Consider the following 65,132-nt stretch of genomic DNA (forward strand, 5'->3'; position numbering starts at 1 on the left):
TCCCCAAATGCCTTCTGCCCTGTGAAGTCCGCCTTGAAACTGAAGAAGCAATTATTTTTCCTTCTACGTTCCCACAGAACTCTGCACCTCTACTAAAGGACTTATTAAATTCGATTACAGCTTAGTTTTTATGTAACTGTCTTCCCTGAAACACTCCAGAGGAAGCATCATGACTTATTCATGTCTGAATCACCAGCACTTAATCTAGAACCTGGCTCAATAGTTTTCATATACATTAAGAAAAGCAATACCTTAGAAAATCTCTAGCAGCCAAATTCAAAGTTTCTCTAAAGTGTACAACTGCTATGATTTAACTTCCTCTATTTCGGATTTCAAGCCACTAGAATTTGGAACAGGAACAAAATAGTGCAGAAATTATTGTGTACTATGTGATCAGAGTTCAGTGCAGAATTATGGAGGTATGTTAGTGTTTGTAGCTTTGGCATTATGGTCAGGGGAATCATCTTTCCTGCAGAGGAAAAGGGCAGTGTCATCCCTAGGACCACAAGCTTCTTGCACATGTGGGAGGTGGGTTCTTCCTATTTTGGATTTGAGCTCAGCAAAGGCTTTCCTGAATTAATCACTGAAGAAGCACATGGCACCGTATTTCCTTCATCTGGTCACTGCAGAAAGCGAAAATGTTTATACCAGATGATGTTCAATATGATGTCATCATTTCACGGTTTATCCAAATTCCCTCTTTCATCATGTTTTGCTTGGAGTTACACCTGGAGTTTTATGTATCTGCAAATACTCAGAATGAATTCTCAGTTATGGAAGAAAAAATAGACGGTGCTCTAAGCTTATGTGTAAATATGCTTTGTAGAAAAGATGAAACATTTCAATGAATAAAAGCTGAGGGCAAGAGGAAGGCTTGACTAGGTAAGTGGTGTATGTTCCCATGGGAACGTGCAGCTGCTGCCAACAAATGCATGGGAAAAGGCTGTAGAGTCTTTCTATGATTCAGGCTAAAATTAAATTTGTAAAGGAGTCGAAACACACATGAATCATCCCCTCTTGTTCACTGTGATCATTACTATCTCCAAGTCAAAATCTAGCCAAGAGTCACAATGAAGACTAGCCTGTTGTGACAACTGAAGTTGTTTGTACTAAATAATATCTCCACCAAGGAATTCCAACAGCTTCTAACATCTACCACATAACAATTTAGATTCCTTGGCCTATTAAGACACTCATAATCTGGCACCATGATCTCTATCCCATCTAATTTCTGACCACTTTCCTATATGGGCCACAGTGGTCTCACTATTCCCTAAACGTTCTTGTTCATTCTTAACTCCAAAACATTTCTCATACACTTTCTTTGTCTTCTAGCGCTGTTTCCATCTTCTTCATCTATTCAAACCAATCTATTCTTAAATTCCAGTCCTAGGATTATCTGATCTGTGAGGTCTGTCATGATTGCAAATCATACTGGTTTCTCCCTACTCTGGATTTCTGTACTGTCCCTCAAGAGCTAGAGGTGCAAGCTAAAGCTTCTATTGAAATCAGCCATCATTATGGACACTCTTTGGTTCACACACTGTGCTAGCAGCATAATGGACATTTCCTATTGTTCTGCTCCCTATTTTCTTTGCTGTTCCTTTGTTTTAAACCATTTAAAATAGTTTTTTTTTTCCTTCCCCCCGATGATCAACATAACTAAGGGCTTTTTGTTCCTCTTCAATCCTATATAAGGAAAACATTTTCCTCCCCTTCTTAGGATAGGAAAGAATTGGTGGATACTAAGTTTGGTGGAATCTGTTGGAATCTTCAACTTTAACCCCTTCCAAATTGAGGGGCTCGAATAAACCTTAGTTAAAGCACAAATTAATTACTGATTAGGGAAATCCCGTACAGATAAGGGAGTATCAGTTTTGGACCATTTGGCCACTTTTTTGGATATCCAGATTGTAGAATTACCAACAGCCATATTCATTGGTATGTACTGAGTCTCAGCCAGGATTCAGAAAGAGAGTAATTCTTTTGGGATCTGAATCTTGCAGGAAAATAAAAACAGACAAAGCTTGATTCAGGTCTCAAAGTCTGGCAATGCCAGTTTAACCATGAACAGATAATGAAATCTTCATAATAACATTTGATTGATAGCTAAAACCCCAAAATACCTTTATTTCTAGGGCAATACTATCTGTACATTTTTTTAAAAAAAGTTTCTGGATGCCAAGACATTTAGTTTGATTTTATTTATTTATTTATTTATTTATTTATTTATTTATTTCAACAGGTTTTTGGAAAACAGGTGGTGTTTGATTACATGGATAAGTTATTTAGTGATGGTTTCTGAGATTTTGGTGCACCCATCACCTCAGCAGTGTACACTGTAAAGTCACTCTTGTTCACTTATGAAGAATGAGAAGAAAAACTCTGAAACAAAAATTTTCCTGCCTTTAATTGAACAAATTACAGCCCACTCTTGAATGACTTTTCTGTAGCTGACTCACTGTGGTAGAGTACTTTCAAAAATACTCACTCCTTCCCCGTTTTACCTCCACAAGGGAAATATCCTTCCCCAAATCCTTGACTTTAGGTTTGGCCGCATTACTTGCCTTGGCAGATGTGACACAAATAGGGGGTTGAAATGTGCTTGAGTGGTTGGGCCTGGCCTCTTCCACCCCTATCATTGCCACGAGAAGAGTATGTCTTGACTAGTCACTGGTCCAAGGCAGGCGAAGAAGATGAAGAAGAGCCACCCAGCTGACCTGCAGCTCTGTGAGATTAAATGATTGCTATTTTAAGATATTGAGTTTTGGGATGGTTTGTGACACAGAATTTTTGTGGCAATAGCTGGTACACATCCCAATAGTTCCACAAACGGTCATATCTTCCCAAGTTCTGTTTCTGTCCCCAGAAAATATCATTCTTGACCCCCAAAAATGCAAATATGGTATTTTCCTATGGGCTTATAACGCAAATGGCATAGGGTATTTCAGAAAAATGTTCCTATTTAATTAGCTCAATTGTTTTTATTCCTGACATCACGCTTCCCTCTAAGTACTTCAAGTGCACAGAGGGCAATGTGAGTCTGTGTGCTCAGGTACTTATTTAATTTCAGGCTTAGGGGAGTCTGTGATCCCTAAGTCTGACCTGTCTCATGGACTACGAAGAACTTGCAGGCAGGAGGCTCTATTGGCCAGGGGCTCAGCAGAAGAGACAGCACACTCAGCTTTGTATGTAGAGGCTTTTTCATAAAGGAAATATTTAGAAGTGTGGTTGGGTTTAGAGGAACTAGGAAGGCATGTTGAGGTGCCCAGACACTAGGAACAGCAGGGAGTTCTGACGAATCCCAGGCCTGAGCAGCAGGGGGAGAAAATGCTGTTTTTGGAAACTGGCTAAGAGTTAGAGTCAAGATGGGCTGCCCAATGATAGCTGTAGTTTGAGTGATAAGGCCGTTGATAGAACCACCGTGAAGCAGATGGTGAGTGGGAATAAATGGTGAGGAGAGAAATATTGAAAATAAATATTCCAACATCTCTCTCCTTCCACTGGCCAGAGAGCAAGGGAACCTGGGTAACACAGTACCTAGAGGTCAGGCTCCCAGGACAAAGAACATAACAGAACACAGAATAAATCTTCAACGAATCAAAGAATAATCAGAATAGATGTTTGTGAACACTTGTCCCAGTTTTCTCAGGAAAGAAGGCATGGGGAAAGGGATGGCAAGAAATGTGTTATGTTTACAAGGAAATTGGTTACAGAGAGTTTACAAAGTCTTCAATTTTTGATTGTGTAGCAAAAAGATGGAGAATTAGATGACCTGTGGCTGGGCCAGTAGATATCTTTGCATTGCATATGTCGACCTCAAGCATTTCTCTAAAAGTATCATGAGACAAAACTGTAGCACTAGATGGCATCAGTGAAATTAACATTAAAGTACCTGGAAGATAATTATTTTGAGGAGGGCTATGAGATCAAGCTTCTGGCCTTAATCTCCGGGTTTGACATTGGGATTTTAGAAGAAATATTTAAATGGATAGGGAAGTAAAAGGTATATTGGTGCCAGCAGATTCCTGAGCTATAGAATTCTGACACTATTTCAATTTTTTTATAATCTTCTGATTCTTCACCTATGAAAATATTATATGAAACTATTTACCAAATTTATCAACCCATGACACATCCACAAACTCAAACTTGCCTGAATACTTAATTGTTGTGTTAATGTTTTTGAAGGACAGTGTGGAGGGCAGGGGATACTGGAGACTCCTTGGTCTACATGTCCATACATGCATATCCACATACCAGCATTAGCCATCTCTCTTTCTTCAGCAAAATTACTCTTGCTTTCCATTTCTGTTGCCCAAAATGGGCACAGGTGAGTGAGTAAAACCAAAACACCAATACATCGAGGATGTCTTTTATTATATACAGAAGTATCCTACTATGCTAGAAAACAATATTATACTAATACTAATTTTCTTTGAGAAACCAAGTAGCTGACTATTCATCTGAATTCAAATATAGGTGAGACACACTTTTTTGCCCTTCAGATACAATTTTCACATCGTACTTTCTCTTTAGATTTTATGGTTGGCCCGGTTTTCCTTTGAATGAGAGCCTTATAAGCATTTTGTACCTCTCAGCATCAAACTCAATGAATAATTAAGACTTGGGCTATTTGTATTGCCCAAATGGGAAATGGGGGAGGGTAAAGGAAGAGAATCCCCCCGTCTTCATCTGAAGGTTCCAGGAGGCTACAAAGAGGTAATGGTCGATGTTGATTCTAGAAAACTGGTTCTCATGAAGTTTTCAAGCAGATTTCTTTATCTATTAACTTCACTGAAAGGATTCCTTTTGATAAGTGAAGACGAAAAGGCACCATTGAATACCAATTACAAAAAAAAAATCTACAAGCACAATATTTTGCTTCAAATAAAATATAATTATGTGGTTGCTATGTTTTTATTGATAGTCAATATATGTAAATATTTAGCTAAATTATGAAAATTCAAGAAAGATCACAGCTATTGGAAGTAGTAGGCTAACTAAAAGCCTCTGCCGCATTGCTTGAACAGAAACAGACCAAAGGCAGATTATGTCTAAAGATGTATTGATTATTTATATCTCCTCAAAGAAATAATAAGTTCTTTAATAGGGCAATATGAGCAACATTCATGTACTTATGAGAAACTTGTAACTAAATACTTCATTGCTTAACTAAGCATTTATTGGATGCCTATCAGTGATTAGAATGAATGATTAGAAGTCTTGACCAAGGGGGTTCCAGTTAATTAATTACCTGAATTTGTCTTCCTATATATCACTTTCAAGGAAGAAAATAATATGACAAAAAGAAAATGGTTACAAAGTAATGAACATTTTATTTCCCAGTCTAATCTTTTTCATCCTATATTTATACCCAGAGCACTGTGTGGCATGTTGAGCATCAAGTATCTTGGCTTCTGTCAAGATGAATATTTTGTATTGATCAAGGCTTCACACTTTACAAAGCACTTTCAAATACTTATTTCCTTTGACTTCTAAGTCTTACTGCACCATTGTGTAGATGGAAAAATTGAGTCTGAAGTGGTGATTTCCCCAATGTTATACTACTTCATGCCCACTAGAATAGCTAAAATCTAAGACTGACAATATCAAGTATGGGTAAGGATGCAGAACAATTAAAACTCACATATATTGCTGATGGAAGTATAAAATGATATAACCACTTTGACAAAAAGTTTGGCAGTTTCTTATAAAGTTAAACACATCTTCTGATCCAGCAATTGCAGTTGTAGGTAATTATCCAAGATAAGTGAAAATACATGTTCACAAAAAGACTTGTACAAGAATTTTCATAGCAGTTCTATTCACTGTAGTCAAAAATTGAAAACAACCCAAATGTCCATCAACAGGAGGATGGGTAAACAAGTTGTAGTATGTTAGCACTTAGCAATAAAAATGAATGAATTACTGTACTGGTACATCCAATAACGTGAATAAAACATAATGCTGAGAAAAGAAGCTGCATACAGGAGAGGATATATTGCATGTTTCCACTTATATGAAGTTCTAGAACAGGTAAAGCTAACCTAAGCTGAAAAAAAATCAGTGGTGCCTTTGAGGCTTTGGGGGATTTCTCCCAAGGGAGGACTTTTTTCTTATGAGATGGAAATCTGGTGAGGGTATAGACACACAGCTCAAATTGTTTAATTAATACTTGTGCACCTCAATGTATGTATATTTTACCTTAAAAATTGTAAAAACAATAACAATCAGACGGAGGAATTGGGAGTGGAGGTTTAGATAAAAGAAGCGAGGTAGAACATTGATACTACAAGTTGAGTGATGAGTGACGTCCCTTATACTCTTCTGTTTACCTACACTTGAAATTTTCCACACAAAAAACAGTTTTAAAAAAGACAATAAGGAAAAATGATCAAAAAGCTTTCAGTGGACTGAAAATAGTTCAGTGTGGCTGGAGCAGAGAGTGTGTTTTCCACTCTTTCATTTCACAGGAATCTTCCCAGACAGTGGTAAACTGAAAACACCAAATGTCTTAGTCACATCCGATTCTACAGCATGGACGGGTACAATGACTAGCTAACACAAATGAATAATTGTGGTGGAAAAAAACAGATGTTTGTATCTCAAGTGTAAACATAACCTACCAAATATTATTACTTGAAGTACTTGGCAACAATTGGAAAAAGAATTTAAAGATGAGCCATGTAGCTACCATGGAATATGGACATGTTTAATGGTACGGGCTCAGACCAGTATAATCCCCTTCCATAACTTGGTAATGATCCTGACATTGCAATAAGTAAACTACACCACACCCAGTCAGCAACTAATTAAAAAACTATAAATGTCTTATAAATAAAAAATTATGTATCTGAAAATATGTGGGAAATATGCTCAATAAATCACCTGATTCATCACTTCTCATCACTTCTTATTTTAATACAGATTATTGCAATGCTGTGGGTATTTCAATAAGAAATCTACATTAAGTTTTCTTCATCTGAATGCAATGCATTTGTGTATGTGTGTGTGTGTGTGTGTGTGTGTGTGAAGTTGGGGTTCTGTGTAGACTTAGAATGAATTACAGATTTCTATTTTAGGTAGAGAACTTAAAAGTTCCCTTTAATTTGACAAATGAGGGAACTGAAACCAAGAGAAATGAAGTGACTTGTCCAAAGTAAAAAGGTGTAAGACCACAGATCAGATCTGATTTCTTCAAATTGAAATAGACTGTTTACAGTGTGCCTGAATCTGAAATGTTTTCCATGAGCTGCGTCCATATTGAATAAATCAAGAAAAGTTTATCTTGGCAATTCACAGAACACTATTCAAATACAGAATTGTTTAAAAGGCTTCTAGTACACTAGTGGAAATATTCTTTTGCCCCATGGAGATTATAATACTGAAGCAGATAGATATCTTCAAAAGGTTGTGGAAAACAGCCAATTTACCATTTGTCTATGCTCACTTACAGAGCATTAGAGTGGATATTGAGCTACCAAGACCCTTTCCTCTATTTTCTCTTCTTGCCTAGCTCTTTACTTGGGTGCCACCACATGCTCTTTACACCACTGTGTTTCAGGCTATGGGTTACAATTCACTTATGAGTTATACAATCAACTCAATGGCCACAATCAGCATTTTTAAAATTAAATTAATTAGATTAGAAAATATGAGTAGACAACACTCATAAGGTTAGGGCAAGTTATTTCATGAAATTCCTGTTTCAGTCTTACACATTTGTGTGTACACAGTGTGGAAATGTAAAACATTTTTTGCTATGAATCAGTCAAGAGTAGTTGAGAGCAGATGGCTTTCATAGGTCCTTAGAGGGACTTGGACATGCTTTAACTCTGATCACCCCTTCCTCAATTTGTGTGTTCATGGTGTTCATGATTTTATTCTCATTTTTAAGTCAACACAGATGAGATGTTATTATAATAATTTATTCTCATAATATACAATGTACAATGTCTGTATTTACCTGCTTATTTGCTAATTTCTTTGCATCTGTGAACTTTTTTCATGTGATAACTTTCATAAAACACAACATTCACCGTTTAATCATTTAACCACAACTCAGTGGCATTCAGTACAGTGATGTGCAACCATCACCACTATCTATTTCTAGAACATTTTTATCACCCACAAAGGAAACTTCCTATTCATTAAGCATCACTTTCCATTCCTGCCTCCCCTGCAGCATCTGGAAAGCAGTAACCTGCCATCTATCTCCATGGATTCTGGATATTCCGTATAAATGGAATCACACAATATATGGCATTTTGTGTCTGGCTTCTTTAAATTAGCATAATGTTTTTGAGATTCATTCAAGTTGTAGCATGTGTCAGTTCTTCATTCCTTTTTTGTGGCTGAATATTTCATTGTGTGAATATGCCATCTATCCATTGATAGACATTTAGGCTGTTGCCAGCTTTTGGCTACAGTGAGTAGTACTGTTATGAACATTTGTGTACAAATACTTATTTGGATATCTGTTTTCAATTCTTTAGGGGTATATACCTAGGACCAGGATTACTGGTTCGTAAGACAATACTATGTTTAATTTTTTGAAGAATCACCAAACTGTTACAATCTATTCGTGGATTATGAAATCAAACTCTTTTCCACAGTGGCTGTACCATTTTAAATACCCAGCAGTAGTGTACAAAGACTCCAATTTCTGCACATCCTAGCCAACATATTATTTTCCATTTTTGAAAGATGATAGCCATTCTAGTGGGTATGAAGTGGTATCTCATTATGGTTTCAATTTGCATTTCCCTAGTCACTAACAATGCTAAACATTTTTTTCATGTGCCTGTTGGCCATTTGTGTATCTTCTTTGCATAAATGTCCATATAAGTCCTTTGCCCATTTTTAAATCAGGTGTTTGCCTTTTTGTTGTTGAGCCGTGAAAATTCTTTATATATTCTGGATACTAGATCCATATCATTTCTATAACTTGCAAATAATTCTATGTTGTCTTTTTACTTCCTTGGTAGTGTCCTTTGATGAATAAAAGCTTTTAAATCCAATTTACTTCTTCTTCTTTTGCTTGTGCATTTGGTGTCATATCTAAGAAATCATTGCCAAATTCAAGATTGTGAAGTCTATCCTTATGTTTTTTCCTCAGGATGTTACAATTTTAGCTCTTAAATTTAGGTCCATTTTGATCCATTTGAGTTAATTTAGATCCATTTTGAGTTAATTTTTGTATATGGTGTAAGGTTAGAGTCCAACTGTATTCTTCTGCATGGGAATACTCTGAACTTTTTAGAATCATATTTCCTCTTTCTAAAATACATTCTTAAAAGTTTGTTTAGAAAATATTTCTTGGTAATAATTTCTATGTGTTTTTCTGGTAATGTCTTTATTACCACTGTATTCTGGCTTCCATTGTTGTTACTGAGAAACTTGACATCATTTTTCCTCCTTTGTAAATTTTCTACCCCTTTTCTCTGCCTGCTTTTAAATAGTCTTTGGTTTTTAATAAAATATATTTGAGTGTGACTTTCTTTTTATCTACTCTACCTTGGACTCTTGTTTCTTCTATCTGTGGATTCATGACCTTTCTTCAGTTCTGGAAAATTCTCAGGCTTTATATCTTCAAATATTGCCTTTCCTCTATTTTCTCTATTCTCTCTTTCTGGAACTGCACTTACATATGTTATATTTACTCATTCTATCCTCCATCTATCCTCCAATCTTTGTCTTCTTTAATATTTATCTTCTATCTCTCTGTATTATGAGTATTTCCTTCAGATTTAATTCTCTCTTCCTGCATATATTCTGCTGGTTAATTTATTGGGTTAGTGATTTCAATAATGATATTTCTATTTCTAAATATCCTAATTCATTCTTTTATCAAATGTGCCTGGTACTTTAAATTAGATTTATATTTTGATCATTTTTCAGTTTTATTCCATCTTTAATATCTTAAAACATTTGCTGATAATTGCTTTTTACTATAATAATTTCATTATCTTAAATTCTCAAGAACTTAAGTGTGTTTTTGTTTCCTCCTAACTTTTGTTTGTGATATATTTGTTAATATCTTATTATACATTATATTTGATTGAATTTAATGTTTCCAAATCAGAAGGCCTTAAATTGGGAATTTGCATTTGCTTTATGGATCTAGGAGGAAGTACTGATCTGGGACTACTCTAGAGTTTTTCAAAGATATTGGCTTAATGAGAGAGTCTCATTTCCTTTGCAGAAAGCCTAGTGCTTAATCTTTCAATTCCAGTGCTGGCACTGACATTTTCCCCGAGGTAATCCTAGCCTTTTCGTTTGTTTAAACTGTTCATCATTCCAGTTTTAGTTGTTTTTCATTTTCTATTTTTGGCACATGGGGATATTCCTTATTTCTTGTCAGTCAGTGTGATATCATAGAAAGATACTTGGCCTTTGTTTCTGGTTTCTGGCACACAGTTCCCAAAACTCTTAGAATTTCTTGAGTGATAAGGGTGATAGGAGTATTTTTTGTTCTCGTGACATGACTTTTGGTGGGCTTCTAGGTAGCTTCAAGAGGGTGGCTGTTCCGGAAAAACCAGCCTTGATTAGAAGCTTGGAACATTCCACCCACCTCCCTCTAATCTCTAGGGCAGGGAAAGGAGCTGGAGAATGAAGTGATTGCTGGTGGCCAATGAATTAATCAATTTTGCCTACAGATGAAACTTCCATAAGAAATCCTAAATGATGAGATTTGGAGAACTTCCAGGTTGGTGAACACATCAAGATGCTGGGGGAGTGACATGACCAGAGAAGGCATGGAAGCCCCATACCCCTGATCCCAAACATTGCCCTACAAATCTCTTTCACTTTACTGTTCCAGAGTCATAGCCTTGATAATAAACCAGTGAGTTTTGTGAGCTGTTCTCACAAATCATCAAACCTGAGGAGGGGGTCATGAGAACCTCTGATTTATAGCTTGTCAGTGAGAAAGATGGGAGGCCCGGGACTTATGGCTGGCATTCGAAGGCTGTGTTGAGGGGCAGTCCTGTAGAACTGAGCCGAAACCTGTGGGGTCTGCACTAACTCTGGGTTGTTAGTGTCAGAATTGAATTGAATCACTGGACACTCAACTGGTGTCCAGAGAGCAAGAAGTGATATTGGAAAAGACACCATGTATTTGGTGTCAGGAGGATAAATGTCTCAGTCAGCAATGTTTTAAAAATTATATTTGAAATTCATCCAGGCTTTAGTCATGTTATAGTGGGAGAGTCATTCTATCTAGTCTATCATACTCCTGGCAGTAAATGGAATAGAATGCTTTTCTCTATATCCGCTGAAGGTTTTGACTTTGGAAGAAAAAAGGAAGTGAGATGTAAATAATAAACCAGGGAGAGGTCTTGGGTAATAAGGTTTGGTTTCTTCTTTTTTTTTTTTTTTGAGACAGAGTCTCGCTCTGTCGCCCAGGCTGGAGCGCAGTGGCCGGATCTCAGCTCACTGCAAGCTCCACCTCCCAGGTTCACACCATTCTCCTGCCTCAGCCTCCCGAGTAGCTGGGACTACAGGCGCCCGCCACTTCGCCCGGCTAGTTTTTTGAATTTTTTTAGTAGAGACGGGGTTTCACCGTGTTAACCAGGATGGTCTCGATCTCCTGACCTCGTGATCCACCCGTCTCGGCCTCCCAAAGTGCTGGGATTACAGGCTTGAGCCACCGCGCCCGGCCCAGGTTTGGTTTCTTGAACCATGATTATACCATGCTTCTTTTTCTGTGGGCTAGAAAGATAGCAAAATATATGGAGAAAAGTTAGCTGTAAAAGGGGCTAGAAGGGCTTGACACCTAAAGAGTAAAAGAGAGAAACTGTTTCCTTGTAGTTAACTACTTAAAATAAGTTTTATTTTCATAAAATAATAAACTTCTTGAGAATAAGAACAGTATCTCTTTCATATTGCTTATTCAACAAAGAATAAACACCTATGTACTTTTTGGGATCCAAAGCTACTATGCTAAAATGATTGTCAAAGGTCATGTAGACTTATCCTGAGGTCACACAGCCAGTGTAACAGATCATAGGAGTAGACTAAAGTCTCCTGACTCCAGACCATGCTTGTGTATTACACCACACTACACCTCTGAATTGGCCAATAAAAATTGTTCAAGTATATGGCATTGCAAAGCCACAAAGAAGGAGAAAAAAATACTCTATTTGGATTCAATTATTTTCTTCTTTACTGATTACTTCATACATAACCTAGTTTGTTGAAAGAAGCACATATTCTCTACGAATATACATCCTCAATTGTACGTTTAAAAAATAACTCATATTGCAAGGACACAGTCATTGTGTATGTATACAGCTCAACTTCCTCAGTTGCTAAGGATGAATACTGCTCAGGAGTAAACGTGAAACACAGATCTAGCTAGAGGCCAAGAAAGAGCTGATTTGTACATCAAAGTCATGGTGTCTGAGAGCTATAAATGGTAAATATGTGATGAAAGAGGTTAAGAGGAGAAAGAGAGGTGTACATGCATGAGGTGAATCAGGCTGGGGTCTGAAATTCTAAAAGGTGGATATGTTTTGCTGATTTGGGGGTAGTTTTAAAGCAGTCAAGACACCTTGCACACTATCTCTAGATTTATCCACCTCCCTTCAGAGTGGGCCTGAGTAGAACTGGATTGGAGTTTCTTTAGTGGTTTGTTTAGTGAAGGTTGTCACATGGTTGAAGGTTTGCTTGTAGCACTGTGGACTCCCATTTGGTCATCAGGTGTCACACCTGTTTTTTACAGGATAACCTGTACAGCACGTCCTCACTTCCTCCAGTAACAGAGGTGAGCTATGGAGGCAGGGTTTATTGGATAGATGCAGCTAGGCTGGGTACAGCAGGGAGCAGTGAAGGGCAGGTGCGTGTGTGTGTGTGTGTGTGTGTGTGAAGAGCTAGAGATGAAAGTGACACGACGATAACTCTGGATACCCAAGAATAGGCACAGGGCTCTGTTCCACAGCTCCCAGCTGTGAATTGTAGTACAGATTTGCTAGCAAGAGACTACAACCACCTTGCTACTTCAATAGCTTTCTCTAATTGTGGGTTTGCAGTTAAGATCTTATAGCTCTCTTTGACTATAGATGGATGCAGCAAGGAATGATAAAAGATGAGGTAGATACATAGAGAAAAGTAGTGGATGTGGGGAGACCAGTCAGGAGGTTACTGCAGTCAATAAGAAAGGATGGCAACCTGAATAGCAAAAGGGTATAAGTACAACGAAAACAGATATTTTTAAATTGTGAGAAAATACAACATAAAATTTTTGTGCCATAAACTTGAAAATCTAGATGAAATGGCTGATTATACAGAAAACACAAATTACCAAAATTGATTTAAGAAGAGATAAGAAACAGGAATAGACCAGCTAGCAGCAGAGGTCAGGGAAAGGGTGAGGTAGTGAAAAGCATATGAAAAAATCTACCCTGTAAAACATCTCCAAGCTTGAATGACTATGCAAAAAACCCTATCAAACATTCAGAGTGTAGATCATTTCAATAATATCCAAATTATGTCAAAGCATCAAAACCACAAAATTTTGCAATTCATCTCACAAGGTTAGAATAACCTAACAGTCATTGAAAATTTTAACAGTCATTGAAAAAATTACAGCCCAGTCTCTCAAATAGAAATAGATAAAAAATCCTAAAGAAAATATATAACAATTGAATCTAGCAGTATATTTAGAAAATACACTGTGCCCAAGTAGGTTTTTATTTCAGAAATGAAAGGATTGCTAAATATTAAATATTCTATAGTTATACTATACAGTGTAAATACTATTTATTTACATACTATAAAAGAATCAATTAATGAATTTAATTAATAGAATAGAAGATAAAGCAAGCAAAAGATAAAGAGTCAGTAATTAGTTAAGTTGGAGGCTAGAAGTAGCCAGTTTGGGGTCTGGTCAAAATACAGGGAAGATTATTATTCCAAGTGAAGAAGAGGGACAATGAGACAATTAAAGTACCACGAGACGTTAAGATCTCAAAGGAGAGCTCAGTTGTCCAATAGATATTTGGGGTGGATGCTGAGTGTGGACTTTTGGCCACAGACATCTCTCAGGAGGCAATCTGTCCATCACTCACTTGGTGATCATGGGCCATTTACTTCAAATCTCTGTGACCCTAGATTCTCACCTAAAAATATGAGGCTAATGTGATGTAGTATATCTTTCAGGGTTGTTGTGAGGATTAAACGAGATAACGAGAACTAAGTAGTTAGCACAGAACCTGGCACATAATAAAGAATGGTAGCTGCTATCTTCATTATTAATGTATTTTTTAAAACTGAGACTGTATTGACAACCCCTTCATCTGTGCTTTCTTCTCTGACCACCAGAGAGCAGACCAACATTACCCTTCCAGAATGAGTACCTCAGGTTCTGCAGCCCGAGAGTTCAGAATGTTTGGGGTAAGCTGCTCTTCTACAAATTTTGTCAGAAGAGCAAACTAACCTTCGTGAAAGGCATAGCAAAATATCTTCTTTCTTCTTTATATTTTAGTTGAGAGAGGAGCAGGATGTAAGTTAAATAGTCACTGAATATGAAATTACATGTAAATATTGAGATACACCATATCTGGCATTAGGAATCAAGACGATAACTTGATATCTTAGTTTTCTTTTTGCTTTACATTGTAGGACACTTTTTGAAGTGCTGTTATATACATATAATAGATATAAATATTCAATTTTATCTTCACAGTAACAGTGTGAACTACACAGGCCAAAGCACATTGTTCCGATTTAACTGGTGTGAAAACTGAGGCTTATTAGAGTTTAGTGGTTCATCTAAAGACACACATATATTTGGTGTCACAATCTGAACTTCACCGGATCTGAAGACAACAGCACATACAGGAGTGCTCTTTTGGTTATCTTTCCCTCCTTCTCTCTCTTCCTGTGTCCTTCCTGCCCTTCTTTTCTTGCTTTCCTCTTTTTATATTCTTTCCCTTCCCCTAGCTCCCCCCTTACTTTTTCTTCACTTCCTTCTTAATTATACAAGATTCCACACATATATGTGATCTAAATAAAATGAATGTGATTAACCCACCATTCAGCTAAGAAATATTACCAGTATCTCTGAAACCCAACTGCATGCCGTACCCAACCTGTAACCTGGATTTTGTGATAATTTTCCTTTTCTTTCCAGTTTTATCACCTTATCACTTATGCATCCCTACAAATACATACATTGTTTATTTGCATATTGTTGGACTTTATGTAAATGAAATCATTCTCTTTTTTTGCTCAAAATTATGTATCTGAAATTTATCCATGTTGATGTGCATAGCTGTGGTTCATTCATTTTCACAGCTTACAGTACTCCATTTTATTCATCTGTTCTCTTACTACTGGGGCTTTTGGGTGATTTTTAGTTTTGTGCTATCATAAACAAAGCTGTATATGACTCTTGCTGTACATACGCAAAAGTTTCTCCAAGGTATTCATCTAGGAATGAAATTACTGGTTCATGAAGTGTACTTACCTACAACTTTACTAGTTAATGCCGAATTGTTTTCCAAATTAGTTTTACCAATTCCTATAAGCTCATTACTTTGCATTCTCACCAACATGAAATTGTCAGAAATTTTAGCCAATTTCACACCTAATGCTCAGATTTTGGTTTTCAAACACCATTCTGCAATAAAAGGAACCAGGTTCCTTGGAGAAATAGCTGATTCCAGGGCTAGAGCAAGTAATAAACAAGATGAGCTTGGAATATCTTATAGTGCCAGAGAGTAAGAAAATGCTCCACGAAACAAAAACCAACAAAATCACAGCAGCCAATCACAAAGGAGCTCCTAACTGCCAAACCTGGAACAATCACAGCAGCAAAATAAATACAGTGTGCCTTAGAACAACATGGGTTTGAGCTGTGAGGGTCCACGTATACATGGATTTCCTTTCACCTCTGCCACCCCGAGACAGCAAGACTAACGCCTCCTCTTCCTCGTCCTCCTCAGCCTACTCACTGTGAAGTCGATGATGATGAAGACATTTACGATGATCCATTTCCACTTAATCAATAGTAAATATATTTTATCTTCCTTATAATTTTCTTAATAACATTTTCTTTTCTCTATTTTAAGAATACAGTATATCATACATATACAAAATATGTGTTAATTGACATGTCTTCTGGAAGGCTTCTGGCCAACAGTAGGCTGGACATAGTTAAAATTTTTGGGAGCCAAAAGTTATAAGTGGATTTTTTTTTTACCGCATGGGGGTCAGTGGCCCTAATTCCCACGTTATTCAAGAGTCAACTGTATAGTATTGGATTATAAGCCATAAAATACAATAAGTTTCCATGAATTCATACTGATATAAATAATTAAATAAATAAATAGGGGAAATGGGACAGCTCTTCCTTGTGATAGAATTTGAATTAATAAATGTAAAATGAAAGAAAAACACAAAAAGTCATCGCTAAATACCACCATAATAACTCTTGCAGACATCCTCCATCAAGAGATGCTAAGATTAGTGGGTGAAAGTTTGAGGAGAAATAAAGTTTGAATCATTTCAAAATATCTTCCCTAAAACATTGATGACAAAGAGAAAGACAGTAATTTTACCAGGGAGAAACTTGACAGAAAGCAACTTAATCAAGTGATCGAAGTCACCACTCAAGATATCAACAACATGAGCCCTGCGATATGATGCAGTGAGGACATAGCATCATTTCATGGTAGTCTCACACAACATGCATAACTAGAGTTCAATCACAAGAACACATTAGACAAATTCAAAATTGAGGGACATTTGACAAAATAATGTCTATTCTTCATGAATATCAAGGCCATGAAATATAAGAAAAGATAAGGCCAGGCATTGACTTCTGTCTAGCTATGAAAGTCCGAGGTGGCAACTTCTTCCAATAGAAATCTGTTTCATTTACATTAAAAATGTGTTTAGTGGCCACTGCACTCCAGCCTGGGCGGCAGAGCGAGACTCGGTCTCAAAAAAAAAAAAAAAAAATGTGTTTCGTGTAGCCACCTTCATCAATGATCTTAGCTAGACCTCCTCGCTAAGTTGCTGAAGCTTCTACATGAGCACTTGCTATTTCACTTTGCATTTTAAAGACACCTTCTTTCCTTAAACCTCATGAATCAACCTCTGTTAGCTTCCAACTTTTTTCTCTTTAGTTTGAAGCTTCAAACTTTTCTTCTGCAGCTTCCTCACTTTTCTCAGCCTTTATAAAATTGGAGAGAGTTACAGCCTTGCTCTGGATTAGGCTTTGGCTTAAGGGAATGTTGTGGCCGGTTTGATCTTCTATCCAGACCACCAAAACCTCCATATCAGCAATAACGCTGTTTCACTTTCTTATCATTTTTGTGTTCACTAGAGTTTACTTTCCTTCAAGAGCTTTTGCTTTGCATTCACAACTTGGCTGTTTGGTGCAAAAGCTCTAGCTTTCAGCCTCTCTTGACTTTCAACATACCTTCCTCACTAAGCTTAATCATTTCTAGCTTTCGATTTCAAGTGAGAGACTTGTGATTTCCTTTAACTGGAACACTTACAGGTCACTGTAGGATTATTAATTGGCCTAATTCCAATGTTGCTGTGTCTCAGAGAATAAGAAGGTCTGAGGAAATGGGGAGAGATGGGGGAATGGCTGGTCAGTCAAGCAGTCAGAACACACACATTTATCAATTAACTTTGATGTAGTATATGGATATAGTTCATTGCACACCAAAGCAATACAATAGTAACATCAAAGCTAACTCATCACAGATCGCCATAACATATATAATACTGAAAAAGTTTGAAATATCCTGAGAAGTATCGAAATGCGGAAGAGATACAAAGTGAGCAAATGCTGTTGGAAAAAAATGGCACCAATGGACTTGCTTGACAAAGGGCTGCTACAAACCTTCAATTTGTGAAAAATGTAGTATCTGCAGCATGAAGTAAAGTGAAGAGTAATGAAATGGGGTATCTGTAGAGATATTAAACTGAATTAAATATTTCCATTTGGTTCAATGACAGTAACTTATAAGAGTGGTTGATCAGAGATTGCTGGGAGATAATTGCTGGGCACCAAGTCACTTTTTAGTAATGGTTTCAAAATTTACAGTGATTGGAATAGTGAGTTTATATTTGGTGGTGCATGAAAAAACAAGGAGATACATCATAAAAACCTTAGAAATAATAAAATCATTATCTTTTATAGCTTATAAAATGGTGGGCTGAGCTTCCGAGTCTACAAAATGGAGTGGGAAACCTTGCACATAGTGAGTTCACCAAGGCTAGTGTCACCTCCGTGGTTTTCTAGTCCTCATTGCCCACATTTTCTTTTAAACTTCTTTGGGTCCTAGGAAGGTGCCCCCTTGGACAACAATTAAGAAGAGTCCAGACCACATTTCTATCATTCAGGCCTGCTTTCACTTCCCTTTCAAGGCTACATTCATTTCTTTTATCTGTATCTGTAGCGATAGACGGTATTTTCTTTTTTTTTTTTTTTTAGACGGAGTCTTGCTCCATGGCCCAGGCTGGAGTGCAGTGGTGTGATCTCGGCTCACTGCAACCTCCACTTCCCAGGTTCAAGCTATTCTCCTGCCTCAGCCTTCTGAATAACTCAGATTACAGGTGAATGTCACTATGCCCGACTAATTTTTTTTTTTTTTTTTTTTCGGTAGAGACAAGGTTTCACCGTGTTGGCCAGGCTGGTCTTGAACTCCTCACCTCGTGATCAAGCCACCTCAGGCTCCCAAGGTGCTGGGGTTACAGGAATGAGCCACCACATCCGGCTGATAGATGGTATTTTCTAAGCAACAAGTGAGGGTATTTGAGTTGAAAAAAAAGTGTCTCTCTTCAAAGAAAGAATGGATAGAATATTTCAAAAATTCGCCAGTCTTGGGAAATCAGCAGAGTAGTTACTGTGCTCCAATACCACCTCTTTCTGTAAATGACACATAGAGGGTATAACACAGGATTTAGTCTAGGGGTGGGGCCAGGCAAGGAAGTCTATACTGCTAGTTGGGAGTAATCTTCACCTTGACTAATTCTCCATAGTCACAGAATTCCTTTCATACCACTCCCTCTAATTTCTATTATCAGAGTCTTTATACCTATGTCAACGTATTTCTTTAAAAATGTGGTCCCAGAAGGTCCACCTTAGAAGAATGAACTCAAAGAGGGTGCCTTCCCTGCTCCTCTGACCCCACCAGGTTTCCAGCACTTCAGCTCCAGTATCTTCAGTTGCTCCACTGTTTCTTCCAGGCCAGTTTCCAGTGGAAAGACTGTGTCTAATGTCTTTGAGTTCTTCTTCTGATGTTGGTTGAGATATGCCATTGCCCCAGGCAGCAATGGCAGCAGTTCAGGATCTCCAGCCTCTTTCAAAACAGGAAGCCCCATCCCTTAAGCAACCACCTTCTAGTGTAGTACATGCTAGACTGTGCTACCTGGAAATAGCATCCTCTACAGCAGCCTCTGGTCTCAGAGCACATCAGGCCTTTGGCTCTGTGTTTCTATTCTGTCTTTGGTTCACAGAAATGTTTATATTGTTTTCGAACCCTAGAATATATTTTAGGCATTTTCTTTTTATGTTATTTAATACTGCTGAACGTTTACTGTGGAAAACCTACTATGCAATTCTGACTGGGATTCTGTGCATATTTAAACATTGCTCAGAATTCACCTCTTCCATCAAGTATCTAAACTTATTACATCCCTGCACTTAAGCACTCCCTTTCCACCCCAAAATATTCTGAGCCCTTAATCATTCTACTTGCACTTGTATTTGTTGGACGTAATTAACTCTTGAGTTAGTCTTTCCCCTACTGGACCATGCTCCTTGAGGACAAGGAGGATGTTTAATTTATTTACATATCTCTTGTACTTGGCACTGTGACTTTTTTATAGTAGGCACTAAAAATATTAATTCATTTCCTTCAAAATTCCTAACGCAAGTTCTTAAACATTAGGAAGAATTCAATGAATAATTGGTTACTTATTGATTTGCTGGTTGAGACCAGATCCTGTACACTTCTGAAGATTTTACTTATTATTCTTCCTTATCCTTTTTCTCTCCTTTGTCTCCCATTTTTAGAGAGGGCAGAGACACAGCAAAGCATAAGGAAATAGATGAGTTTAGAAAAAGAGAAAAATATGTATATATGCTATATTTACCTTTTTTTAGAAGAAAAGAAATGAAAGCATTTTCCATAATATTTTGTTAGAGGTTGGTTTATTCTTGTTTTACCTAAAATAGCTGGGTTTGGAGCTAAGAACACAGGTCTTTTCCTGCTGTGCATAAAAACAATTATCTACAGAAGGGAAACTCTAGCAATATATCAAGGTCAGGCCTTTATATACTTGTTGGTATTCTGATGGTGAAGACATGTAGGTCATTTGGCATTGCAGTTCTTTCTTTGTTTTGGCTGTGATAGAGTGATCCAGGACCCTAACAATCTAAACATCATCTTACTTCGAATCATCAAGCTTTGAAGCCTTTGCCATTACTCACTTTATAAATCGTAACTTAGTAAACAGAACATCACATGAGAGTGATTTTTCTTCCCTATCTGATTTTTACAGCCTCTGGTTGCAAACAGCAATTTACCTATTCCTCTTATCTGATACCTCACAGAGTGACAACATCAGAAACTAGTTAGGACACTCACCTGGCAGAGACTGGAATTTAGTGGTTGGTACTGACTGATGATATAAGCAAGTAATGAATTATTTACTCTCTTTATTCCTTATTTCAAAAGTTACTAATAAATGAAGCCAGTCAAGCTATTTCTTAAATTGATTTTGTAAGGATTCTGTGAGTACTTAAATGGGAAACATAAAGAACTTTATCTCACTCATGTTGGAATCATAGATCTTTAGGAAAAAAATTGCCTCTCTCTAGACATAAAATAACAACTAGAAGTTGCTATGGAAACAACAGCTCTCAAAGCCAGTAGAGAACATTTTTAGAAAGGGTGCCCCTTAGAATCTCAGGTAGCCTCCAAAATGCTTACACCCAGAGAAAAAGTATTTTACATAGAAGGGCTTAGTTTAGAAGCTTGAGATGATTTCATCTTTAAATAGCTTGCCTTTTATTCTCTGTTGTGATTTTTGTACTGTTTTAGATTTCTTAAAAATTTTTTCCCTCTGTGTTTTTCAGACCCCTTAGGCTTCATGTCATCTCACCAGACTAGCATCTGTGGCCTGGCACTTGTTTTGACTAAGTAATCATATGCCTTTCTCTACCTAGTGCAGCCCCTGAAACCTTATCTGCTAGGACCAGCCTTTCACTGCCCTAGGAAGGCCTCCCAGTTGCATGTTACATTTGTTTTTCTCTGGAAGAAAACAAGAGAAAACAATCAAGAAGGTTGATTTTACCCTATATATAAGAAACTTCGATTCTCATTCTGTGCTTTAACTGCTTTTGTACTTAAGCAATTCTTTCGTCTACTTTGAGCCTCTATTTTCTCAACTATAAAATAAGGGAGTTGAGCTGTATGATTTCTGTTTCTTTCAGAGCTAACATTTTCAGTCCACACATAAAATGTAACATTATTCTTATAAGTTTATATATACATATCACATTTTATTGTAAACTCCTAGGGTCTAAAGGCATAAACATTTTTAAAAAGACATGTACTTATTTATTTGTGTGAATCTATACATAAGTACTATTTAGCAAAAAAAAAAAAAAAAAAAAGAGGAAATTTAATCTATTCCTTTTTTGATGCATTCATTTATTAACATATATTAATTAAGCACCTAATGCCAGACATTGTGGACAAGTGGTAAACCAAAGCAACAGGGCCCATATGTTTAGGGAGCTTGAAGACCAATGGAGAGACAGATCATATACAGTGTAAGTACATTTGTGTAAAGTTCTATAAAGAAGTGCATGGTGCCTTGAAAACATGTAATTCACCTAGGAGATATAATCCAGGTAGGATCAAGTTTTTCTAGGGAAACGACCACTCAATTGTCAAAGTTGAATAGGAATCATTAGACTAAGGGGCAGGGAGTTGGGAAGGGAGGAAGAAGAGAGGGAGGGGAAGGATATAGCATTCTAGGTAGGGGAAACACATGCGTGAAGGCCAAATGATCATAAGGAGAAGGAAGGGTTGCTATAAGGAGCAATGGGAAGCCACTGTTCTAAGCTAGGGAGTGGTAGGGGGTGACCTGTGACACAATCACTAAGGTATTCTACCATATCACCCACCCCTGGCTGCTTAGAAGACAGTAAAAGCAGACTCAGAAAGACTTGTTAGGAGCCTACTGAGAAAATACCGGCAAGAGGTGATGGTAGCTTGGGTTAAGGTGTTGGTAGTGTGTAGGGGTGTGGTGTGTGTGTGAATAGGATGAGGAGGATGGAAAAAATATTTAAAACATATACCTTGATTGATACAGATTTTGATTAGATTGTGTAAAGAGGCTTTAATGAGACATTCTAGAAATTTCACTTTCACATAAGTGTCACTGCCTTCTATGTGTTATATTATGAGGTTACACACCCATTTCAATGATGCTTCATGGGTGTCAACAATTCTGAGAAGCTTCTTCTAGAACTTATGTCAGAAGCAGTATATAAACCATACCAGAAAAATAGACTTATTGCTATATAGAAAATATTTCATAAATCCCCAAAGCTAAGGAAACAAATATGTGTGTAATGTTCTTAAGTTGATGCAGGGTTTATAAAGACTTCCTTTTATGAGTTTGACCTTCCAACATATACGGTGAGGTCACTTATTTAAGAAAATAAGCAAGTATGTAGGGGAAAAGCTATGTTATCTGAGTCTTCATCAAAGAATGAGGATATGGTCTTTTACCCAAGAGCTAGCTGACTGGGGAAGCCCATAGGCAGAAGAAACTCCTGGACAGTCAGGAGGGGTCTTTTAATTTTTATTTTTAGGGAGCAGATAAATACATCTTAGATGACTGACAACAAATTCTCCAAAGAAAAGAAGAATGAAGTTATTTCCATAAGATTTTAGTAGCAGTGCATGGTGAGAAGAGCTTAGAACAAAGGCTAGGAGTCAAACTCCAGTTGTATAACTAGCTGTGCAGTCTTAGACAAATTATCTCTCCCAGTCTTACTTTCTTCATCTGAAAATGGGGACATATATGCCAGGAGTTTTGTGAGGATTTACTGATGGAGCTCTGATAGTTTGGCTGTGTCCCCACCCAAATCTCATCTTGAATTATATCCCCCATAATTCCCACTGTTGTGGGAGGGACCTGGTGGGAGATCATTGAATTATGGCAGCAGTTTCCCCCATACTGTTCTCATGGTAGTGAATAAGTCTCACGAGATCTGATGGTTTCGTTAGGAGAAACCTCTTTCATTTGATTCTCATTCTCTCTTTGCCTGCCGCCATCCATGTAAGATGTGACTTGCTCCTCCTTGCTTTCCATCATGATTGTGAGGCTTCCCCAGCCACATGGAACTGAAAATCCAATTAAACCTCTTTCTTTTGTAAATTGTCTTTATCAGCAGCATGAAAATGGACTAATACAAACTCTGATTTCCATCCGCCATTCCCTCCATATCACCTCCCCACCCTGGCTCCTCAGCTAAACACCTTTTCTTCAGGTTAAAGAATAGAAAACCTTGTGGAGACAGAGGATAAGAGGAAACCCTTCAGTAGCTATCAGGTTACTATCTTCACCTTTCTTAGCTTTGTAATATCAGAGCATAGAGAAAAGAATTCCTGGCCACTTTATCAGTCTCCATGAAGAAAGGCTGGAGCCAGCAGGCATTGCCATTGGTTCAGTAGACATTCCCAGAGCCCCATCATTTAGAGAAAGCAGCAGCTCATTTAAATCACTGAATCTTTTTAAGAAACTGAAACAAGTTCAATGCCCAAGAGTAGAGAATCGGTTGGACTGTGAGACATACCACCTGGACGAACATTCATGTAATGGAATTATACACTGAAGAAAAATATTAAATGACATTGTTCGTATGTTCATAACAAATTAAGTAAAAAAGATTGCCACAAAACAGTATATATACTAAGATTCCAGTTTTTTTTAAGTTATTGGTTTATGGGAAGAAATAGGATACACAAAAATGTTAAAAATAAATTCTGGAGGGTAGGATTATAGGTATTTTAAGTTTTTTTCTTTTCTAAACCTTACACAATAAACATTTTAAAACATAAATTTATAATTAATAAATATAAGCTTTAAAAAAAAACTCTATAGGGCACAATTTGTGTTTACCACAATATAAACAACAAGCATTTAAAGAAACATGGGTTTTTACTTAGTGGAGTAGAGAATTTGTGAAAGAGGAAAGCACCTCTTGATTCCTCATGTTTCTATGTTTTTCCCCTACCCTTGTCCCAGATCTGAAAGTAGTGGGGAAAAAATCAACCTGGCTCTTTTCCTATGCCAAGGTGCTTACTCAATGTTTAATCTTACTGTAAGGGAATTTCACATAGTTCAGGCTTCCCAATACCAGAGGTTCCTGGCTCTGCCACTAGGTCTGTACCCTCTCTGGCATTCACTTCCTGCCCATTACCTCTCTGGGTAGCCACAAGATAGCTGGGGAAATCCCAGTCTCATGTCCTCTGCAAAAGTCCAGGTCTCCACTTGAGTGGAGAGTAGGAAAAAGAGGCAAGCACAATGCCAAGACTTTACTAAGTTATTTGAATTAGAATACTTGTAAGCAGTTAAAATGCTTTACATTTATCATTACCATAATTGCAAAGAATAACTATCATTTATGAGATGCTTTCCATGTGCCAGGCACACACCACATTATCCCATTTAATTTTCACATTGGTGATTTGGGTATTATCTCTATTTAACAGATAAAGACACTGAGGCTGAGGTCAAGCAATTTGCCTAGGCTATTCTGCATTTTGCTAGGCTAGCGGAACCATTGGCTTCCTCCTTCCAGCAGACTCTAGAGTTAACTATGATTGTGAGGCTTCCCCAGCCACATGAAACTATAAGTCCAATTAAGCCCCTAAGTTCCCAGCGCTGGAAGGTGGCAGACACAAGGTGCTTCAAAGCTATTCCAAAACTACCTCCATGATTCTTCACCCTACTCTGTGAGGAAGATGAGGATTCTAAGTTTTAACTTTAGAAAGAAAAGGGCAGACTTTAAGGTCCCTTCTGAGAGGCCTGGATGGCTGATCCATAAGAGCATTTCCAGTTTTTAGTTTCAGAAAAGGGAGTCTTGTACTTAGGAGGTCAATGATGGGGACCACACGTAAGTCTATTATACTAGATTATGCGTGGTAAATTTTAATCTGACCCTGAAGTAAGTAGGGTACAGTTGGAGACTAAATACTGGCAGGAAATAACCAACTCATGGTGTGTCCTGATCATGTGAAGAGAAGGAGACACTCCTGTACATGGGATATAGAACTAGCTAACTCTGGAGTTTGCTGGAAGGAGGGAGCCAATGGTTCTGCGAGGCTAGTACAAGGGAGAATAGCCTAGGTCCATGGATGACGTTTTGATGCATAGTGGACCAATTCAGCCATACATGGAAAAGGCTAGAGGCTCTGTGCACATAACTGTGAAATTATTTTGACCAGGTATGTATGCTATCAATAAAATAGTGGTTTATTCAGGTCACAAGGAAGACAATTTTCTACTAAAACTCAAAGTATCATATGGGTAAATATTGACTTTTTGATATACACTTCTAACAGAAAGGAAGACAAAGAGACAACATAGCTATAATAATTTATTGCTTTTCATTTCTTGTTTGGATAAAAGACTACATCAAAAGTTGTTTGATGACACTGAATTATTTTCACAGTATCTATATCACTTGCTATATCAGAATTGAAGTCCTCATGGTTGGTCTTCAATGGAAGTGAATCCTAAAATTAATCTTAATTAAAAAAAATACATTGCTTTTGGGGCAAAGAGAAGGCAGCAGGAAGAGGAAGCATTTTCCTAGAATCATATGAATTAGCAACCTTGTCCTAGCCCAAGTTTTGTCCCTAACCAAGTAATTCTGAGCACGTCACTTAAGCTTCAGTTTCTTTATCTGTACAACAAGGAGCTAGAGTTTAATTTCCAAAGCCCTGTCAAGTACTAAGTTTGCATAAGTTTAATATTCTTTGGAGTTCATCTTTGCCTTAAATGGATTTATGATCATTTTTGTGAACCACGACTTCATTATTTAAAAATTCATAAAGGAGACAGCTCATCGAATAGAGCAGGACACAGGGTTCAGGATATGATACTGTAACATAATTAAGTATGGAGAACAATCTTGCCATAGGGCAAAAGTAACTCCTGAAATTCTGTTAGCCTCAGTGCACATTTGTCTTACAAAGAACATGCTTGCTCCTGATGAAAATTTGCTTTTTAATTCCTTCTAGGCAGAATCACTGATACAATTGCTTCCATCTTATATCAAAATGAGTTATTCATAAGCCACATACTCTTGCGAATGATTCTAAACGGCAAGTGATGTTTGATATTGTTAAGGTTTTATGTGACAAGCTAGCATTCCATGGGTATCCATAACAAAAGTAAACTTAAATCCAGTGAGTAGGCTCCCTTAAGTCCAGACTAAGCATCCCTAAATGCCAAATGCTACAAGACTGCCACTTAGGAATGACTGTTTTTAGCCTCCAGAGTATGGATGGTGGGCACTCGAGTAGGAGCTTTATTACACTGTAGAAGAAAAGCTTTCTCCTTACTTTGTCCTCATCTGATATTGGGAAAAGAGCAAGAGGGCAAATGTATAAGATTTGGAAACTGCCTCTTCAGCTGTTCTGGCCTGAACTCTAGTTAATCTTGTGCAAGTTAAATTCTAACTATCACTAGATGGGACCTATCACCTGCTGGGACTTGTCAAGCCTTGGATTAGTGCCGTCCCAGAAGTAAAGTTCTGTTCTTTGATATCCCAGGAGGAACTGTCATGCTCTAAGATCGGTAAATGAGATACAGAACTGGCTACAATTAGATCTTAATGAGTTCAATACAGAGTGTCACAGAATTTCAAATGTTGAAAGATTATCTTTTCAAATATATGTATAATTATTCTGAGGACTTGCTTGCCTGTCACAAACCTAATGCATTTGTTATGAGGATGAAACAGGAAAAACTCACAGGAGGACACGAACCACTACGTAGGATAGCTTCTAAGTTAAGAAGGGAATCTCCCAGGTGGTCCGGCAAACATAACATTCCTTATCTTTCCCGCCCACCCGAAAGTTCTAACACATATACTTCAAAGCCTCGTTGGTAGTTCAAGCCTGCTTAGAAGGTTTTAAGGCCTCGTGCCAGACTTCCGGTGTTTTCATAGATTTCTCTTATTCAGTTATTGTCGCCTCCGAATTTGTCATTCTCTCATTCCACTCTTGCCTCCCTTCCTCTGTGCAATAAGCTTTTAGGGCATTCCATTCATGACTTTTCTTCCCCACCTAAAATACTGTCAGCAAACTGCCTAACGGAAATCCCTATAAAAGCGGTAAGAGAAAGTAAGGATACGTTACTGCCTATAAATCGAGCACTTCAAAGGCATTTGTTTTAATCACGACTTAAGACTTTCACCCACGAGTAATTTGTGCGAAAGGAGCTTCTTCTGGGAGGATAGCCCGGCTTCCTCTTCAGGTTTCAATCCCAAAATTTCCCATAAGAAAAGAAATATCACTTCCTCTCTTCCAAGAGTCCGCTGACACCTGTCTTCACCCGCAGGTGTTTCTCCTAACACTTTAAACGCTTTCTAGAACCTCAAACTGCTAAGACGCTCCCGGGGTCCGAGGTTTTCCGCCGGCGATGCTGCAGGGTTTGTTTTTCTACTTCCCTAGGCACAAGCCTGCCCGTTGGAGTCGAAGCCAACTCCTTACTGGTTCAGGTATGTGCTCGTCTCTGTAGCGAACCAATCAGAACCTCACTTCTTACTCCTGGGATTTGGTAAACGGAAGAGACCTCTCTGGTCCCGGGAGTAGGCAGGGACCGTGGATGAGTGACAGTTCGACTTTCCAATAGGCAGAGCCCTAAGACCTGCCCACGTCTGGCTCGGGGGTTAGAAAAGAGCGTCGATGCCGGCGGCAGTGATGAGTCCTAGGAGGCGCTGGCTCTTCGGCTGTTCGGAGGAGCGGCTGCTGCTGCTGCTGCTACTAGTAGCCCCTTTGCAGGTGAGTGGTTTTGTTTTAGAAAATGTTGCGAATGTTTCCATTTTTTAGTGATGTGATGTTTTATTTTTGGGTGCGGGGAAGGCCAGTTTTTTTACTTTCTCCGGTTTAGTCGTTGGTGGGAGTCTGGTGCCCACTCCAGCCTTCAAGCTGGGACCCTCACTTATCGCCCTGGTCCCTTTCCCTTGTCCCTTTCTCAGAATGAGCCTCACAGGCAGTCACAGTTCTGTTAACTGAGAGGAGCCCGCTTTGGTAGTGCTGTCCTTATGGCAAGAATATACAGAAGTTGGAGGGAAGAAAAACGCTATCCTGGACCTTTGAGGCACTGTGTGGCAGAGCCCTTTCAATAGGAAGATCCCCTGGAAGGAAGCAGGGCGATGCCGCTGTATTTGGGGCTTTGGCAGACCTGGCCCTATCATTTTGTTTGGCAGACAGAAAAACTCGAATGCGGTGAAAAGAGAAGGAGGTGAATATATGCAGTGTTTTCATGTAGGAATCTGGAGCCAATCACAAGTTCTTAGAACCACTAGAAATAAAAACGTAAGTGTATTTTCCTCTTTTCTAAGGGACAGGGGCTGGTATTACACTAGAGAAGGTCAATGAAATGCGTAATTGCAGTTAAGTTCACGGTTAAGCTTTAAAGAATAGTTGGTTATTAGCTAACTTATTATAACTCTCATTCCTCTACTGCCTCCTTTACAAATTACGGAAGATCTTTGGCTTGTGAGTGGTACTATAATGTTAGCTGACTAAATGCAGACTCTTTCCAAGGAGGGGAAAAAATCAAAAGCTAAGTTTCACCTGTAGGTACTAAAGTTTTTTATAGTGAAAGCAGAACTCATGTCAATTTCTCTTTTATTTTATTTTAGTTTTTTTGAAACGGAGTCTCGCTTTGTCGCCCAGGCTGGAGTGACTGCAGTGGCTCGATCTCGGCTCACTGCAACCTCCGCCTCCCGGGTTCAAGCGATTCTCCTGCCTCAGCCTCCCAAGTGGCTGGGATTAACAAGCATAGGCCACCACGCCCGGCTAATTTTTGTATTTTTAGTAGAGACCGGGTTTCACCATGTTGGCCAGGCTGGTCTCGAACTCCTGACCTCAGGTAATCTGCCCGCCTTGGCCTCCCAAAGTGCTGGGATTACAGGCATGAGCCACTGCGCCTGGCTTTGCCTGCCTGCCTGCCTTCCTGTCTTCCTTCCTTCTTCCCTCCCTCCCTCCCTCCCTTCCCTCCCTCCCTCCCTTTCCCCCTCCCTTCCTCCCTCCCCCCTCCCTCCCCCCTCCTCCCCCCTCCCCCTCTCCCTCCCCCTCTCCCTCCCCCTCTCCCTCCCCCTCTCCCTCCCCCTCTCCCTCCCCCTCTCCCTCCCCCTCTCCCTCCCCCTCTCCCTCCCCCTCTCCCTCCTGTCTTCTGTCTTTCTGTCTTTCTTTCCTTGCTGTCTTGCTTTCTTTCATTTTGAGACGAAGTTTTGCTCCTGTTGCCCAGGCTGGAGTGCGATGTCGTGATCTCGGCTCACCGCAACCTCCGCCTCCCGGATTCAATCCATTCTCCTGTCTCAGCCTCCCGAGTAGCAGGGATTACAGGCATGCGCCACCACGCCCGCTAATTTTATATTTTTGGTAGAGACAGGGTTTCACCATGTTGGCCAGACTGGTCTCAAATTCCTGACCTCAGGTGATCTGCCCGCCTCAGCCTCCCAAAGTGCTGGGATTACAGGCGTCAGCCACCGCGCCCAGCCTTCTTTTTTTTTTTTTTTTTTTTTTGCCTTCTTTTTTTTTAAACTGCCTCCCGTGAGTCCAGGGAATAGCGCTTTCTTAGCCATCTTTGTGTTCCAGTAGCACCTCATACACCGCAGATGCTCCCCAGTTGGTGGTGGACTTCAGAGAAGCATAATTCAAACTGTCATAGTGGAAGGAGCTCTGAGTTAGAAATCAAGAACATTGGCTTTAGTCCTGAAGCTGTTACTATTTGTGTGATCTTAAATCATTTCAACTGTGACTCTTAATTTTTGCATTTTTTTTTTTTTTGAGACAGGGTCTCGCTCTGTTGCCCAGGCTGGAGTGCAGTGGCGCGATCTCTGCTCCCTGCAACCTCCACCTCTGCCTCCTGGGTTCAAGCGATCCTACCACCTCGAGTTTTGTATCTTTAGAAAGCAGATGTTGCATTAAATTATATCTGAGGTATAAACTCTGTGTTAAAAGTCTGTTTTAAAGTAAAAATGATTAGTACATAAGCAGAGTCTCATTGCAGTAAATTCTGTGCCATCTAGTAGCAAGTAAAAGTTCCCAGCTTCAAGGATATATTCTTGTTTTTTAATTCTTAATTTGTGTGGGTACCTAGTAGGTGTATATATTTATGGGTTACATGAGATATTTTGACATAGGCATGCAGTGCTATTACATCAGAGTAAATAGGGTAGCTGTCACCAAAAGCATTTATCCTTTGTGTTTCTAACAATCCAATTATACTCTTTTTAGTTATTTGAAAATTTACAATTAAATTTTTTTTACTATAGTCACCCTGTTGTGCTAGCAAATACTAGGTCTTGTTTATCTTCCTATTTTTGTCCCCATTACAAGGATATACTCTTTTGTGTTCATATTTAAAACAAACCAGATTATTGTAGAAAATTTGGAGCATACAGAAGTATAATGTGGCAGAAAATTGTCACTTAGAAGCAACCACTGTTAGTGTTTGGGTAGAGCTTTTAGTCTTTCTTCCTCTTTTGCCTTCTGTGGTTGGTTGAGATTAAGAGGCACATTTTAAGTAATGATTGGTGCACCTAAATTCACCGGGCCTTCATCTTTGTGTGTCTAGTGCCTGAAGAACAGAGGTCACAAAAATGTTTGAACCGAATGGTTTCTTGAAACATCCTTGGAATAAAATCTGATATGAAAGATGTTTATATAGGTGGCAGAACAAAAGAGGACAAAAAGTATTACTTAATAACAAAACCCTTCTGCTGAAATTTGGCCACAAATATGAGGAAAACATACTGTGTAAAATATAAATTAAATGTTAACCACTTCATTAAAGCATTTGGATGGCAGAATATTAGTACTTGGTAAGCTTCTGAGACTGTATCTTACCATCACCTCCATCCTACAATATTTGATTGCATTCCTCCTTCCACCACCTAATTTAAGCATTTCCCCTCTAATTCCTTCCTTCATTTTACTTTATTTCCAGTTTTTGCTTCTGCTCATATCATCAGCAAGGTAGGATTGCTTTGACAGGCCTGAGATCTGTGCCATTATTTATGAGTTAGTCAAAGTCTGCTCCATTCTACCTCTCACTTTTTGGTAGAGTGCTTTACCATAATCTCATTTAGTCTTCCTAATAGCCCCCTGAGAGCTGTCGTTTCATGATCCTCATCTTTATAGATATGGAACCTGAGGTTCAAAGAATTTAAATAACTTACTTAAGATCACATTGTCAGTAAGTAGCAGAGCTGGGCTCATATCTAGGTTGTTTTTACTTTAGACTTTTAGGATTTGGTGGAAACAATTTGTGTTGATAAAAGCTACTACCCTGGGGAAGACAATGACCAGAGATAGGAAGAAGGGGTCTGTCATGAGTGGGTGTTGTCCACAATGCTGATGCCATGAAGGCTGGAACATGCAACATGCCCTGAGCAAATTCACGTCTCATTACACATGTATATCTCTTTCCTGTGAGTAGGGATCTGCCTGGTATGGCTGGTTATTCTTGTAACAAGCAATCAGTAGGAAATATTAGTAGATGTAAGATTGGTGAATGAGAGGGTTTTAGTGTTTGGAAAACGTGGGTTTAGTGTTTGGAAAAAGTGAGTGGTAATGTTTGCTCCTGGTAAAAAGGTATTCTTATAACTGCAAGTACAGATGAAAAAGTTTCTACAAAGCCTTAGGAAAAGTAATAGACCATGGAACACTTTTAGGTACAATTGTGTTTGAACATCTAATAGTGAACTTGATATGGCGGAAGGCATAGTTTGTTAAGACAGTAAAAGCCTTAAGGAACTGAGCCCCAGATTTCATTTCCTTTGAGAACTGTTCCTTTTTAATTTGTTAGAGACATGGTTCTTTTTCTCTGTCCTCAAATAATAGCCCATCTTACTATAAAGTTAGATTCCTATTGCAGTGGGGATTAAAAGTTGCTCAAAGCCACACAGTAAGAGTTTGGACCAAGGAAAACATCATCTGAGTGTCTAGGATAGCAATTGACTATTTAATATTTAAATGTGAGCTTTGAATCTAAGTGACTCTGGTTCTATTTGTCTTATTTTATATAACTTCAACATTACATTGCTGATCAAATTTCTTGCTCAAACATTGGCAATACAAGAAAAACTAGGTTTTTAAGTTGGACTTTACCCTGTAGTTTGTCCTACTTGTCCGTGAGTTGTACCACTAGGGTCTTAGGCGTTATTAATTTTCAAACACGTGAGGAAGGGAGGAAGCAAAGTCCCAGGAGTGTCAGTTTGGAAGACAGGATGAGCCTCAGTTATGGGGAGTAGTTATAACAGAGGAGCCTCAGTTATGGGAGAAATATAATGTGAAATTATATTTCACATAATTTCATATGTAGAATTATATAGTTTAATGAAGGAGTAGGAAGCAGCAGCAGATGATCATGCTACATTTGTTGAAAGTACTTAGGGATCTCGAAAATATTAGAGGGGTAACCTTAGTAAATGCAGTGCCTTGCAAGTACATCATTCCCCTATCTACAGTCCCTGTCTTCCCAAAAAGAATGCTAATCTTGAGTCATAATTTTATGTTTCAATTTTATGGTGGCATTTATAGAAAGAATATTCTTTGCTTTATAGCTAACTTAGATGGAATTCCTATACATTTATAGTGAAAAGTCTTTGAAAGTTATAAGTCACCTGCAAAGTGTGTTCTTTGCATCACTGATTTGTTTATTGTCAAAGCAATTACATCCCTAGCACCTACTCCTGAGCAAGTATACATTCACCTGAAGTGTGAGGCACTATGGGGCAATTTATGAAGATGTCTAATGGAGTAAAGTGTGTCAAAATGACACATGATATTTTTGAAGGAGATTAACAGGATGAATCCCGTAGTTTTCCCCTATGGTTCTATCTTGAACCCATTCCTAAATAATTTAGTTAAGCAAAAGTCAAGTACTCAGACTGATTTAAATGTCCTCAGTATGGCCTTCTATGAGGAGTAAAAACAATTATGAATGGGATTCCATTACTCATGGTACTTGCCGTTCTGGCCGAGAATAAAATCTAGTGATTTCATAATGTTGGGATTATTCTATGACGGGATGCTTAAAGGTTAAAAATGCTGCTGTCATTAGTAGATCTAAGTGTGGGATCCAGCTAGGCCAAGATCGACATATTGAGGCCTTCTGGCCTATACCTTTTTAAAGAAATTTTACATTTTTAATTTTAAGTTATGGGTGCGTAATAGTTGTATATATTTATAGGTATATGTGATATTTTGGTACAGGTATACAATATGTAATGATCAAATCAGGTTAATTGATTTACCTCATGCATTTGTCTGTTACCTCATGGATTTATCTTTTTTTTTGTTTTGGGAACATTCTAATTCCATTATTTTAGTTATTTTTAAAATGCAATAAATTATTATCACCCTATTGTGCTACTGAATACTAGATCTTATTTGTTCTAACTATAGTTTTGTATCTGTTAACCATCCTCACTTTAACCTCCCTGCTCCTGTTACCTTTCCCTGCCTCTGGCAACCATAATTCTGCTCTTACGATATGTTCAGTTTTCAAAATTGTTAGCTCCCATATGTGATTGAAAACATGTGAAATTAATCTTTCCATGCCTGACTTCTTTCACCTAACCGTATGCTCTCCAGTTCCATCCATGTTGTTGTGAATGACAGGGTTTCATTCTTTTTATGGCTGAATAATATTCCACTGTATACATGTGCCAATTTTTCTTTATCCGTTCATCTGTTGATGGGCACTCAGATTGCTTCCATATCTTGGCTATTGTGAATAGTGGTGCAATAAACATGGAGTGCAGATCTCTCTTCAGTATACTGATTTTCTTTCTTTTGGATGTACACCCAGTGGTGGGCTTGCTGGATCATATGTCTACTGCCTGTTTCTGAACAGCCCACAAACTATGCATGGGTTTTACATGTAAAATGGTTGAAATAAATTAATATTTCATGTGCATGAAAATTATATGAAATTCCGATTTCAGTGTCCATATGTAAAGTTTTATTGAAACAGATTTATCCACTTATATATTACATATGGTGGCTTTCAGCTGCAATGGCAGAATGATACGATTGTACCTAATTATGGCAGAGACCAGTGTAGCCTAGAAAGCCTAAAAAATTTGCTATTTGGTGGTTTACAGAAAAAGTTGCTAATATCTGAGCTAAGCTATAGTGTCTTTCACATTTATCTCCTTCATCTCACTTAAACAGCCATTGTCCTGGTCCAAGTCTTTATCCTGTGTTACCAGAATTATTGCAAAAACCTCTCGGCTAGTGTTCATACCCCTGGGTTTTCTGGTCTATCTCTGTATGTAAGTGCTGCCTGATCCTGCTAAAATGCATGCTAACTAAACTTTTAATGATGTCCCAATATGTATAGAAAAACAAGGCCTTTTTTGGGTCATTATTTGTTCTCATCTTTCTAGGCTAGTCGTCTCCTGCTTCTTTGTTATACCCTGTACTTAGAGTGGCCATATAATTTTCCAAATGGGACACTTAAGTGTGAAAGGGGCCCTAGTAGTAATTATGTTGGGGAAACAGGCCTAAGACAATACTGTTCTGTAATAATGATGCATGTGCATCTTTCTCCTAACTACCCTCTCTGTCCTGACCTTGCCAAAAGAATGCTAATCTTGACCCATAACTTCAATTTTATGGTGGTCTTTATGGAAAGAATATTTTTTGCCTATTAGGCAAATCAGGATGTGTGGTTACTCTAGCTATACTCCAACCAGTTTGAATGGGCTCACCATTTTCCACATGTACCTGCTCCTTTGCCTTCACTCACTGTTCCCCTAGATTGTAATTCCTTTACTGTTTTCTGTAAATCTAAACCTTGCCTTTCCAAATCCAACTTAAAAAGTACTGTGTCCATGAAGCCTTACTCAGAAATATTCTCTCCCTTCTCACCTCTCTTTTACTAATGAAGTGCTTTCTCATGGTGTGAATTACTTTGAGTTTTAGACACACATACACACACACACGTACTGAAGACATAATTCTTGTTGGATTACATATTCCTCATAGGCCTAGCATTGGGCTGTCCCTAAACGGGATCTGCAAAATGTTTGAAGAATGAATTAATTGGTCAGGCTAGGGAGACTGAGTATTTGGGGCTTTCAATTTATGAGTCATCCATTTTAATGTGATTAAAGCAGTGAGAAAAGGGTTTCCAAGAACTGAAGACTTAGCCTCAGGTTTCAACGTGATAGTGTAGCAAAATGGTTCAGGGCATAGATACAGACTTCTTGAGACTAAATTCCAGCTCTACCATTTACAGCCTCTGTTATGCTGGGCAAGTTAACCTCTCCTCCTGTTTCTTCATCTGTAAAATGGGAGTAAACATAGTAGCCACTCCATGGAATGGCAGTTGAGGATTCACAGTGCCAGGTAACACTAAAGTAACATTCATAGGTGAGCACTCTGTGAATGTTGGCTACTGTGACTAATATGATCATCTTCATAGTACTCTCACAGGTAGGTAAGAAAATGCAGAGACCCAAGACCGAGATGTAATCATGGAAGAGCTGGAGGAAATGCTACACCAAAATCTTAGTGGGTTTTTTTTCTTGATCGAAGTAGTTTGTTTTAGAGAAGTCATGGAGAAGATGATCTCCACTTAGTAAGAAGTAACTAACCTGCAGTCTTTTGAGACACCTTTTCAGTAGAGTGGGCAAGGCACAAGTTAAGTGTCAGGAAACAAAAAGGAATGGCTAGAAGGGAAGGTAAATGGACAAAAGGAAGGGGAGGGAGGATAAGATACAGAGTTGTGTAAAAGATGTTTCCTTAGTAAACTTTTTCTTCAAGCCAGATCACACTTTAAAAAGGAAGACACCCTGGGGGATAATTCAATAACCTATATGTTTTTTTTTTTAACATGATGTAAATTATTGATTAAAATCGGTACTTAATGTAAGTGCCAGTAACTTTGGCTATGGGATAAATGAGAAACCAGGTGCGTGTTGGTGAGCTTTTATGAAAAACAAAACAAAACAGAAAAATAAAGCTTGAGGTTGAAAAGGAATCGTTTTTAATTTGGGGTGGGGAATATATATTTTTAGTAAGATTTCTCTTTATAAGTTGGGGTGACTATTGCCTGGCTTACTTTGTGCCTTGAGGTTTTTCTCAAGAGTACTAATAAGCCGAGCCCTCCTTCATGCTCACCTTGTTTGTTTGCATTTTATGAAATGGCTGCCTGGGTTTGGAAGGACAAGTTGGGACTGGAGATGCCCCTGTGAAGTGAAGCCAAGTAAGCCAAGATCCTCAAACCACGACTCTAATATCTCCAGTGGTGGGTTGAAGGCAGAAGACCAGGGTTGCAATTCCAGTTTGCCATTTACTGGCCATATGTTTTTGGACAAGTGAATTAGAATCTCCATTTTTTTTCTGTGGAGATTATGGCCATCCATGAGTATACTAAACTTATAGTACAAAAGTACAAGGTACAAAACTATAATGGATAATTATTCTTGGCTCCTGTTTTGACATAGATACACTGGGATTCTTAAGCTAAAGCTTCCTAACATCTTGGCCCTGCCAACTGTTTTTACTGTGGCAGTTACTAAAACTGTCAAGCCTTACTCTCATGAGTACAATCCAGTCATTTCTCTCTGACTTAGATTCAGTCAGCACACCTACCGAGTGCCTCATATGTACCAAGCGATGTGCTAGGTTCTAGAGATACAGCAGTAAGACCTGCCTTGATGCCGCTTACAGTCTTACAGGGTACATAGCCATTGAACAGGTAATATATCGCAAGGGATCCATCGCAGGTGCACCAAATGTGGTTAAGCGGGATGCTCTAGGAGTAGGTCAGCAGGCCTGACCTACTTCCCAATGAGTGAAGAGCAAGGGAGCGAAGTCTGTCTAAAGCAGGGGTTCTCAAAACATGGTCCTTGGACCAGCCATGTCACCATCACCTGAGGACTTGCTAGAAATGCATATTCACAGTCCCACCCCAGACCTACTAAATCAAGCTCTGAAAGTGGGCTCAAGCAATCTGTTTAATGTGATTTTGATGCACATTAAAGTTTGAGAACCACTGGCCTAGAGGAACTAACATTTAAGCTGAGCTCTAAAGCTGCATGATCTAGTGTGGTAGCCACTAGTCACATGTGGCTATGGAGCACTTGAAATGTGGCTGGTTCACATTGAGATGTGTTTTCATTATAAAATACACACCAGATTCCAAAGACATACTATGAAAAAAAGAATGTAAACTGCCTTATTAATAATTTTTGTATGGATCATGTGTTAGAATTGTATTAGTTCTCATGCTGGTAATAAAGACATATCAGAGACTGGGTAATTTATAAAGGAAAGAGGTTTAATTGATTCACAGTTCAGCATGGCTGGAGAGGCCTCAGGAAGCTTACAATCATGGTGGAATGGGAAGCAAACATGTTCTTCTTCACATGGTGGCAGCAAAGAGAAATATAAGTGAAGTGGGGGCAAAGCTTATAAAACCATCAGATCTCGTGATAATTCACTTTCTATCATGAGAACAGCATGAAGGTAACTGTCCCCATAAGTCAATTACCTCCCACTGGGTCCCTCCCATGACACATGGGGATTATGGGAACTACAATTCAAGACAAAATTTGGTTGAGGACACAAAACTAAACCATATCATTCCACCCTGGCCCCTCCCAAATCTCATGTCCTCACATTTCAAAACATAATCATGCCCTTTCTTCAGTCCCCCACAGTCTTAGCTCATTCCAGCATTAACCCAAAAGTCCAAATCCAAAGTCTCATCTGAGACAAGGCAAGCCCTCTCTGCCAATGAGCCGAGAAAATTGAAAGCAAGTTAGTTACTTCCTAGATACAACGGGGGTACAGGCGTTGGGTAAATACACCTGTTCCAAATGGGAGAAATTGGCCAAAACAAAGGGGGTACAGCAGGCCCCATACAAGTCCGAAATCCAATAGAGCAGTCATTACACCTTAAAGTTCCAAAATGATCTCCTTTGACTCCATGTCTGAATGATAACTTTTGGACCTATAGGATTAAATACAAGATTACAATTTATTCCACCTATTTCTTTTTACTTTTTCATGTGGCTTGTAGAAAATTTAAAACTTCATTGTGCCTCGCATTATATCTTGATTGGACACAACTGATCTAAAGGATGACTAGCGCTTAACCTAAAGCAGGGTGGGACTGAAGTGGCAATGGAGAGAAGAGATGAAGGATGAGTGTTCTGCATGGGGTAGAGTGTGTCCAAAACTACTGAGGCAAGAAAGAACCTGACATGCTCAAGGAAATAAAACCAAAGCCTTGCAGGTCACATGAAGGATTCTGAACATTTTCCTAAGACCAATAGGAAGAATTGAGGGTTTAAAATAAGATCAATTTTCAAGGAGTTTGTTAGTTTGCAGTTAATAAATGAGGGCAAGAGAACTTCAACTGAATATAGCAAGACTTTTAACACTGAAGCTCCCCAACTCCCCAGGATGGCAGGGGAGGAAGCAGGACGCTGCCCATCACCTGCCCCTAACCCTAGGGTATGAGGCATGAGCACCCCCTACTAGAGAGAGAAGCAGTGTCACCTGGGAAGAGGTAGTTTTCAGTTCGGTTCTTTCTCAGCACAACTGATGCTCAAAGCTGAATGGGAGTTTGAGGACAGAGCTAGGAATTCTCCAGGGCACCAGCAAATGGTTTGGTGAGGGAGGGCTCTAAAGGTGGGTCAGGGAGAAGGAAGCCCAGAGCATTATGGGGATTAGAGGGTCTGTCCTTTGAAAGGCTGTGTTGGACAATAACAGGAAAGCTGGTTAAGTGGTCCAGATGCTTGGGTTCTGTCTGCTGGGGTATGGTGGCTGCATCATTTATCTGTGGCCTAGGGAGGTTTCCCTTTAAGTCAGAGGTCGTAAGCTAGCAGCTGTGATCTAGCCTGCAGAAGAAATGTTTTGTTTCACTCACATTTTACAAATGTACATTAGTTGCTAATATTTAAATCAGATATCAGATAAAAATACGTTTTCTTTTTTTTTTTTTTTTTAATTGGAAGATCTAGAAACCTCAATTGCTCAGTATCACAGGGCAGTGGGCTGGAGCTAAGTAATAGGTACTCCTTTTATTTTTTACATGAATTTTTAAGAGATTTTGAAAGGACTGTTTTAACTTTTTTAAAAAAGACATTTATTTACTTAAAGGTTCTCTGTGGTCTGACTCTGGGTCTTGCATTCACCCTAGTCTTTGGTGTCAGCAATCCCATCTTCTTTTTGTTTTCCAGAAAAGTTCTAAGAACATTGCTGTTGGTTCAATGAGAAGAGGTTATAGGAAAACTTTTACTGTTTACACAAGAGTTGCCTCCTTCAGAGAAGCATGCATGTTCCTTGCAGTTCACGGTGCCCATCACTCCCCATAGTCCAGCTGCACTCTGCTTCACACAGCTGCCTGGCCATTGTAGGAATTTGAGTTTGCAATCCATGCCTTAAACTTTAAATCACACTGGCTACAGCGTTGTGTATTTCTTGGTAAACACTGGGTAAATCAGCTCCAGTGGATGTTGATAGAAGTTTTTATGTTTGCAAGCTAATCCTCAGCAGTTTCTTTGTAAATATGCAGCAGTTAAGTGGGATAAGTCTGTTGGTAGTACTAGGGAGGAGAGAGGAAAGTGACCTTTTGTTTTCCTGAGATAGATATACTAGTTTAGTACTTTATCATATAGTCACCTGCGTAAATGTATTCCTATGCTTCAGAGTGAGGGAAGGATGTGTATTTGCATAGTTTTTGTGTCTGCAGTACTGTTCCTCTGTTCTGGGGGGTGTGTGTGTGTGTATTTTTTCAGTAAAAAGAAAACAGAACTTTCTTTTAATGCAGTAAGCAAATACAGGAGAATAAGAGCACAAAGCTTGACGGTGGGTGCCTGAGTGTCCATGTTGCTATTGCTACATTGTTTTGTCCCCTTGGTGTAGTTTATAATCAAAAGACGGTGGAAAGGTGCTTCTGTCTACAAAATTTGTCTAACCGTGCCCTTCTTTAACTGAAGAGAGAACGGCTTCATTAGCTTATGGAGGCTTCTCACTTGACAAGATAAACTGAGATTGAAGGTAGAGCAACAGTTGATACCTTCTTTTTTCTCCATCCCCCTCCTCTGCTACCACTAACAAAACAGAATGATAAATGGTTACAAAGGGTAGATACAGTTTTTGATAGAGCTCAGGCTTCTACTACTTGGTGGATTGGGGCTTTGTAAAGAAACAATGCAAAAATATCTTCCATTTGCAAATTAACATATACACACCCCTCCGTGTGTGTGTGTGTGTGTGTGTGTATGTATGTGTGTATTCATAGCTTGGTTTCTTGCAGGTGAGGGGCTCTGAAGCTTGAACTTTGTTAGACTCATGACTATTCTGCCCCTGGGCATAGGCAGTCATCTGGCAAAACACTCCCTAGATACCTTTTGTTCCCTTCTCTGTTCTGCCACCCCGATGTCACTTCTCTGCTAAGGACAGAGACATTGGGCTCCCTCCTGGGGAATTCTCAGCTCTGTGGGATGCTCTCACCTGGGTCCTGAGCCTAGGCTCTTCTGGTTCCCTGGCACTTCCCTGCTCCACGTGCACAGCAACCTGGTACTTAGCAAGAAAGGAGAATCATCATCCTAACTGCTGTAGCCTTTCAATTTCAGCCATGCACCACCTAACGGTGTTTCAGTCAAGCATGGATCGCGTGTATGATGGTGACCCTGTAAGATGGCAATGGAGCATCTATAGACATCTAATATGTGGCACTTGACATTGGCATTGCAGATCGAGTAGGGGAAATGATTGATATTCATTAATTGTGCTGGGATACTTGGTTTTCCATATGAAAAAACATACATAAGTAAAATTATGTATACCATCTAGGTTTGTGTAAGTACATTCTATGTTGTTTGCCCGACGAAATCACCTAATGATGCATTTGCCAGAATATATTGCCTTCATTAAGCAACACATGACGGTACTTGCATATCACCTCAATTTGATTTCTTCCCTTAAGTCCTCTGTTTGCCTTCCATTGAAATATAAAGCCTTATTTTAAAGACTGTTTTCCCTCCAGAATCTCTAGGAATTACTAAAGAAAGGTAGAAACTAGATCTAGATTCCTATCAATTTTGCCACTGATTGTTATTTTACTGTGGGTGACTCACAGTTTAAGTGGGACAGAAAATCTCCAGTTAATGGAAGTTGCCATGAGTGGCAGAAGACCAGGCCCTAGTTCTCGTATAATCTTTACAACCCAGTATGCAAAAACACTGGAGCGGAGATGGAGACGTCGGGCATGTAAACCAAGCATGTGTCAGTGCAGATGTGTCCACCACAAGGAGAGAGAGGCAGACCGAGCAGCCATGTCAGCAGATTCTCCGAGGACAGAGTGGGCCCAGCAGATCTTCAGGCCAGCGGCTTAAATGTAAGGAGTTCAGCATAGCTTGAGAGTTGCTGGTCTCCCTTTACTAGATTCTTCCCCTGCTAAGATGTAGCTGGTGTGTGTAGGATATCTGGAGGGCTGGGGAGGAGGAGGCGTGGCCTCTTTATCAGTGTGGTTCCTCTCACTCCTACAGACCAGATCTGTTTGTACAGGCAGCATCCCTCAGCTGCTTGCATTTGATAGCTTATTTTGCATCTGGATTTATTCCTGCTGAAAACTATCTTCAGGCAGGTGCAAGATTATTTAGGTGCATACCATATTTGGTGTTAGTGTCTCTTTAAATCATTTTTAATTTGTCTGACTATTGAACTGATGTATTTTGCATACCTTAGATTTTCTAGTGTGTGATGTAGCCTGTGGCATTGAAGAGCTAGTTGCCACCAGCCAGTGATACATGCCAGATATATGCAGTGGTGCACTGAAATAACATGTTTAATAACTTCTATATTATTCTAATAATATAAGAATGTGATACTGGTAAATACTTCTTTTTCCACCACAGGAAAACAAAAGTGAAAAGGATGCCTTCAGTGTAGAGTCAGCTGCTGGGAGCTGGGAGTTCCCAGCTACTAGTCATTCTTTCAGACGTCTGTAACTCATTATATTAAATCCTTTCTACTGTAAGCATAAATAGCCTTTGTATCTGGCAGAAACACAGCATGCCATTAGAATGAAGTGTTTTGTTATTTTATGTCATACAGTTAACATGCTATCCAAACATCAGAAAATTTAAGTCAACTAGATTCCCTGTAATGAATTATTAATATCTATAGAATATGCCTGTATGTGTCCCAGTGTATGAGTTATCACGTTTCTGACTGTTCAAAGGGATTTGAGTTTCTTTTAGAAATTGGGTGTTGTAAAGCTGTTTCTATTCCTAGGTGGTCAGTTGAATGAAGAATATAACTTAGACTTGTTCTTGTCTTTCTAGATGTATTGCTGTCCTTGAATATTAGCCCATTTGAAAACGCCTGGGAAGTTCAGCCATCAGTATGTCCAAGTACAAACTTATTATGTTAAGACATGGAGAGGGTGCTTGGAATAAGGAGAACCGTTTTTGTAGCTGGGTGGATCAGAAACTCAACAGTGAAGGCATGGAGGAAGCTCGGAACTGTGGGAAGCAACTCAAAGCATTAAACTTTGAGTTTGATCTTGTATTCACATCTGTCCTTAATCGGTCCATTCACACAGCCTGGCTGATCCTAGAAGAGCTAGGGCAGGAATGGGTGCCCGTGGAAAGCTCCTGGCGTCTAAATGAGCGTCACTATGGGGCCTTGATCGGTCTCAACAGGGAGCAAATGGCTTTGAATCATGGTGAAGAACAAGTGAGGCTCTGGAGAAGAAGCTACAATATAACCCCGCCTCCCATTGAGGAGTCTCATCCTTACTACCACGAAATCTACAACGACCGGAGGTATAAAGTATGTGATGTGCCCTTGGATCAACTGCCACGGTCTGAAAGCTTAAAGGATGTTCTGGAAAGACTCCTTCCCTATTGGAATGAAAGGATTGCTCCTGAAGTCTTACGTGGCAAAACCGTTCTGATATCTGCTCATGGAAATAGCAGTAGGGCACTCCTAAAACACCTGGAAGGTACCAGCTTTATATACCACTTATTAGAGGTTGCCAAGTGTGATATCTGGGCCTTAATCTAGAAATTAAGCTAATGATGCCCTAGTTACACAATAGACTCTCCTTCTTTATTCCCCTTTGTCACTTCAGATTTAAGAATCATCTTGTTCTAGAAATCAGATCTCTTGTGCGTTTTCCATTCCTGTTACCCGAAGCAGCAGTTTTCAGACTTTAGCAAGCATCAGAGTCACCTGGAGAGGTTGGTGTATCACAGACTCTGGGTCCCACCCTGCGAGTTTCGGAAGCAGTAGGTCTGGGGTGCACCCTGAGAATCTGCATTTCTTAGAAGCGTTAGGAGATGCTGATACTGCTGATTGGGGTTCCACACTTTGAGAAGCACTGGTCTAAAGGACTGTATGGCTTGTTGTAGTGAAATGAAAGGAAGCTAGGAAAGGAAGGAATTGTTGAAACGGCCTTGAAAGTAAATTTGAGTTCTTCAAGTTGAGTAAATTATCTAGACTTCAGTTTTGCTCACGTTCTTCCAACTTTAAACAATGATTGCTGTGTTTCCAGACGCAGGTTTCCTGAGCAGTTCTTTTGTTTCACTCCTCTTTTCAGAGCAGGTTTAGTCATTGACTGGAAGAAAGTTAGGGGGAAGGAAACTAAAAGCGTAGTTGGTTTATTTATTTATCTTGACTCTCAATTTTTGGAAATCAGCAGCGCCATAATTTTAACTACTTTATGTCATGTTCTAAATGTATACTAAAACATATTGTATTGTTACCTTGTTTTTAAGTAACATGAACCAAATGAACTCTTTTGAGAATTCAGGTTCACCGGTTTTGAGCATCAGTGATTGCACTGTGACACCTTCTGGATTTCTGACTGTTCTGCGGATTTCTCATTTCCCTCTCTGTCTCCACTCATCCCAGATGATTGTGCTTTTTGCATGATATGCCCTATCTGGTGTTTTCCTGCCTTTCATCACTGTCAGCAGTTAGCTTACTGGTAATAAATAGAAGACATTTCTCTACCATTCCTTTTCATTCCGCTTGAATTTTCTATAAGAGGCTGTGACAAGTAAAAAGGCTGACTTTGTATGTGAAATAAGTAGAAATAGATTATTAGTTAAAAATGAAGTAATCTTTAGCATGTGATTATTTTCCCCTGATTTTTATAACATGACCAAGAACTAAATCATTACTTGTATAGCTGACATCCATTAGGCATGCAGAGACCTAAAATCTACAGACTATTAGATACTAAAATTTTATTGGCTAGATGTGGCACTTGATATGTGTGTGTGTGTGCGCGCGCGTGTTTATGTGCACGCGCACACGCACATGCGTCATCTTATTTACTCAAGTATTTAAAAGTTTCTGTTCTTGTTCAGGATAATTAGATCTTTAACTTCATCATTAGTGATATATAACTTCATCATTAATGGACCATAGTATTTTATTGTTTGAAGAAGAGTTGAGGCTCCTACTAGACAACAAACTGAAATTCAGAATTTCAGAATTTCTGCCAGAGGTGTATTCTATTCAACTGTGCCAACTCCTTTTTTAGAATTGGGACTCAGATTTACTGTGGCCAGGCTCCCTTCCCTCAAGAAAATGCCACTATCTCCTTTAGGATCCTCTTTCTCCACCTTCTTAGCTTGGAAGTCCCCCTTTTAAAAAGTTTCCTACTGTTTAATACCACTGACTCTTCACCTATCTTCAAATTTGTTATAAATCTCTTTAAACTCATTCTACAGCCCACCCACAGCTGATTGTACACATCCCCTCCTGCTAGTGCATTGATGATTTAGCTGTTTGTTACTGTTCTTTTTGAGGGAAATACGAACATTTAGAAACGGTGGTAAAGAAGACTATAACCATGCTGGGGGCAAAGAGAAAATTACATGTAGAGGTTGTGTTTAGACATAGCAAAACTTACTTTTCCACATTTGAGGGAGGTTTTGAAACTATTAGCAATTTATGAAATTAATTTAATCAAATGGTGTACCTGCTTTGGAAAACAATCTGGCAGCTCCTCAGAAGGGCTGAACACAGAGTTACCATAGGATCCAGCAATCCCACACCTATGCATATAGCTATATTAGCTTCCCAGTGCTGTCGTAAGAAAGCATCCAAACTGGGTGGGTTAAAACAATAGAAATGTGTTTTCTGGGGGCTGGAAGTCCCAAATCAGGGTGTGAGCAGGGCTGTGCTCTCTCCGATGAATCTAGGAGACAATTCTTCCTTGCCTTGGCTAGCTTCGGTGTTTGTTGGCAATCTTTGATGTTCTGTGGCTTGCAGAAGCATCACTCCTTGGCATTCTCCTTGGGTGTGTGTTTCTTATCCACATTTCCCCTTTTATAAGGCCACCAATAATATTAGCCCACCCCCTCCCACCAGTGCCCTCCATTTTAATGGGATTATTCTCTGTTAAACACTATATTTCCAAATAGGGTCACATTCTGAGGTACTGGAGGTTGGGACTTCAGCGTATCTTTTTGAGGGGATCACAGTTCAAACCATCACAATGCCCAAGAGGAACGAAAGCACATGTCCACACAACAACTTGTACCTAAACCTGCAGAGCAGCATTATTCGTAGTAGACAAAAGATGGAACAACCCCAGTGTTCATCAACTTATAAATGGGATCTGTCTATACAATGGAATATTACTTGGAAATAAAAGGGGAGGTGATGCTGATACATGCTACCATATGGACGAATATTGAAATAACTCTGTTATGTGAAAGAAGCCAGCCACAAGGGATCACATATTATAGGATTTCATTTATATGAAATACCCAGAATAGGCAAATCTTTAGAAACAGAAGGTAGAGTGGTTGTTGCCTAGAGGGTAGGGAGGATGGAAGATTTTGCAAGTGATTTGCTGATGCGTACAGAGTTTCTTGTTGGGGTGATACAAAATACTCTAAAATTGATTGTAGTGAGGGTTGCACAACTCTGAATATGCTAAGAGCCATTGAGTTGCACACTTTGTGTGGGTGAATTGTATGTGAATTATATCTCATTAAAGCTGGAAAAATAATAATGGAATTGAAAGGTAAAAGGATTTGTCATTGGCCTAGAAAACCATAGGGGAGGGCAAACATATGGAAGTGAGTACAAAGCTGAAATGCACGGCTGTGGAGTATAGAACACCGGGAAAAATGAAAGTGCAGCTTTGACCGCTGGGGCAGAAGTGGACTTACAGGGCTCGCTGGGAAATAAGCAGGCATTGGTCTTCAGGCAGCTTCCAGTCCTTCATCTAAAGGTCTTATTTTATTTTATTTTATTTTTTTAAGTTGGAAGTATGAAACTGAATGACCTTTAGAGATTAATGACATTTTCTTTTCTTTTCTTTTTTAGACAAAGTCTCACTGTGTTGCCCAGGCTGGAATGTAGTGATTCGATCTTGGCTCACTGCAGCCTTCGCCTCCTGGGTTCAAGCGATTCTCATGCCTCAGCTTTCTGAGTAGCTAGGATTATAGGCGTGTACCACCACACCTGGCTAATTTTTGTAGCTTTTTAGTAGAGATGGGGTTTCGCCATGTTGGCCAGGCTGGTCTCGAACTCCTGGCCTCAAGCAATCTACCCACCTGAGCCTCCTAAAGTGCTGGGATTATGGTATGAGCCACCGTGCACCTGGCCATTAATGACATTTTAAAGTAGCCTTACGTTATAACTCCTATTCCTATTACCATAAACAGGCTTTGTAGAAAATGTTTTTATTTGGGGGATAATTGATATAAAACAGTGGGGTTGGTGCAGAAAGAGGTAAATTGTAGGCAATGACTTCAGTGGGAAGTATGTGAATACAGAAAAGGACGTGGGCTACCGGAGAGGGAGGTCTCTATGAGAGAGGTAGAAAATAAAAACGATGGGGTTGGTGACCAAGGAGGATGGCAGAGAGTTAGAGGGAAAAAATGGCAGAAAAGCCAGAACATGCAGTTAGGATAAGAACGTAGCCAAGAAAACTAATAGAGTGGATGTGAGGATCCAGATTTGTCTGCAGGAAAATAGAAGGATAGTTTGTAAGCTTGACTCTCACCCATCCTGGATATGACGACTTTGTTCCTTTCTGGCCTATAGTACCCCCTGGTGGTACTCCAGTTAATACTAATGGAGTTCTTAGATGTTGCTGTAGTTCCCTACTATGACTTAACTCCCACACCTAACATGGAAGAAACTATGTCATGTACATGAAATAGGCTGGATTGGATTTCAGGATCATTTTTGTATAAGTTATTTATTGTCTCTAAATGCCAATGTGCATTAATAAAGTTTCTCTTACAATGTCTACTGAAAAATAAGGTCCCAAGTATTCTATTTCACAACTGTAAGAATTAAGCATAAGTGACTTTCTCAAGATCAGAAGAAATAGTATGTCATCGTATTTTTTTCACATCATTTCTGTTAATTTACTGAGATTTTAGCCCTTTCAAAATTGATTATAGATGTATTAATTCGCCAAAATAGGTGTGTTAGTCTAATATTAGTCCTCTTGTATTGCATGTCTAACTTTCCAGAGCTCAAATTACAGGGGTTTGTGTGCTTGGTTACTTACCAACCTAAAATAAAACATTTCATAGGATTTAGATGCTAACTTTTCGAGACTCCAGAAATTAAGTGAATCTCCCCAACTGTTTAGGGGGAAATAAAGATTTTCTTTTATAGGAAGGACTACTTTGCCAGTTCATGTGTATGTGTTAATGGTGGTAAAAAACAAAAGTTACTATCTTAATTGCAAGTTTATGCTTACTATCAAGTTACATGATCATACATGCCCATTTTGTGATTAATATCTGTTGTCCGAATGTAATTATTAATAGCATCTCCTTTTACTTTCAAAAGTGCCCCAGCCTGGATGATAAATTATGTGGTTACCTCACTATAAAGATGTTGAGCTGGATGTGGTGTCACGCACCTGTAGTCTCAGCTACTAGGGAAGTGGAGCAGGAGGATTGCTTGCACCTAGGTTTAAGATCAGCCTGGACAACATAGTGAGACCCACTTTTAGAAAATAAAAACATGAAAATGAAGATGTTAGCTTTCACTACTGTTAAGAATTGAATCTAGAAATGGGCATAACCAGGGTTTATATTTCTGTAAGCACAAAAGTTGCTAAATTTCTTTTCATTTATTATGAAAGTAAAAACACTTGTGGCTGCAGATTCATCTGATTCCAAGCCATGCTTTCTAGAGATGTTTATATAAACTTCACCCATACAATATAGGCTCTTTCAAGAGACTGGAGTAAATTTTCCCTATTTTGTCTTTAAACTGCTTGACAAGTTAAAATGTTTTACCTACTGGGAAGGAGTGTGGTAACTGATAGCATCAATGACAGCATACTGTCCTATCAGAAAAATACTTTCTTATTGTTTGAAAACTGTAACTATGGGGTGGGAAGAATTATGACCCCAGTTAAATAACTAATTAGAATATTGGTCTATGCTGAAATCTCAAATTGCTTTAAGATTTTCTACTAAGAGTATGCTAATATTACTCATCTCCTCTTAGGTCTACTCTTAGAGGTATCATCCGTGTACCTCAACAGTAAAGAGTATTGGTTCTGAAGATGTTAGCTGTTTCTCAAATATTTGATATTATGACACTATAGGCAGTCATATCCTGACTGATGCTTTCTCCATTTGTGGAAAAGAAGACAGGTGCTGTTGGAGGAAACTGAAGTCTAAAGAGACTCCAGATTCCTTGGCCACGATCATGGTAATTAGTTGGCGTCAAGAACTCTACTCAAAACTCAGTTCACTGAGGCTCCACACACGGTTATCACCTGGGCTTTAAAATTTTTTTCTAAAAGGTAGCCCTTCCCTTGACCTGTTCTTCGTTTGGAATACTGTGTTTTAAGAAGCTGAGTCAAGAACATCCATGGCAGGTAAACTATAAAAAGGTAATTTAATGCAACTAATCAAGTCTTAAATTATTACTGCTGTTTTAATATTGTGGTCTGAATGGCGCACTCTAGCATAGCTATACAAGATGGCCTTTCTTGAGTGCATACTGCGGGCCAAGCACAGTTTTAGACATTTTACATACACATGTTGTTTTATGTAGGAACTAGAACATGGCTCTGAACTCACTGGAAAGCTATGGTTCAATACTGCGTTTTACTTTGCTGTTTAGTATATCCAGGTCATATTTTTTATTTCGTTTGATCAGTCATTGATCAGTAAGCTGTTTTGCTTAAAGAAACTGCTTTAATAAAAAGAAGCAAACTATTGATACACCCATTATCATGGATGAACCTCAGCTGCATTGTGCTAAGTGAAAGAAATTGGGCTAAAACAGCTGTGTATTGTATGATTCCATTTATGTGCCATTTTGGAAAATGTTTTATCGGGAAATAAAACAGATGGGTGGGGAAAGGGTAGGCTGCCAAGGGGCACAAGGAAATTTTAAGGGTTTGATAGAGCTGTTTTATATCTTGACTGGTTATTACATTATTGTATGCAGTTGTCAAAACGCATAGAACTTATATGCTAAAAAGGGTGACTTTTGCTGTATGTAAATTTTACCTCAAAAAGCCTTGCTTTATCCAGTGAACTCACCATTGCCAATTAGGAGAATTAAGTGAAGGTTGCTATATGCACCTATCTTTGCCTTTGAAAACTAACCTGGAGGGCATTTGTTATGCTTTCTCGAGGCTTCAGGAGCCATCTGGTTCTGACTTTATTTAGCACCTAAATCATGGTCATTATAGGGAACTGCCTTTTAAAGTCCTTCTTCATGAGAAGTTATGTTTAAGTTGCTGGACCATGAAGTTTTGTTTGAGAATCTTGCTATTGTTACAGGTTGAAAACTCCTCTAATAAAGTTTTTTAATTTTTTTATCCCAGAGCTATCTCTGCTTATTATCATCAATTTCGTTAGCCTTAATTGGGCCTTCCATCCCCTCCTTTTTCTTCTTGTAACAACCTAGTCTAGGAGCAGGTCAACAAGGACCTCCTGGAGTCAACACAGATGAGTGGTACACTGAGAGGCAAGTGATACTGATTCGGAGCTAGATAACACTCTTGTATGAGAATTGCAAACACGGAAACCACAAGTCAGTACCTAAGACAGGCTTCTTGGCTGATGGGGATGACCCTTCCCCTGTCAAATGACTTATTTATATAATATCTCTGCTCATAAATCGTATATGCTTTTGAGATTGCTTTACTTTTAATCTGATGGTAGTTAATGCTTTCAGAAGAAAGAAGTCAAAACAAGACATACAGAATATTATATAGTAAAAAAATGCCTACTTAAGGGACTGCTTTACTGGCTTTTAGAAATATAATTACCTATGATTGTGCTAATAAGTCCAGGTTAAAAAGCAGGGCCCACTTCTGACTGGTTCAGAGACACTTCTCACAAAGCGCCACCATGAAAACATCTAATGTCAACCTAAGCATCTGAAAGCATCCTGTACTGTAGTGTTCCAGACAGGCATGTGTTTCATTCTCTGTGGTTGGCATAGTCACTTCCTGTTTGTTTCCTGCTGGCGAGCATCAAAGGAAAAGCCAGGTACCAAAATGAAACACTGGATGTAGTCTGCATCTCGCCAGAGGAAATGGATTGTTTAGTCTGGGTTCAAGCACAGGACGAGGCAGTTTCAAGTTTGGAGTAAGAGTGACACACAAGACACTCATGCAAGACAGACTTGATCCCTGAAGACCTGTGTGCAGCTGCATATATAGCAAGGCACAGAAGTGGTGAGATAAAATTAGACACTCAGAGAGGAATGGTCAGCTGGGACTAGCTGTGGGGACAGGGACTGATGAGTTGGTCACCTTTGGCATTTTAGTGTGATATTTTCAGAAGCAGCCAATTCAGGCCTCTCTTCTGTGAGGCAAGTAGTTGCCTATTGCTGTGGCTAAGCTGTCTTTTATAATAATTGATTTGTAGAACCCTTTATTTTTTAAACATTATAGGCTATTTTAACTATAAAATTAAACGTAGAATGGATTCTTCTCTGTGCCTTATTCTAAATTAGTCTGTTATTTTATCGTGTTATAATATTCAAATCACCCTAGCCCATCTTTACATATATAGTATTCAGATCTTAAATAATTAAAATTAAAAATAGGTAGATCATCTATGAGATTCAGAATCTCTTGTTTCAGCTCGTATTGGCCATAAAGGAATACAGAACTCTTATCACAGATTGTTTGTCGGTAGGGTTTGAACTGTGATTACCTGACCAGGAGAGGGAAGTGAGGAATGAGTGGGTCGCACCTTATTTAATGAATGAGTTGACTGGAGTTGTTTCCCTTTTTTTTTCTGATTCCAAAGCGTATGCACTACAGAATTGGGGTTTCTGCTTTCCTTTTCGTCCTGTAGCAAATCTGTCTCTCTGTCCATCTCTTCTGTTTTCTAAAATTCAAAGATTTTGAACACTTTGGAGAAAATCAAAGAACATATAAAGCCATTTAATTTGAATTGTTTATTTTATTGGCACTAGATGTCAACAGCTTTTTCTTCGAGGCTAAGATTCTTTTAATTCTCCTTTTTTTTCTTGGTAAGGTCATGGGGAGCACAGTGTTTAATCAAGGCTTCAACAGTAAAAGACTAGATTTAATTTGAAAACCCAGAGAGTTAGAATTTATTCAGTTCAGGTATGCACCTAGGGTTCACTACATCAGGTCTTGTTCTTGGTACAAGGGATACTGCACCTATATGTGAATGAGACACAGGGTCCTTTTGTGGAGCTTTTAACCTCTTTCTGAAATGTGTCTATACTGCACCTCTGACAAAGTCCTTAGGGTGTTTCCATATATAGGCTTTATGTTTTAGGATTTTTAATTAACATTTTGTTCTTTTTTTTTTTTTTTGAGATGGAGTCTGTCTCTGTCCCCCAGGCTGGAGTGCAGTGGCGGGATCTCGGCTCACTGCGAGCTCCGCCTCCCAGGTTCACGCCATTTTCCTACCTCAGCCTCCCAAGTACCTGGGACTACAGGCACCCACCACCACGCCCAGCTAATTTTGTTTTTGTATTTTTGGTAGATACGGGGTTTCACTGTGTTAGCCAGGATGGTCTCGATCTCATGACCTCGTGATCGCCTGCCTCTGCCTCCCAAAGTGCTGGGATTACAAGCGTGAGCCACCACACCCAGCCTAACATTTTATTCCTTATAGCCTTTAGTTACATGTAAAAAGTAGATTCACATAACAAATACAGTTGTAATTACTTAGTGGATCATATTACTAAATAATTTCTGGACCCTAGCAGCCAAACCATAAAAGTGTTACTTATAGTTGAACAAACATTTACTAAATCTTGCAGTGGGTAAGGCTCTGTGTTCTAACAACATGGGCGATACAGAAATGGATCAAACATTGTTCCTGTTCTCAAGGAATTTATAATCCTGGTGGGGAAAGTGAGCATTTGCACAAGCACCTCTACCAGGAGGTGCTTTGGTAGATGTACAGTGTACGTAACAGTTTGTCTTTGGTTCCTGTTCCTGCTATGGTGACTTAGGGGAGAGGGTTGGTAGGTGCAAATTTGACTTCCTGAAGTTAGTCCTCTATGCAGAAAATAAAGTTGTTTGACTTTCTCCCCAATTTTGACCTTGAGTTACTTCCTGGACTTATTATCCCAAACTTTCATTATTTCTTCCTTAAAATATCCCATTATTTAAATTGACTGCAGTTAGCTCCGAGGTGCTTCTACATGAAGATTCAAGACTTAAAGGCAATGGCGGACCCTTAAAGACAGGGGTAGCTGTAAAGGGAAACACCACTGAGTTCTCGCCCTGCACCTGCTCCTCCACACATTACTGTAGAACACAGTGCCTTGCCCACTGCAAGAATTTAGTAAATGTTTGTTCAACTGTAAGTAACACTGTTATGGTTTGGCTGCTAGAGTCCAGAAATTATTTAGTAATATGGTCCACTAAGTAATGACAACTGTATTTAACTCCACACCACTGCGGAGAGGGGTCGGTACAGGGTGAGAACTCAGTGGTGGTTCCCTTTATAGCCGACCCTGGAACAATATGGATTTGAACTGCATAGGTTCACTTATACATGGGTTTTCTTCCAACAAAATTTGGATCAAAAATACCACACTTGCTAGAGGTGAAACCTGTGTAGACGTAGGGCTGACTTCCAGCCTTGGGTGTGAGTGGATTTTGGTACACGTGCAGTCCTGAAACAAATCCCCCACTTATAAGGAGAGACGACCATAGAATTGTAGAAAAATCTGAGCCAGTTATCGAGGGATGTGCCACTCATTTTTAACTTTCCTATAATGTTCCAGTGAATGAGTTTATAATAGGATATTATATAAGATAGCACTAATTCAGTTTGGTTTAATATAGTTCAGATGCATTATTCTGGCCTTAGGAGCTCTGCCTGCTTAACTTTCTTAGGATGTTGAATGTAACTTATGCCAAAATTGAGTAATGAGTAATGGCTTCACTGTGGTTTTTCCTAATCTGCTGTTTTAAAATTTTAGTCACTTAAGTCTCATTGACTGATTATTAACCAGTCTGAGTATTTTAAATATTTGTAAGTAATTAGTCTGCTGTGTGAATGACTTGAGTAGTCATTAAAGTGGAATGTTGATTTTATTTATTTATTGGAAACATTACTATTTTTGTAGAACTCTTCTTCCTTTGTAGTTGAAATATTATAGTTTCGGTGGCCTTTGTTTATTTGGCTCTTTAATTTGGTCCCACATAAAAGGGACCAAACTTGAGAGTGCCGCTGTTAAAGAGGGGACCTGGTGGATCAGGTTAGATCTGAGGCCATGGTCAAACAAGTGAATCCCATGTATGCCCCAGCCCCTTGCTGAAGACCCGGAACTTGTTTCTAAAGTCACAGACAACAACTCCTAAACGTAGCCCATCATGATCACAGTGTGTTAGCTGGCCCATATGTTAGCTGGGGATCAGACAAACTTATTCATTCTCTTTACCAGTCGTGGGAACACTGGATGCATCAGCAGATGTCCAGTTAGGACCCAGCCTTTCACAAGGGTAGAGCGTTCATAGAAACATTCTTCTCTCTCCTCCTCGGTAGTCGTGGAAATAACCATGGATAAGTCACCTGACCAGGGTTTAAATCCTGGGGATTTGGTAGTTTAAAAAGGTCCATTTTTACTGCCTCAATAGTCCTGTGACTAGAGCAAGTTTATTTAACCTCTCTGGATCTGTTTACTTTTTTTTTTTTTTTTTTTTTTTTTTTTTTTGAGACGGAGTCTCGCTCTGCCGCCCAGGCTGGAGTGCAGTGGCCCGATCTCAGCTCACTGCAAGCTCCGCCTCCCGGGTTCACGCCATTCTCCTGCCTCAGCCTCCCGAGTAGCTGGGACTACAGACGCCCGCCACCGCGCCCGGCTAGTTTTTTGTATTTTTTTTTTTTTAGTAGAGACGGGGTTTCACCGTGTTAGCCAGGATGGTCTCGATCTCCTGACCTCGTGATCCGCCCGTCTCGGCCTCCCAAAGTGCTGGGATTACAGGCTTGAGCCACCGCGCCCGGCCTTTTTTTTTTTTTTTTTAAAAAGACAGAGTCTTGCTCTGTCACCCAGACTGGAGTGCAATCTCAGTTCACTGCAACCTCCTCCTCCCAGGATCAAGCAATTCTCCTGCCTCAGCCTCCCGAGTAGCTGGGATTACAGGCGCGCACCACTATGCCTGGCTAATTTTTGTATTTTTAGTAGAAACGGGGTTTCGCCATGTTGGCCAGGCTGGTCTTGAACTCCTGACCTCAGGTGATCCACCCACCTTGGCCTCCCAAAGTGCTGGAATTAGAGGCGTGAACCATCGCACTGGGCCCTGTTTACTATTTTTTAACATCTTTATTGCATTATAATTCACATACCATGCAATTTGCCATTTAAAGTATGCAGTTAAATGACTTTTAGTGTATTCACAAAATTGTAACTCCATTACCACAATCAATATTGGAACACTTTCACTACCCTAAAAAGAAACCCAGCACCCCTTAGCTGTTACTGTCCCCTCAGTCCCTCCCCTATTCCACCCAGCCCTGGGCAACCACTAATCTACTTTCTGTCACTATAGATTCGCCTGTTGTGGACATTACATATAAATGAACTCATGCAATAAGTGGTCCTTTGTGACTGACTTCTTTTATTTAGTAGCATCATGCTTTCAAGGTTCTTCCAAGAACCTTATTGTGGTTTGCATCAGTACTTCATTCCTTTTCATTGCCAAATAATATTCTATTGTATGTATATACCACATTTAATTTATCTGTTCATTAGCTAATGGACATTTGTGTTGTGTTCACTTTTTGGCTATTATGATTAATGCTGCTATGAAGGTTTGTGTACAAGTTTTATATAGACTCATGTTTCATTTCTCTTGGGTATATGCTTAGTAGTGGAATTGCTGGGTCATATGGTAGATGTGTGTGTAACAAAAGGAATTGCCAGACTGTTTTCCAAAGAGGCTATAGCCTTTTGCATACCTGATTTTACAGTGTATTATGACTCCAGTTTCTCCACATGCTTACTCACACTTGTTTATAATCTGACTTTTTATTGTTGCCATCCTAGTGGGTACAAAGTAGTATCTCATTGTGGTTTTGATTTGCATTTCCTTGATAGCTAGTAATATTAAGCCTATTTTTATGTGCTTATTGACCATTTGTATATCTTTGGAGAAATGGTTGTTCAAACCTTTTGCCCATTTTAAAATTTGATCATTTGTCTTTTTATTATTGGAGGCAGTTCTTACATCTGATAATTCTAGAACATATATATCTAGAATATATATGCTATGCAAATTTTTCTCCCATTCTCTGGGTTGCCTTTTTATGTTCTTAATAGTGTCCTTTGAAGCACAAACATTTGTAAATTTTTATGTAGCCAGTTTATTTTTTTTTCTTGTGTATGCTTTTGGTGTCATATCTAAGAAACTATTAATTAACTCAAGGTCATGAAGACTTTACTCCTATGGCTTCTTTTCTAAAAAATTTTTACAATTTTAGCTTTTGACTCTAAGTCTTTGATTCATTTTGAGTTAATTTTTTTATAAAGTGTGAATTAGGGATCCAACTTCATTCTTTTACATGTGGATATACAGTTATCCCAGTACTATTTGTTGAAAAGATTATTCTTTATGCATTTCATCGCCTTGGCACACTTGTTGGAAATCTATTGATAAAAAATATGAGGGTTTATGTTGGGTTCCCAATTCTATTTCATTTATCTGTGTCTATCTTGATTGCTATAGCTTTGTAGTAAGTTTTGAAATCAGGAACTATGAGTCCCTTGGTTTTTTCTTCTTTTTCAATATTGTTTTGGCTATTCTGAGTACCTTAGATTTCCATATGAACTTTAAGATCAGTTTGTCAATTTATACAAAAAAGTCCACTGAGATTCTTGATAGAATTGTATTGAATCTGTATGTTAATTTAGGGAATGTTGCCCTCTTGATACGTGTTACGTCTTCTAATCCATAAATACATATTTAGGTTTTCTTTAATTTGAACACTGTGTTGTAGTAGTCAGAGTATAGTTTTGTACTTTTTGGGTTAAATTTATTTTTAGCATTTTATTCTTTTTGATGTTATTATAAATAGAATTGTTTACTTAATCTTTCATGTTGCTTATTGCTACTGTATTAAAAACCCAATTTCCTTTTCTGTATTGTTCTTGTATCCTGCAGCCTTGCTGAATTTATTAGTTCTGACAGGTTATTGGTGGGATCATACCTTCGGCAAATAGAGATAGTTTTACTTTGTCCTTTCCAATCTGGGTGCCTTTAATTTCATTGTCTTGCCTAGTTGCCTTGGCTAGAATCTTACAATGTTGAATAGAAGTAGAATGTTCAGTCATTCTACAATAAAGTCCTGGATTCAAGAGCTTAAGATTAATGGTTGGTGACACTGCAAAGGCACACATCTATGAGTGGTGAATCCGAGATGCTGATAGATACGTACACCCATAGTTTCTGCTTCTCCTGGTAAACTTTAGTCAAACATGGTCACTTTTGTCACTTTTGTTATCTTTTAACAAATTAATTTTTAGAATTTAGATTATTTGGAGAAATCTATAAAATCCATTTTTCTCTCCAATTTAGTGAGCAATATGCTTACAGACTCTGGAAACAGATAAAGCATGGTCCTTGCACAGTAGATGAATATAAACAGTACTCAGTGTCCTCATGCTCTTGTGTCTCTAAGGTGCCTCTGCTTTTCTTAACCATTAAGAATAAAATAAAGGAATGCTGGTGCTAGAGAGACTATCCTCTCTCATTTTATAAATGAAGAAATAGTTCATTGGAGGTAAAATCTTGGCCAAGGTCACTCGCACATGTTCTGCCACAGAGTACTAGGAACATAAAGAGCCCTCAGTTACTAGTTAGTGAATGAGTTAGGTTTGGAGACCTCCAGAGCTTCCCCTGGATTTGGGAGTGAGTACTGTTGGATTTGAAAGGCTCAGTGGTCACCTGACTCCAAACGACAGGTTGTTGACTTCCCCTCCTGCTCTTTCCGAGGGATGTATGTGGTGGCTGTCGTGCAGCTAGCTGACATTTCTGACCTGATGGAGCCGGAAGGTGCTAAGAATCTAGAGCAGTCATCTCCCTGCTAAACAGCTAGCGGTCTGGTCTGAATAGATTTGTTCTCAGCAGCTGTAGTTTGTGATGGTAATCTTCTGTAAGGTTGCAGTGTGAGGGTGGGGGCTTGGCAGGGCAAAGGAGTATCTTAGTATAAATCTTCTACCTAGAAGGGAATTCCTAATAGAGAAAGAAGAGAGACTTATTGTGCTACCTTTTTTTCATGTATGTTCTCTTTTAAGCCACCCCTTTTATCCCACAACCCTTTAAAATGCTGGCAAAGGAAGAGTGTGTGTTTTTCGTTTGTTCTTTCTTTTAATTGACAGGAGAATTGCAGGTCCAGAGAAGTTACTTGCCTAAAATTGCAAAGGACATTGCAGGGGGATTGGCGGGGGAGGTGATGGGACAGTACACTTACTTGGAAGAGACTGTGTCTTCCAAGTTCAGATCCTTTCCATTTTCGTAGTTGTTTGAGTGTGGATAGTTTGTGTATACGAGTTATTAGGTAGCTCTTCTAGGCCTTGACATGAAATTCTAATAAAGAGCCAGCCCAGCAGTAAGGATCCAGTGCTACGATTCTGTGACTCCTTGGCTGGTGCTCACAGTTAGGACCAATGGCTAATTAAAATGAAAAGGTGCATTGATTGCTAACTGATAACAACTTATTCTGCCACCCTCAAGTAAAGACAAACCCTTGGACTCCCCTGAACTTGTTCCAGCTAGGTCCTTTCTGTTAAGATAGAACAGGATGCATATGGTTAGCATTTAGAAGTCTATGTAATTAATAAAGGAGTATTTTTAAAGTAGATAATTTGAATACTTTCAGTTGTCTTTTAGTTTGTTGAACTTCATCTCTTTGTCAGGCCTTCCCTTTGCTCACTTTGAAATCAGAGAAACTTGAGAGGAGTTACATTACACAGTAGGTACAGACCCCTAGGTTTGAATCCAGGCTGTGCCATTTACTATCTGTGTGATCATTGTTTACTTAACCTCTCTGTGCCAGAACTTGTTACATGGAGAAATAATATATCGTCATAGGATTGCAATGATGATTAAATGAGTTAATACATACAAAATGCTTAAAAGAGTACCTGGCATGAAATATGTACTCAGGATATGTTTGCTGTTTCTTGTTAAAAGTGCTTGTAATAATAAAAAATATTATTACTACCACTTCTACTACAACTACCGCTCTTCTGGTCCAAGTTGAATTATCTGTAATTCGGTTGTACTTTAAAAAGGACTAAAGGTGGCTTGTGTATTATATATACCTTCCTTTTTTAGCAGCTGGAATGTTTGGAGACTACAGGAGAGCGAGCCGTGTTCACAGGCATGCTGTAAAATCCCTTCCTGATTCCCCTTGACTGTGCTTTCTAAGCACCTAGGAAAGCATTCCTGCTGGACTGGATCTAGCTCTGGGTATTGCAAGCTCACTTAGTGTGGGAAAACCAAACACATTCTAATCAAATGAACTAGATTTAGAGATTAGCGAAAAATCCTAATTTTAGTACCAGCCTGGGTACAACACATAAAAGGAGAAACACAGAAAACGCTCCTGGTTCACTTTCTGATTTTTTGAGATTACCTGATTCTTTGGAAAACTAGTAACACAAATGTGGGCATAGAGAAAATAATTTTCCTTCCTTTCAGATTTAGGTAGGAAACAGGAACAGATTGTCCCAAAAGGTATCTACTGTCCTGATGTAGCAGCACTTGCTGTGAATCTCTAAGCCTTTTTTTCTTGTAATTTCTGGAAAGTTCCTGGCTTCCAGGAATTATAGCTGGAATCCCTCAGTACCTGCATATTTCAGGCACACAGTTAAATGGGATTAAAGTGCAGTTATGTAATTAAACAGAACTTCCTCCTGAGTTGTCTTTTAACACCTAGTCTCTTCCTGTCCTGATCAACAGGTATCTCAGATGAAGACATCATCAACATTACTCTTCCTACTGGAGTCCCCATTCTTCTGGAACTGGATGAAAACCTGCGTGCTGTTGGGCCTCATCAGTTCCTGGGTGACCAAGAGGCGATCCAAGCAGCCATTAAGAAAGTAGAAGATCAAGGAAAAGTGAAACAAGCTAAAAAATAGTCTCTCCCAACTGTTGGCTAAGAAGAAATGCAAAAGAAGTGGCATAGGAGTGTGTTATGGGTGCTGAACTCTCTCTCTTTTTCCCCGATTTTCCAGAGCTAGGCTGTGGAGTAGAGTTTGTATAGATAACTAGGTAACTTATTGTGACCCAGATAAGGCTTTAGGATGCCTCAGTGCTTATGTCACAGCCTTATGAGTTAGCTTTCCTGCTAGCCCCCTAGTCAGTCACTAAACTAGTAACTAGTGGGGTTTAATGAAGGTCATCAGTTTCTGAGATGGGAGAGCAACAAGTAGAGATGAAGTTAAAGGTATTTATCATCCAGGAAATCATTTCTGAGTCACCATTGACAGGCACTATTCTAATCAGTAGTTCACTTTTATATTTAGTAAGATTTTCTGGGGTGACAATAAGAGATATTAGATAATATACCATATGTATTTATTACTAGTCTTTTCCTCTAGGAAAAGGGATGCTTTGATAATTAAGGCCAGAGGCCCATTAAATGAGAAAGTCACAGATATATTTCTCCAAGAAAGCCAACAACCGCCACCACAATGACAGAAATGACAACAAGGCCCTTTAACTTGTCTTCTAGTTTAGCGACATCCTTCATTTGACATTTAGTAGAATTCCTCTTTGGCCACAAGAATAAGCAGCAGATAGACAACTATGGCTGTTGAGGTTCTCATTTTGGTTTGTTTTAATTTTTCGAACTTCAATGTTTGGGTACCTGTAATTAGTTTAAAAATAAAGTTCCTGACAATAAAGTGACTGAAAATGGCATCCCCAAAGTGTCTCCATGTGTTTGGTGAATTTTAGGTAGGCTTCTAAACGGGTCTGACTCATGCCTTCCTGTAACAGTTGCACTTATTTCAACACAACAGACACTCGCGATTTTCTATATGCTGAAGCATGAAGCAGGGAAGGTAGAACACAGTGCATGGAACTTTATTCACATGAGCAGAGGGAATGGTATATTAGGGCTTGTGTTCATTGAGGGCAAAAGATTATGGTATGTAGCGCAGAGCAGTCAGGGTAGGCCATGACACAATTGATTGCTTATCTGTCTTAATGATACTCTTCCACACTATGTTTTTAGATGCTGTGGGTATGTAAGTCATCATTTATTTAAGCCGTTGACTCTGTTTCAAAGCAGGTCACGTATATTTCAATGATAAAGTCATGTAAAACATTTGTAGCTATAATACCTGTTATAGATATTTACCATTTTTTTCATGGTTTTTCATTGGTGGATTAGTTTATTTGTATCTACTTTATAGTACAATTGGCATTTGAAGAATACTAACTTGAAAGTATTTTTGCTACTGCTTTGTCTCCATTTGATTATTAATGCAAGACTTTTAAAGATTAGCCAAAGAAGATGGCTGAAAAGGTGAACCTGCTTTGCCTACAGCTGGCCACATGTGTGATGTATAAGGACACAGAATGTGGATGCTTTACATTTATTACCTACTATTGGTTTCTCTAGTGTAGCCCCTTCATTTTAGTGGTGTAATACTCTAGAATTCAAATATCAGGGTCAAGAATGCAACTACCAGATGTTCCTAGAATTCCAAACCTATGGCTAGGCTGCAACTCATACCATTTTTTAATAGCATCATCTCTGGAACTGGCCTCTGAGTTTTCCAGCCCAAGTGGTGACCATGTCTTAATGTACCTCAAGATCCTAGAGTTGGATTCTTCCATTGTCCTGCATCTAGGTATCTTCTTCCAGGGAACCTTCTGGCAGCATGATGTGCTTCCGCACACAAAGCAACTCATATCCAGTCACTTTGGAATCTCGCAGGCTTCTCAAGAAAAGGATGATTTTTGCTGATACTCTATGATACAACTTGGTCTTACTGTTTTTGAGATCTTGGCTGAAAAAATAAATGTGAATAGAGGAGACTTTTTTTTGTTTTTTGTTTGTTTGTTTTCTTTTGAGACAGTCTCGCACTTTTGCCCAGGCGGGAGTGCAGTGACGCGATCTCGGCTCACTTCAAGCTCCGCCTCCCAGGTTTACTCCATTCTCCTGCCTTAGCCTCCCGAGTAGCTGGTATTTACAGGCGCCCACCACCACACGCGGCTCATTTTTTGTATTTTTAGTAGAGACGGGGTTTCACCATGTTAGCCAGGATGGTCTCTATCTCCTGACCTTGTGATCCGCCCGCCTCGGCCTCTCAAAGGGCTGGGATTACAGGCATGAGCCACCGCGCCCGGCCAAGACATTTTTTTAAATGTCACTTAAAATTAGTTAACAACTCCAGTACTCCAGCCTTAGGATCGCCTAGTGAACCTCTTTCCTTTGCATTGTTAACAGTGTGTCCAGAATTTCTGATGCAGGAATCTTGAAGGCTGCTTATTCTCTATCCTAATCTTGGCATCCTTCTGTTCTGAGGCAGGGACAGAAATTAGGGATTTATTTTCTCCTAAAAAAAAAAAGAGGGATGACAATGACCAGCCCAGCTGTGGTGGTTCATGCCTGTAATCCCAGCACTTTGGGAGACAGAGGCAGTAGGATTGCTCGAGCTGAGAAATTCAAGACCAGCCTAGGCAACATAGCAAGACCTTGTGTCTACTAAAAAAAAAAAAAAAAAAAAAAAAAGCCTGTCTAGGAATTAGGTCCTTAGAAGGGGCAGCCTGTCCTGCTTCCAGTTTAGGCTTTCCCTGGAGCCAACTCTGCATGTCTCCTCTGCCCAGGCTGAGATGATTGTCCCATGTGTATCAGAGTGGCAAGATAAAGGCAACAGCGGCATCAGCTGCTCCCAGAGTTTTAACTTTTCAAAAGCCTCTCAGACCAGTACCGTATCCCAGTACACCGAGGATGGTTTTTCTGAAAGAGCAGTTCTGACTCAGAAGAGAGGATTTTGCATTGTTTGGTACCAATATGGGCACCAAATTAACAAAATATCCTTGGTTAGAATACATTATGTCTAATGTATTTTTCCTTGGTAAGGTGTGCAAGGAAGATGAATGTGACGATCTATTTCCAAGCTCAACCAGACTCTTCTGCTCAACATTTGCAAGTTATTTCTCATCCCAGGTTGTGACCACTTGTATTAAAATGCGGTTCCCAATGTGCACATTAGTAACAGTGGTTATTTGTCTCCTGGCCTGGGACAAGCCTCGCCTTGGCCTATAGCTTTGGGGAGTATGCTTGTTTTTTTCTTTTTGGTGAGAGTGTGAGTCTGTTAGAGCCAATTTCTGTTGGATTGTAATTGGCCACCTTGGTGGCAGAAAGCAAAAATTCTCCCTCTGGTCATGTTACCACCCATCCAGTCCCCCAGGAAAGAAAGAGGTCAGAGGTCAAGTACTCTTTCCCCGCTCTCTACTGTGTAGTCGGAGTTACTTTCCCAGCACCTTACTGTTTTTGACAAAATGGAGTTGGGGGAAACAGCTTTACTAGCCAGAAGATTCATCACGCCCCCAGTGTCATTTCAAATTTATTTTGATGCTTTCACAAGTAGCATGTAGGAATCTCTTCAAAGTTCACCTTCCCTGTCACCTGGAAAGCTTTTCACACATTCTCATTCCCTCAGAAAGGCACCCAGATTGCCTTAGCCTGGGAAATCCTGATCATGTTTCCTGGTTTTGTCTTTTGTATCACTGGGATCTGCAAGTTTGGGGCTCACTTACATGACGCCCTTTACTGTGTTAAATCCTGCCTCGCCTCACAGCAGATCTGGCGGTGGCAGATGCTGTGCTATGCTGGAACCCAAGGGTTTCATGTTGGACTATGAAGGGAATTTAAACTGCTGATCCCAAGGGAATAGGGAACACCCAAAACATAAAATAGCCATCCAATATCTCTCCAATGACAACATTATTTGGCAAAATTAAAGACAGAACTGAAATCACTCTTTTCCCCCCGCTGTTGATGTTTTCCTTACTGGAGGGTAATCTAGTTATATAGTCTGGCCTTTAAGATCCTGGGACCTGAAGTTGTCCCCCAGATTTATTGTAAGTTGCTTTGGCAAGTTTTTAAAGGTAGGCTAGTGTGTCATCACCACCTCCTAGGTACACATAAGAGAGCCACGTCTGAGTCCAGGCTGGTCATTTAAGCTTATTACACTTACCCTGATTTGACACGGATACATTTTTAAGATACTGTAAATATTGTGAACATTTACAAAAGTAGAGAGTATAAATAGCACAAAGAACACTCCTATGCCCCTCACCCAACTACCAAATTCTTGTGACCACCGTTAGGTACCTTCTCAGTTTCTCCCCACACCCACCCCACTGGATTATTTTGAAATCAATGACAAATGTCAAACAGGATAGATTTTGAAAAGGAGAACAGCATAAATAGTCTCCGATTCATTAAAATGAAAGTTATCAGTAATCTGTTCTGAACTTGGACTTTTTGGGGATTCTAGAGAAACTAAACAGCTTTGCAGCCATTGCAAAGCCGTTCAATTCAAATTTCAACTTGTGTATAATCTGTATTATCTCTGGTTACTGTTTAGAAGCCTGTTAGCTTGCTATGTGCGACTTGTGCAAGATGACGTGGGATAATTTGGTACCTCTGATGTTAAACTCAAGTGCATAAAGATGAAAATGTTGCTGAGACTATTTTTACTACATAATTCTGAAATAATTCTGTAGCATTAAAATGAGTATAAATGTATTGATGTTATCGTAAGTGAGGTTACTCACTATGGGAGAAGAAAAATACAGAATGGAGGAAGGTAAAGAAGGACCGTGTGGTATACTGGTCCTGGGTGAGAGGTGTTTGTGTAAGAGAGAGTGTGTTTGTGTCTGTGTGTGTGTGTGTGTGTGTGTATTTTCCACTCTCTTTCCCCCAAGCCCCTCCCTACTAACTCTGGCTCTGTCCTCTGAAAGGGCCTAGAAAGAATAACCCAGAAACAACAAACACACTGAATTCCTTCAGTCTTGGTTCCTAAACACTATTCCACAGAAGCAGGGATGTTTGGGGAAATGCCTGCTTCTAGGTTTGAGGCAGATGAAGCATAAGGTGAACTTTGAGCACTTTTGTCTTTTCTGACTCATCAAGATGTTACAAGACTGATGGGACACAGACAGTTTCTTGAAGGACCAAATCTAGGGCAATTTAAACTTAGAAAAAGAATGATGGTAATGAATTATAGAACATTGAATTCAAAAAATAGTGCCCGAGACCATAAAGGTATTTTTTTAAAGGTGGGGAGAGAAAAAGAGACAAAAATATATACTGTTTTTTACAGAAGATTACCAGCTTCCACCGTTAATAACGGATCCAAGCAAGGACTATTATTGGATGC

General features: G+C 39.1%; 1 protein-coding gene and 1 long non-coding RNA gene across 4 annotated transcripts; one reads left to right on the forward strand and one right to left on the reverse strand.

The window, feature by feature from the left end:
- Positions 1–25,634: 25,634 nt before the first annotated feature.
- On the reverse strand, positions 25,635–27,550 carry LOC135970251 (uncharacterized). The gene is made up of 2 exons (XR_010585848.2): positions 27,412–27,550; positions 25,635–25,787 (listed from the first exon to the last, which is right to left on the reverse strand). It is a non-coding gene; the product is annotated as an uncharacterized lncRNA (long non-coding RNA).
- A 385-nt stretch (positions 27,551–27,935) lies between these two features.
- Positions 27,936–60,659, forward strand: BPGM (bisphosphoglycerate mutase). 3 transcript variants are annotated; one of them, XM_045387457.2, is made up of 4 exons: positions 27,980–28,061; positions 28,490–28,598; positions 42,608–43,269; positions 59,689–60,659. In XM_045387457.2, exons 3-4 carry the CDS (start codon positions 42,669–42,671, stop codon positions 59,865–59,867), a joined length of 780 nt encoding a protein of 259 aa, XP_045243392.2. In that variant the 5' UTR covers positions 27,980–28,061; positions 28,490–28,598; positions 42,608–42,668; the 3' UTR covers positions 59,868–60,659. The 3 variants fall into 3 exon arrangements, with proteins under 3 accessions (XP_073892109.1, XP_045243392.2, XP_005550884.3); XM_005550827.4 differs by lacking the exon at positions 28,490–28,598; XM_074036008.1 differs by lacking the exons at positions 28,490–28,598; positions 42,608–43,269 and having other exon boundaries at positions 27,936–28,061.
- The last annotated feature ends 4,473 nt before the right edge of the window (positions 60,660–65,132 follow it).

This window comes from Macaca fascicularis, chromosome 3 (assembly GCF_037993035.2).
Source record: "Macaca fascicularis isolate 582-1 chromosome 3, T2T-MFA8v1.1".
NCBI lineage: Eukaryota > Metazoa > Chordata > Mammalia > Primates > Cercopithecidae > Macaca > Macaca fascicularis.

Coding starts and splice junctions, on each gene's coding strand:
- BPGM (XM_045387457.2), top strand. CDS start 42,669: ATGTCCAAGTACAAACTTATTATGTTAAGACATGGAGAGGGTGCTTGG. Junction 43,270..59,688: donor ACTCCTAAAACACCTGGAAG/GTACCAGCTTTA, acceptor CCTGATCAACAG/GTATCTCAGATGAAGACATC.